Source organism: Corythoichthys intestinalis, chromosome 3 (genome assembly GCF_030265065.1).
Source record: "Corythoichthys intestinalis isolate RoL2023-P3 chromosome 3, ASM3026506v1, whole genome shotgun sequence".
Lineage (NCBI taxonomy): Eukaryota > Metazoa > Chordata > Actinopteri > Syngnathiformes > Syngnathidae > Corythoichthys > Corythoichthys intestinalis.
The window spans coordinates 41,430,071-41,502,159 of NC_080397.1; the positions used below are offsets into that span (position 1 = coordinate 41,430,071).

General features: G+C 38.4%; 1 protein-coding gene across 1 annotated transcript; it reads left to right on the forward strand.

Annotated features, from left to right (window-relative positions):
• Positions 1-6,668: 6,668 nt before the first annotated feature.
• On the forward strand, positions 6,669-38,660 carry LOC130913810 (protein crumbs homolog 1-like). The gene is made up of 13 exons (XM_057832684.1): positions 6,669-7,077; positions 13,952-14,647; positions 15,768-15,963; positions 18,228-18,367; positions 19,271-19,456; positions 19,541-19,654; positions 24,808-25,761; positions 28,516-29,057; positions 29,326-29,491; positions 29,692-30,553; positions 31,542-31,658; positions 34,139-34,265; positions 34,509-38,660. The coding sequence occupies exons 1-13, from the start codon at positions 7,008-7,010 to the stop codon at positions 34,728-34,730; spliced, it is 4,392 nt and encodes a 1,463-aa protein (XP_057688667.1). The 5' UTR covers positions 6,669-7,007; the 3' UTR covers positions 34,731-38,660.
• The last annotated feature ends 33,429 nt before the right edge of the window (positions 38,661-72,089 follow it).

Here is a 72,089-nt window from a genome sequence, read left to right on the forward strand (position 1 = left end):
CCATCTCCTTAAAACTGGAAAAAAAGAAAAACTTAAATTCCCTTGTTTTCAGTGTAAATCTACTAGAAATAAGTGAAATGATCTGCCAGTGCTTCAAACAAATTTTACTCAGATTTCTTGATATAAGAAAAACAGCTAGCTGCAAATAAGCTTAACAGACTTATTTTAGGCAAAAAGCTTCTATATTTAATCTTAAAAAAAATTATTTGTCAGAAAAGTTGTTGTTTCAAGAACAGATATTGTTAAAAAATTATTTAAATGATTTTTTTTCTTGATTCAGGGGAAAAAATGACCGACTTTTAGATTTTTGGGCTTCATAAGAACAAATGGTAATATTTACTAAAAGTCGGTGGAAGAATCTGACACATTAATCTGTTAAATAGCCTTTAAATCTCAAAATAAGATGAAGAACATTTATTTGACGAAATTTAAGAAAAGCTATCAGATTAAGATGTTATACTGTAAATTTGCCGTTTGAAAATATAAGTCAATACAGATTTATTTTGCATTAATCATTTGGCCTATCAATTAATTAGGTTCTTATTGGTAAGAAATGTAGCCCTGACCTCTGTTCACCCAGTCTGTTTGGTCTTATTAATGTCCTGTCCCTAGCAAAAAGTGTACATGCAGGTTGTGTTGTTATATCGTCCCTACCAATATTGAGACTAAGGCTGCAGCTATCGATTATTTTAGTAGTTGATTAATCGATGAACTAGTTTGTCGAATAATCGAGTAATCGGATAAGTAACATGAAAAAATTAAAATACCTGAGCTGAACCTCAAACGGTATAGAAAAACAATTAAATAAGGATCTATGTACAACAAAAGAACAGTTGGCTAACTTACAAGGCAAAAGTCCGCTAGCTTAAATGCTATAAAACGTTAACATTTTTTTTTTTTTACAATGCTCTTAACAAATGGTTCAGACACATATACCCACAAAAAAAAAAAAAACGGCTAAATATACCCATAAACTAAATTACGAATGCATTAAAAAAAAACATTAGCGCAAACAAAAACTTAGCTTATGGTGGTCTTAACATGGAGCAGCTGGATTCAGCCATGTGAAATGAGGCAGACTAGAGGGCAGTGTAACCACTCAAATCAATAAAACTGATTGCAAACACTTTCAAAATAAACCATGACAACGCCACAATAGTTAAACGAATACTCGAAGCAGCAAAATTTAATTAATCTTTTTTTTCTAATCGAATACTCGAGTTAATCGATTAATCATTGCAGCACTAATTGAGACCAAACCTACGCCCTTGATACTAAAATATTAATTTCTCAGCCTTCACCGGTATTGCAGTGAGTACTCATCACATACTGTTACTGTTTCACATACTGTTTAACTCATTCTGTGCCATTGATGATGATGATAGACGTCCAAGAACATGGTTATTTTCTTCATTCTGCTGTGAATTTTAAATGAATTTGTCACTGCTGGACATCCAGTCTATTTGAACAAGTAGGGATGCAGCAAATGAAGACTGTTCAATGACTGCCATCCTTCCCATTTCAAATAGATGAGACTGTTCTTCTCAACATTTCAGGTCTGGAAGCAGTCCACACTGGTCTTTTTTTTTTTTTTCTATAAAGAAGGAGGGGTGGTGAAGTTTAGGGGTCACAAGGCAATTGGAGTTCTTTTGAAAAGTCATTGTTGTAGAAGGGCCAGACAGGAATGAATGTGAAGATGTGGAAGGGAGGGTAGGAGTTGGTGTGCGTGTTTGTGTGAACATGGGGGAGAGATTAGTGAAAGAAAGGAAATGTTGAGATGGCGCAGCCAAAGCAACTCTCCTTTTAAAAAATACCTCATAAAACAGTTTACCATTGTAACAAACTTTAAATTTGGGCCATATGATAACATTTCTGTATGTGTTCATAGACACTGTATTCAGAATATTCGAACTGCACTAACAGTAGGGACTGTGAACAGACACAATTCATTGGGCGATAACTGACTGCCATAAACCCAATTACCATTCAATAGATGGATTAGCGTCAGATGCCCATTAGCAGCCAGTTACTACGCTTCACACAACCTGTAAAAGACCTCCAATGGAGTTCACTGCATGACTGGACTTGTAAAAAACAGTCCAAAGTTATTTTTGTGTGATATAATGCTGTTTCTCCTAACCTTTATTGAGTCAAGGTAAATATATTACATCAGAAAATGTTGGCTTTATGTAATTAAAAGCCACAGTCAATTTTGTGACTTCTGTTATCTAATGGGAGAGCATTCAATTGTTCTGGCTGACAGACAGATCGATGAAAAAAACATATTGTTTTTACGTAAATAATTCGTTTTTAGCCAATTTAGTGAAATTTCCTTTTTATGCCTTTTTTTCTTCCAATCTCATCTAAAATTAGCTTGCAAGTGATCCGTTCAATAATCTACTTCCCTCTGTGAAACTGAAACTCTATTATCATACATTGAAGCTGTAAATAAGGAAGAGGAATTAGAATCCTTCTAAAAGCTGTTGTTTAGTCATTGTCGAATCACTAATTGCTTTTGATTGCCATTGTACATCTCTGAAAGTTTACATAGTGATTGAAAATGATAACAAATATAGACCGCAAGGGATTTAAATATTTCACTCTCTATGGCAGGTCTCTCAAACATGCCATGCGGGCCAGAAGCGGCACACCAGGGGTCCAGTTGGGCCCACGGGGTTGTTTTGCCTGACAGGCACATTGTAGCCCACGTATACTCTATACAACATATTATTTGAACATTAACACCTTAAAACTGTAGATTTGTAATTTGTGTGATTGAGTGCATGCACCAGTGCACTTGGCTCACCTTCGTATGTGCAGTTACATTCGTTCTTTCGCCCCCTCTCGGTCAAAATGGATTGGACGTCTAGCGCCATCAATAGCAACCAATGAGTTACCAAAGAAGTAACCTGGAAATGCCTCAAAATCAACATAAGCAGCAGCCAGAAAATGCAAGAAAAATCAACAGGAAATGATCCTAAATTTACAGGAAGTGAACCATAAGTATCTTAAAATTACATGGAAGTGGCAGAAAATGAACCCATTGCCTACCATTAACAACGATTCACTGGAAGGCTGTGAATGTTCATCTTCCAGTGCCTATGATGGCTCTCGAGGTCCAATTCATTTTGACTGGGACGGGCGAACGTTCAATCACCCCTCCCAGTCAAAATGGAATGGACGTCGGGTGCCATCAATTACTTAATTTATTTGACCCAAAATAAACTAGTCTGGCCCACGTGATATCTAGTTGTCATAAATGTGTCCCATCAGCCAAATTGAGTTTGACACCCCTGCTCTATGGTGCACAGCAAAATCCGGTAGCGGTAAGATTTTCGGTTTGAAATGGTGCACCCATGAAAATCTATTACCTACCAACCATTAAATGACTTCACCAAGACATTGAGGACCATCACTTACTCTTAGCAAATGACCAGATTTGATCAAGGTTTTTTGGCAAATAGAATTTTGTTAAAACCTGTAAGACAAAATTACTATGCAAAATCAATAAGTTACTCTTCGTAAAGTCATCTTTTTGTCAAGTTTAAAAAAAAAGGGGGGCATCCATCCATCCATCCATTGTTGCCAGTGACAAGTCAGTTTGAGTCAGACTATGGGATTGCGTCAGTTGTCTTGGCAAAAAGAACTTGGTCTTTTGTGGTGAGCACTTAATGACTGAAAACACACCTAGAAGAATGGGGCATTATTTCACATGGACGTCATTACGCTTTACTACTGGTGGGTCGCGGAATGTCGATTTAGAGTAAAAGTGTCAAGTTTGAAAGAATTTAAACCTACAAAGCGAAGCAGAAAAAGCGACACAAACAAAAGCTTTGAAAAAAAGAATAAAAAAAAAAAAAAAATCATGGCTCGGTGTCAATTGAAGACAAAATGTTACTAAAAGTCAACAGTCTTTATCGACTCTTAAAGGGATCCTCTATCTTTAAGACAAGTAATTCTTATAAGATAAATGTTAGTATGAGTTATAATAATTTGATATTAAAACCCCTCTTAATGTTTTTGTTTTAATAAAGTTTGTAAAATTAGGTCGCCATTCTTTTTACGTCGCAGTGCGTGACGTCACTGGTCCCGTTGACGAATTCCAGCGTGTCACTTGTTAGCTTTCCCAACATGTCGTCAGTTCTACCCTTCCTATTTGAACCAGATCTGAAAAGTGACGAGCAGGACAGCACTGTCGGTCGTTCACAAGACGAGCTTCAGGGAAAAATGCGTGCAGCAAATACATGATAAGACAAAAGTTGGGCAAAACTGGTGATGCGAGAGAGTCCTGTTGGGAACTCCGGTTGGGAGCGAGAGTGTATGCTGTCCGGTTTTATTAGCAGATATTCAAGGTAAGCATATTGCGTTTTCAAACTTATTCAATATAATTATGTAGAGTTTGTTTGCATCCAGAGCTGTCGTGTGCTTTACATACAGTACAGGCCAAAGAGCACACCTTGTGTAATCCATGTCTTGTACATTGTAACGCGTGGTAGCTAGGATACGTGTATAAAAGTACCAGAAAAGGGACAAGCTTCCACTCATGCACATTTATTCACAAAAAATAATATTTCCACCTTGACCACTCTTCACTCGGGAGCTCAGCAGTACGCAAACATGCATTCCCTGACGAACTCCAACATTGTTGTAAGGTCCACGTCGAGAGTCACTGTCGTCACTGTAGCGTGCCATAGTGCTTTAATTACTTAGTATGATTTGGGGAAAACTCCCACGAAGAATAGTCAACAAAAAAAGATAGCAATACTAATCCAAATCTGCGTTTTTTACTCACTCGAAGATCCGGGAATTAGACCGATCCCATGGTAATATCGCAGCCGCAATCAGGCCGTCAATTCCACAAAATAGACAGATCCGAAAAGCCGCTGTGGGACCGACGAATAAAAAAAATGGACAGATCCAAAACCATTATTGCAGATGCGATCGGACCGTCGGATCCAGAAAATAGACAGATCCCTTACTTGACTGAGGATCCAGGAAAAATGTTCGGGTGTCAGTTGTAACGCGTGGTGGGTAGGATACGTGCATACAGGGACCAAAAAGGGGGAGAAGCTTCCACTTATGCACATTTATTCACTAAAAATAATAATTCCACCTTGACCACTCACTTCACTCCCCTTGTTTCCATTTGACTGGAAATTGCATCCAAAAGAAGCACATCGTTGCATTTTACTTCGCGAGTTTAGGCAGCAATAAGCAATTGTTGAACACGCTACACATTTGGAAAGATACCACTTACGTCATCACTGCGAGCCCGCAAACCATGGTGCCAACTAACGGTCAAAATATGGACTAAATATTATAAAATATGGCCATTGATTTAACATTGTATGTGTTTCTAACAACATATTTTAGTACAAGAGAACAATTGTGGTTTGTTATAGCCTACATGTATTTAATTTAGAGGATCACTTTAAGATGCAGGTATAGGATGCAGGGATATGTTGGGCACAGACCAATCCTATGACAGACATGAAGAGTATTTCGCTGGTGGTATAATTATTATTATTAAAATGAATTTACTGAATAACATTTATGAACTGGAAAAAATCCTACTGAGTCTTCTGGCACTGAATCTATTCCATGCTAGAGTGATGAATTAGAATAACAATGCTATTGCATTTAACACAAATAGAATAATGTGTGTTTAACACATTTCAGTGTCTGCATTGTCCTAATCAAGATCCTCAGTCCTGCTGCCAACCTGGCTGAGACAACATGTCCGCCGGCCTATTTCTCTATTGTGTAACAGCTTTATAGAATGCTGCAGCCTTTCTCTCAGGAATGTGGAGCTGCTGTGACCCCACAATCTAACATGTCGCTTGTTTAGGCGCTGAAGTAGGGGTGCCTAGCATCCACTTCTAGTTCGATGTTTAATTAACTTTTTTGTTGTTGTGAACGCGGCAGGGTGGAGTTAAGTCTAATGCTGGGCTTAAGATTTGGGGTTGGGGGTAGGCGTGAGTGGGCTCCACCAAAATAAATCCTTCCAACCTCTTCTAAAGAGGGGTGCTGGGGAGGGTTGATGTAGACTATGGCGCAACGAGCCATTGATCCAAGATTCACACTCATACAGTGATAATATTGAAGTGGGCTCTAGGCCCAGGTCCTGTGGGAGCTGCCGCACCAGAATAAACATGTCAGTGGACATCAGTGAGCACACATCACCTCAAAAAGCTGCTAGGAGTGCGTACTGGCATCTATTTGGGAAACAGCTTGATACTCGGGAAATATTATATATTATTTAAAAGACATTTATGTTGGACGTCTTTGAAAGTTAACAGTGAGATTGTATTTTTATAGAAAGTCCGTGGATAGTTGTTTGAAAGTACAATGCTTTTTGTATTTTTTATGGAAAAAGTTTGTGGATAGTTGTTTGAAAGTACAATGCTTTGAACGTAAAAAAAAAAAAAAGTCACCTAAACAGCAGCAATTAAATCCATGAATTTCTTCTGAAATAATTTAATTTAATGTACAAGTATTTTGGGTCAAAACAATTTGAATATAAGGTTTATCTGCATAAGGGAATATTCAATGTGAAGATGTCATTTTGTCATACTGTGTTACAAATATGAAATGGTTCATTACACATACTATATATCGCTCTATTGCAAATAGGTAGTCATATTTAATCTAAAAATGCCAAAATAATAGTGGCAGGAGGGTTGTGTTTATTGAACCCGTTGTGGGTGGAGTTCAGTCCTGAGCTCCAGTTCACGTTTTCCTCCAGCCACTCTCTGCTGGGGTGATTATTCTGATTTACTCTGTCCCAGTTTGTTCCCCAGAGATACTACTCGTGCACACATGCCTTTTGCTCAAACAAACACAACAGACAACAAAGTGCCCAACGTGGTTGATTATGGAGAAGCTGTTTCTCACTCTTAGCCATCTTTGAGCACCATGGATGGAGTTCTTCAATGTGCTGGATGGACAACCTGAGGAATGACAACATAGTGCGACACTGACTGGAAACTTGTGCAGCCAGCATTGCCATGGAGTTTGGAAAAGTTTGGTCCAGACATCAGAGGACACTGCTGATCACTATGATGATGTTCAAACTTGGTAAGGCTAATTTTTCCAAGACTAGAGATAAATGTGATCATTACATTTTATTTTGTATTATTTTATTTATTTACATTTACTGTACAGGTCATTTAGTGTTTAATAGACATTTTATAAGAATAGAGCTTTAGTAATCATAGATGCATTACAAAAAAAACAAATATGTTTAGGCATCATGGATGCCATTGATGCACTGTCTCCAGCCACTTTAGCATCACATGACTATAGTACTGTAAATTCTTTCAGTTGTAACTGCAATACATACACTTAATCTGTCTCTTATCAAAACACAACTATCTCATGCATGTTAAACTAGTTTACTAATAAAACACACAAGTAGCAATATTTTCCCCCTGGACTACCTCCACGAGTCCCATGGTGTGTGCGGGGGTTGGTGGTGGGACTTTGTGGGGCGACCCCTCCACCTTTTGAAAACTACGCTGACCCATTTTCCCCGTGACCCTCATTTGTGTGCAACGTCTGAAGCTCATTTAAACGGTGGCGAATCGAAGGCAGGGGCAGGCTGGGTGGCATTGTTAAAGATCACCATGGTAACGAGCTGAGCGTCCGGCTGCACTGCTGCACATTTTTTTTTTTTTTTTTTAAATCTGAGTGTAAATGGGGGTGGTGTTGGGAATTAGTTAGTGCCCTTGTACTCTACTCTATGAAGGAAGTAATTAAAAAAGCATCTTTGTTAACAGTAGACGAGTATTTGAGAATAAAATGTAAATAGCAAAAAATGTAAAAAGTTCACTTACAAAAAACTCCTATATTCATTATTTTTATTATTATTTTAAAGCAAAACATTAACTTCCCAATTCTTTCTGCACCTCTTACGGCTGCTCACTGCAGATGACTCAGTCAAGCACAGGTGCATCAAATCATTTCAGAGTAGAATGACTAATCCAAGTTGAATGTGTGCTGAAGAACGTTGACATACACAACACACTGTTGCATTTTAGGTGAAATTATACTGTAAACACTGATAAAGAGTGAAACAATGGCCAGAAAAACAGTGAGAAATTATTCGTATTATTCAAATTTAAATAATGAAACAAAAAATTTGTGTTTCCACTTGACTGTTTTTTTTTTTTTTACTTTATACAATCTGTAGATATGGAATTAACCAGACTTTTTACTTTATACAATCTGTAGATATGGAATTACCCAGACTATGCCGTTTACACAAGGAACAAAAGCATGCATGCCACTGTCTGACTCAATGTGTAACCGTGACTGATTCAGAGGATTTGTGCATTTTTGTATAAAGCAAAGCAACCACCCATTGTGGAGACTTTACAGCACAAAGCTGAACCCAGAAGACCTGCCAGTGTCTGATGGCCAACAAAATGGCTCAGAGCTCAACATGTTGGCTGGAGGCTTCCCCCTCTCTGAGTCACAGCACCGCTGCTTCCTCTGGGTCTGTGACTGGGTACTTACCAGCAATTCTAATCCATTCTTTAGTATCTATGTAATTATTTACCAATTTAATCACAGAGAATAAAGTATAAAAACACTGTCCCTTGTCCAAACAGTGGTCAGTTAAAACTGAGAATGTATCTGGATGTGAGCCAAAAATTTCCAACCAAGTATAACTACATAGTAAGAAATGCCCAATGAATTCTTCCATCTACTTTTAGCCCATTTTGGAGCATTTTGACAGATTTTTGAAGAGATAAGTTGGTGTTTTGTAATAAGGCTTTGGTTGAATGTATTTTTTTCTAGTGTTCTACAGTCATATAGACTATGCAGGAAAACTATCAAATAAAAGAAAGCTCTCCTTTCATTCACCAGGACAAAACCAAATCTGTCAAAATCTCTTTTACTGTTACAGTGTTACCACTACACATGAGTTAAATTTGTTCCAAGACCTGGTTTGTATGATGAAATGGTCACATGTCTAGCGGGATTTTCCCATATATATTATAATTTGATTAATTCGTTCCACAGCTCAAAAACCTACGCCAAATCCTTATAAATACTGCAGGTACAATTACAAATAGCAATAACACATAGCAAAACAAATAAATTGTAAATACAAATCCAAATTAATGATAAAAATAATGCAATAAGAAGTTGGATTCTAATGTTGTGGTTGTGTTTTGCATGCTGCTCCTGAACGCACAGTGTTAGTGACATGAGCGAGAGAGGTGTGGCAGAGTTTTTACTTTCACTTTCCATGTTCTGATCTTGTTGACGTCAGCTACGGCGGACAGTAGCCGTGTTGTGTTGCACATGTTCTGAAATAAATAATTAAAAACCTGAAAAAAGCTGGCGACTTCCTTGCCGAGGTTACAATAATAATAATAATAATAATTATAATAATAATGTTGAGAGTCGTCCTCGAGATTGTAGACACATTCCAGCCGGATTGTCGAGCCAGTTCACTGACGTGCACACCACGCTCATATTTTAATATCATTTCCTTCTTAAATATCAAAGGTAAGCGTCACATTTTTCCTGTTTTAAACACTTGCACTAAACTTTTTGAGACTAACGTTGATTTCTCTCACAAGAAAATCTGCCGTGCGTCCGTCATGCAGGAAAAGAAATTGCGTTGCTGTCATAAATCGTTGCTCCCAGCACAAAGAGCGTCGAGTATCCAACATGAGATAAATCAGAAGCCCCTTTCTGCCAGGGTTTTAAGGACAGGGTGGGCCCAATTGCAGGGAAAACAAAAGGGAGGGCAAGGCAGGGTGTGTGGGAATTCAAAATTCCTTAATAACAGTTAACAAAAATACAAAGTCCAAACAAAAGACCAGCGGATCAAACGAAAAGGTTTCAAAACTTACTTTTTATAGGAATCGGAACACGAGGCCTTGGACGTATGAATAGACTATGACGCAAAAAAAAAATAGACAGCACATGGGGAACTTAAATACAGATATGGGATAACGAGACAATGAGGCACAGGTGGGTTACACAAGAGGCAGCGGATTGGTCAACAATCAAGGAGCACGCACAACAGGTGAAATCAATGGGTAATCACGGGTTATCCGGGTTATTCCCTGGACATCTTCCCATGTCTGAAAGCCATGAGATGCGTAAATCCCGCATCCCCGTACACAGGAATTTACTGCGATAGGGTTATACAGTAGGTCTGAAAGGAGCTATGAATATACAAATGCGGTGAATGACATAACTTATGAGATACCGAGCCAGTCAAGGGCTGACCATCAACCATCCAACATTATACTTTGCCACATTAATCACCTTCCGACACACACACACACACTTCTGCTCACTACTGCAAAACATACTCTGCAAATCTTATAGATATAAATTCATAAGTTTTGTGTAAAATCACAAAACCTTTAGCAGTAGATAAGTATCCACATATTGACCCCTTGTGACACTCATAAGCTCACAAACAAGGCTTAACAATGTATCGCTGATCTCTGCTGTTGGTATTGCATCATTACAATTGAACAAAACATTTTTGGTGTTGATCAGACCCTCGTCCAACTTCCCCATTAAAAAAAAAAAAAGTCTGTACACACATCAATGGCAGTAAATGAATTACTCGGGTAGATATCAATAACTACAGACAAGAATCAGTAATAACCTCAAAAAAAGTTTCCCCTCCATAAATTTAATTGAATATGAATTGCAACCGTTCGGCTCCCTCTACTGGCAAACTTGAACCTACAGGTAACAATACATAGTAAGTGAAATTTTGAGACCTCCCACTGCGCGGTAAAAGGAGAAATTACATTTTCTTGGCACTCTGAACTAACAGCCTTTTCCTTTCCTTTTACTATAAGGTTTATTGTAATGGACGGAGACGATAATCCACATTTGCTTAACATGCAAATACACCTGAATTAGATAAACAAATCTATTGTACACAGCAAAGGTTATGAGTGCTTAATGAAAATCTCTAGCAGGGACATGGTGTAGTCTGGACAGTGTCAGTTGCCACCAACCACTACCTGCTAGCAGTGACTAGTTCTGCTCAGTGTTATCACTGTGTTGATGTACCAGTCAGTGCCAGGGATCAAGCTTGTCTCACCATAACCATGATCTACAGCATGCACTGTGATTCTGGGGGTTGGGCTATGTTCAGGAGGTGCTCTTATCATCTCCTTGGAATGTGTGAGGGCTTGATGGAGTCTGGATGGAAGGGTGTAGACTGATGAGATCCTTGTAGCCACTGTCAGCTCTCAGCTCTTGAATTAATGACATAACAAGTTGAGCAGTTAAAAGTATGTGTTTCTCCACAGGATTTGGTTTGTACAAGTGTACAGGGTGGTCCTTAGTATGATTTAAAGATCCGTCTCTTCTACCAGTAAAATGGAGGCTTGGGAGGATGTGAGGAGATGATGCAAGACAAAGGAAATGACACATCTAAAGCTTTAAGCTGAGATAAGAGGGAAAAACAAAAACTTTTAACGCCTAAACTACAAGATAATTACACATAAAAAGTCAGTTCACTTGAGAAGTATTACAGTTCCATACGTCTTCAGATTACTTAAAATGTGATAAACATACTTAATAGACATACTGTACGTCTCGAGATATTATCTTCATGAGAAGTGCAGGGATGATCTGATACGAGGTGACGCGGTTTATAAAGAAAGTGCGAGAGCGGGATTATGATTTGATACAAAGGGAAAAAATGTATTTGTTTTTTTGGACGATATTAACTCCTTGTTTCTGTTTTAACTATTATTAATGGCTTGTACCATTTGCAACACCACTTTTCATGTTCATGGTCGCTAGCTACTGCAGTCTATCCTGACATGAGGGAAAGGCAGAATATAACCTGAACTGGTTGCCAGTCAGTTATATGGCAAACATTTACGTTACGTTACATTTACCCGTCACAGTGGGAATTAAACCCATGCTATCTCCACTGAAGTCAAACAAATATACTCTACAACTACACCCTCAGAGACACATACTGTAAGTAATGCTGTTGGGTACTTTTCAGTCATTTAATAAAAAAAAACACCACTGATTGAAGTTGAACACTGGTAGAAAACAGGTAAAGTGTCATGAATGAATGCTTATAACAGGTACTTTATCATTATGTGTGTAATTTCTGGAAAAACCTCACTTTAACTCCAACCCAAAGACATTTGAATCAATCTCCACTTTCCATCCAAAGTGACATAATTTACTGAGTGACACTTAATGACATTTGTCATAAGTATTCATTCATATTAATAGTTGGTGTAATGTCATGATCATGAGTCTTATTACAGTGCCTTATAAGGTATTCAAATAAAGTGTAAGCGAGTCTTCAATTAACATAACACATAAGGTCCACACTGGCTGGCCTGAGCTGAGATTCAAATTTGGGACCTCTAGACTCTAGGGCATGGCAATATTTTAACCGTTTGAAAAAAATAAAAAAATAAAAATAAAAAGGCTTTGCAAATTGTGAAATTCCAAATCACATAATCCCTTTTCAAAATAAAAATCTAAGCGACCATACAGCGACTGTTGCCAAAACCCATTTAACCCTCATATACTGTTGGTGTCAAATTTGACTCATTTTAACATTTTAGACAAAACAATATTTCCTAAGGTGACAAAAAAAGTAATTCAAAATTGTCAGGAGTGGAGGGCATGGAGGACCCAAACGCAGGGAAAATAAAAGATGGAGGCACAGCACAGTGGTGACGAACTCAAAAATGCTTTAATAATAGTTAACCAAAATACAAAGTTCAAAACAAAAGACCAGGGGATCAAACAGAAGATTTCAAAACTTACTGGGAAACTCAGGAACTTAAACACGAGGGCTACAATTCAATGATGACACAACAAAGACTGACAGCACATGGGGTAATTAAATACAGATATGGGGTAACGAGACAATCAGACACAGGTGGTTGATACAAGAGGAAGCTGAATGGGGCAAACAAGGGGCTGGTCACAACAGGTGAAATCAATGGATAATCACATGGACAAGTAACACAACTTAACTGAAGACATGACAAATCTGTTTCTAAAACCTCATTTCACTCAGTACACCTACTGGAGGTCAAATACAGTAGGTGCAATTTAGTTAGAAATCATGCTTAAAGGATACATTAGTTCTGTAAAGACTGAACAATAAAAACATTCCTTTGTATTTTTTTTAAATGCTTTTATGAAATGCATTAACAGTGTTATAAAAACACCTTTGCCCCAAAAGTGGGAATGTATCCCCATCCCTTCCAAACAATGCAAACTTTCTGTAACTTTCATAGACATCTCTGACAGTTGCTAAAGTTGTTTACTTTTGACACCATCTGCCTTGACCTTAAGTCCAGAAAAAAGATAGGCTTTTTACCTTTCATTACCAGATTGGTTCCTAAGCACTTTGAAAGGTCAGAGCTACAGGTAGCCCCCTATAAGCCACAAAGTAATACAGCTAGGAAGCTTATTAGAGAAGGATGTCCACACTGAAAGTTAAGACCTTCACTTACAGCAAAATCTTCAGTTTTCAAGCTACTCATCATAATTTGTGCCAGTATGTGACCAAGCTCTAAGATGAAATGCAAATGCCACAACTTTTTATTTGGCTGAGGCATATTCCGTCATATTAAACAAAACAAATGAGAAAAAAACAACACATTTTTTAAATAAACTAACATTATAATATACCGTGGGCTCATTTATTATTATTTTTAATTCAGTGTAATTACAGTGTTACATACATTATATTCCATGTTCAATCCCCAATTTACATTACTACCATTACACTACAGATTTCTGTCTTAATTTCAAAGTACTTCAATGAATTACCCTTTTAGAGGAAAAACATTGACTGAGAAACATTAAATGTCCATTTATACTGTATGATTCCTCTACTTTATCACTGTCTATTATGCCGTATTCTGTAAAATATTGAGTTGATAAATATGTTTATGTCATTTCATTTTAGGTCTTCTGTGTACAGCTGCAGCAGACAAGTGTCTCTCATCACCTTGTAACAATGGTGCAACATGTCTTGAACACCTGGGTGACTATGTGTGCCTTTGTCCAAAAGGACCGGTGTGGTACATGGGCAAAAACTGTGATGAGCTCTATGACGCGTGTATCTTGGCACCTTGCACCAATTGCACAAGCAGTCCCGGAACTGACATCTTCACATGCCACTGTCCGGATGGTTTCACAGGCACTAACTGCACCCAGGATGTAGATGAGTGTGAGAGCAACCCCTGCAAAGGTATCAAGTCAAACTGTGTCAACAGTATTGGAGCCTATTCGTGCCACTGTCCGTATGGATTTGGAGCTGAAAACTGTGAGTCTAGTGTCACCACATGTTCTGAAGAAACATGCCACAATAGTGGAACTTGTATGGACATTCCTGACATTGGACATTATTGTCAGTGTGATGCTGGATTCCAAGGAGCCAACTGTGAAGAAAACATCAATGAATGCGAATCTGCACCATGTCAAAATGGTGCCATCTGTAAAGATGGCATCAATGGCTACCAGTGTTTTTGTGTGCCTGGATTTCAAGGCTTCCACTGTGACTTGGACATAAATGAGTGTGCCTCTCAACCCTGTCAAAATAATGGTACATGTTTGGATGAAGTGGACAATTACAGCTGTGATTGTGTTGAAGGCTTCAAAGGTAGGGTAAAAATGAATATAACACACTGCTATTGCCCAAACATTGTATTTTTTGGGAAATTCCAGTTAAGACAAACCAAAGATTTGTTCGTACGCGCATATGCTCGATATAAATACAGTATAACTAGTGCTGCCAAAGATAAAACTTTTTCATATACAGTGATCCCTCGCTACTTCGCGCTTCAAACTTCGCTCCCTCAGTCCATCATGTTTTTTTTTGTTTTTTTTTTAATTAAGAAAAAATATATACAGATGAGCTGTCCCGAGCCGATACCGTACTCTCCCTCTCCGTCTCTCCCTCTCCCTGCTCTTTGTTGTTCATGCAATGCACCGGAGTTACTTATTAAAGTTAATGATCGTTAATGATAAAAGACATATTCTGATCTCTGGAGGCCTCAGTATCAAAGCGCCGCATGCGTCAATCATTGTTCAACTTGTTAAACAGTTGCTGTAGCTACTCCTTTTGTGTAAGTGAGGAGATGGAGCGGATTTGAGTGGACTCACTCAATGAAGCATTTAATAAAGACAATCAATTTTATAGTTTGCTCTTGTTTAGAAATAATTCGGTGGGACAGTAACAAGTCTAAAACTTAAATTTTATTAAAAATAATAAATAATAATTACATTTCAAGTACTTAAAATACATATGAATTAAAATATAAATGAAATATATAATATATATGCAGTATATATACTAGTATATACTTGGCTATATAACTTTCTATCTCACTCCAAATCAGTAATAAATCAGTTAAAGTCTCATCTTTAGTAATACTGCTGAATAATTCCTACAACTCTGGAAGTAGAGAGCATGCCCAGGGCACATTTCTCACAAGAAAAAAGTATGAGTCACACCTAAGTATGAATAATAATGTGTGACTTTAAAGTCTGTAAAATACAGTTTATAATATACAGCTTATACAGTATATTTGCTGATAATAATTTCTTGGTATTTGAATGTAATTCTTCCTACATAAAATACACAATTATTTCATGTATATGTGTCACAGTTCATGATGCTTAATATCCTGAGGTGTTGGTATGAATCTCAACTGCTCCTGCTTTATTCATTTTCAATGTGTGTACAAATCTCATGTTTTGGCCTACTGTCATCCCTGTAGGGATTAATTGTGAAGTAGAGATTGATGAGTGCGAAGTACAACCCTGCCAGAACGGCGCTACCTGCCGAGACTATGTTGCCATGTACACGTGTGATTGTATGGACGGCTTCCGGGGTCAAGACTGTGAGGTCAACATTGATGAATGTGCCAGCATGCCATGTCTAAATGATGGCCATTGCATTGATGGGGTCAACAGGTAGGGTCCTTTTCCACCCACGCAGACAGATGGTCTTAAATTCTGTTACAAAGGGTCTTTATTAAATAGTTTTTTTTCCTGTCGATGATAGCAATGCATCAGACATCAGACAAACCACGAAGCCCCCTTCAGGCTACACACAATTTTTAATAGTCCCACTTAATTTATTGACACACTTGGATAAGTGATTACCTGATGCGTTCACATATGTTCTGTACTTTTTACAGCTCACACAAAAAAAGTTTTGTGTGGGATTTGTTTAGCACACTGTGTTTATCTACTATTGTGAACTAAATTACGTGGATATAGCAACAATCATAACCTTATCAAAGTCAATGGCTAGTCTCAATCAGATTTTGACACATGCTTCCCTTTTTATACTACTCAAATGCCAGTGTGTTTCTGCACTGGCCACAGTGTACACAGTTCATTGGGGATAAGAATTAACCCACTTTCTCTACGCCATTTTAATGAGTCATTGGATGAATAGAGGTGCTGGGAATACCTAACAGAGATCTACTGAGTGAGTGAGAAAGATGAGGGTCATGCAAAGTGTGTCTGAGGATACACCCGAATCAATTTAAGTTTAAAACACTTTTCTTCGCTATTGAATGTTACCAAGACATTTTGTGAAATTTAATACTATGCTTTTTATCAACTCTAATTACCCTATTTTTTGGACTGTATGTTGCAGTTTTTTTTATTGTTTGGCTGGGGGTGCGACTTATACTCTGGTGTGACTTATGTGTGTAATTATTAACATATTATTATATCGTTTCACGTGTTATTTTTGTGTTTTGGAGTGACACTGATGCTTTGGTAAACTTGTTAGCATGTTCTTTATGCTATAGTTATCTGAATAACTCTTAATAGCTATGTTACGTTAACATACCGGCCACGCATTTCGTTGTGCATGCATCATGTAACATTATTATTAGGGTTGTTTCGATCATGTTTTTTTGCTCCCGATCCGATCGTTTTAGTTTGAGTATCTGCCGATCCCGATATTTCCCGATCCGATTGCTTTTTTTGCTCCCGATTCAATTCCAATCATTCCCAATAATTTTTACTGATCATATACATTTTGGCAATGCATTAGGAAAAAAATTAATAAAACTCGGACGAATATATACATTCAACATACAGTATATAAGTACTGTATTTGTTTATTATGACAATAAATCCTCAAGATGGCATTTACATTATTAACATTCTTTCTGTGAGAGGGATCCACGGATAGAAAGACTTGTGACTTTGTATATTGAGACAAACTTTGTATATTGTGACTAAATATTGCCATCTAGTGTATTTGTTGAGCTTTCAGTAAATGATACTGCAGCCATTCAACCCAAATGCATGATGGGAAGTGGAACCATGACTGTGCGTACTGCTACCAATAGATATATCTTCTCTGCGTTGGGAAATAACATAAGGTGTTAAGAAAAAAATCAATTGCTACCTTGCTTCCCCACATTGCTTCCCATGATATTTCTAATCGTAGAGAGAGGGATTGTAAGGCTTTAGCCTATTAAAAAAAGGCTCCAAAGGCTGCCAAAATTCACTCAACTCATTTTGCGCTGCCTTTTATCTCTCTATATGGGTAAAACGGCGCCAATACAGATTGAGCGCGACAATGCGTGAGTGGGTCGTGCAACGCATGCATTAATTGCGTTAAATATTTAACGTGATACATTTTTAAAAAATGAAGTACCGCCGTTATCGGGATAAATTTGATAACCCTACCTTAAGCCTAAAGACTCTGGATGAGTGTAACATATTATGTCTCTAACCTTAAATACAATTAGAAAACGATGTAATAAAAAAAAAAATATATATATATATATATATTACAAAAAGGCATAGCTGATTCCGATACTTTGAAAATGACGTGATCGGACCCGATCGATCGGTCCACATCTCTAATTATTATACTGTACACTTATTCAGCATGTTGTTCTCTATTGTATTTTTATTTTAAATTGCCTTTCAAGATGATATATCTGTTCTATGTGTTGGATTTTATCAAGTAAATTTCCCCCCAAAACTTATATGACTTATATACGACTTATATGTTTTTTTCCCTCTTCATTGTGCATTTTTGGGCTGATGCGACTTATACTCAGGTGCGACTTATAGTCAGAAAAATACGGTAAAAAAAAACAAAATATCCAAAGTGTTAGAGTACAAAACATCATACATATACAGTTTATAAGTTGTACAAGAGTCCACCTACAATGCCGACATGTGCCTCTTTCTTTCCTTAGATATAAGTGTGACTGTGCGGGGACGGGCTTTGAAGGTGACAACTGTGAGGAGGATATTCCTGAATGTGCTTCTGGTCCATGCCAGCATGGAGGGACTTGCTTGGAAGGGATCAACCAGTACAAATGCCTTTGTTGGCCAGGTACACAATATTCCTTATTATTTACTTAGATCACATTAATCAAGGTAATTCATAGCTGAGTGGTTAGCATATGCGCTTCACAGTTCTGGGATCTATGGTTCAATACCAGGCTCCAGCTTTCCTGTGTGAAGTTTGCATGTTTCCCCAGTACCTGCGTGGGCTAAAACATGTATAGTAGGCTGATTCAAGACTCCAAATTGTCTGTAGGTATGATAGGCTCCAGCATACTTGTGAGGATAAGCAACATGGAAGATGAATGTAAATAAAACAGAAAACACTTTTTTTCTGCAATACATATTTCATTAAAGAGTGATTCATTGGTTCTAAACTCATTAGGTTGTGACTGTGGAAGTCACCATTCATCTACTCCACTAAGGAACAATATGGCATGCGAATTAAAGGATCCTGGCTAATTTGGCTTAATACCTCTGCAGACTAGTTACTATTTCCCACGGACAAATCTAAATCAACAATAGAATTAAATAGTTTTGAGTTAGAAGGGGCCAAAAGAGCAGGACTTTGTAATTGTGTTGAAACAACAACTCAGCACTTCCTTCACCAGATGATGGCTAGTGTTTCTAAAATTCGAAAATACATTTTCATAGTTGGTCCACTTTTTTGTATGATGCGTTTTATTGCACGAGTCTCTTGTTTCGGCATGTTTTGTCTTTACACTGAAATGTGAAATACATTGCGAAGCTAATAATTGTGACTTTCAGCTTTTCAAGGGTTGCTGCAGTGAGTCACTCCTTTGGTTTGTTAATCACATATTACAGCATGCGTCATTTACCTTCTAAAGCACTCAAACAAGTTTATAAAATATTCATTCAAATATTAATTGTTCAGGGCTCGTATTAGACATATTTTATTGTAAACTGTAACACAACATTATTCAATTGTCAGGTTACAATGGAGAGAATTGTCAAGTGGATGAAGACGAGTGTGAGCAGTACCCCTGTGAGAATGGTGGTGAATGTTTCCAGCGTTCAAACATTGAGAACTATGGCGTACTCGCTGAACTCAGCACTGCAAATTTTTCCTATGAAGAAGCAGCTGGATTCATCTGTCACTGTCAACCTGGATTCACAGGTAAGCATTTTTTTTTTTTTTTTTTTTTTTTTTTTACATCTGTTTATCAGCAATGTGATGTGGACACAAATGTTGCCGTTACAGGAGAAAATTGCTCTATCAATGTGGATGAGTGTGAGTCTGCTCCATGCCAGCATGGAGGAAGCTGCCAGGATTCAATCAACTCATATCGATGTTTGTGCTCAGATGGATTTACAGGTAACACACACACCCACCCACCCATGCACCTAGTGTTCTCACAGCAAAATATTTAACCTGCACTGCAGTTACTGCAACATATTGACCAAATATGGGTCTGGTGTTTAAAAGACAGCTAATCAATTGATGAAATGTTGACTGAATTTGCATGACCTTTAAAGTGCAGACGGAGAACAAACAATAGTAGAGCGTTGACAATATAATAGTAAACAGTTTACACAGTTTGTGGTACACTGTACCAGATCACGTCAGAGAAGTACAGCAGAGAGCTTCCATAAAATGTACTTTGATCCTGTAGACCCCAATTACCTTGTTGCTGGAGAGTATAGTCAATCCCATTTGTCACAGAACAATCAAACCTCCATACGAACATAACATCTAGACAAATAGAATGAAATATGCCAATATCTGACAGCAAATATTTTATCTGAATGAGTCATTCTCATGAGCAGGACACGACAGCCACAGCAAACAGAAGGGGATGCATATGGTTTACAGAAGGGTAGCAGAAAACAACAAAGCCAATAAAAGGTCCCATATGTTCATCTTGGGTATTAAACGAGGTCTACAAATTGTTGGAGTGGAGAGGAGATTATGATAAAGCTGCTTAAAAGCCGATTTCAAATCTGACAAAAAACAAAAGGGTAATACCGTGTATGTGTATATGTGCAAATAAAATCTGGCCTGTATACAAGTGTTTGTATATGTACAACTCCCCCTTAAAATAACATTTTTCAAACTATACATTGCTCATACATTCTTTTGTAATTAAAATTTAATGGAACACTCCATATGGAACTATACCTAATCTTATTACATTTGTGTGTGTTTGGTTGACTCTCCGAATGTGAGTGGTTTTCACCGCATTAATTAGGAGCCACCCTTGCCTGGCTGTCCCATAAAAGCCCTCCCACACAGTTGAATTAGGCTGGATAAAGTGTAAGGTGCATTGTTCATCTTCACTATGAAGTCGTCATGTCAGTTTCGAGGCATGTGGTTGTTTGTGAGCAGATGGCCTCTCTAAATTCATCTGAACAGTCTCATTATCAATCAACACTAGGGCGCTTATTCTACTGGTAGATGTGGTATACTTTAGATATTAAACTTTTTTTGTGTGCGTAATTTTCATTAACCATCCATCCATCCATCCATCCATCCATCCATCCATCCATACACTACCGGTACTCTGCAATTCCTTCTACGTGGCGAGCCGTCCAACACATGCGCACATCGGTTAAAAGCGGCGAGTACTTACTATTTGTGTTTTTATTGAGTCGTTTACTACCGTTTCATTGCCTTAAAATACTTTTTGAATGTGTTTCCCTGTAATACTTTTAAGCATTGTGTTTTCTTGTGGTAGCTTTAAAGCATATCGTTGATCTGTTTAGTGCTGCAATGATTAATCGATTAACTCGAGTATTCGATTAGAAAAAAATATTCAAATTTTGCTGCTTCGAATATTCGTTTAATTATAGTGGCGTTGTAATGGTTTATTTTGAAAGTATTTGCATTACGTTTTATTAATTAAGGTGGCTCCACTGCCCTTATTTCACATGGCTGAATCCAACTGCTCCTTGTTAAGACCAACGTAAGCTAAGTTTTTGTTTGAGCTCATATTTTTTAATGCATTCGTAAATTAGTTTATAGATATATTTAGCCATTTTTTGTGAGAATATGTGTCTAAACTATTTGTTAAGAGCATTGTAAAAAAAAAAAACATTAGCATTTTACAGCACTTAAGCTGGCGGACTTTTGCTATGTAAGTTAGCCAATTGTTCTTTTGTTGTACATAGATCCCCATTATTATTATTATTATTGTTATTTTTTTTTAAATACCATTTGAGGCTCAGCTCAATTTTTCATGTTCCTTATCTGATTACTCGATTATTCGAACTAACTAGTTCATCGATTAATTGACTAGTAAAATAATCGATAGCTGCAGCCCTAGAGCTGTTGACCACATTACACACGTAGCGTATTTAAACCAAGTATTACTACGTTTAAGTATTTTCTTAAGGCCTTAATGTTCTGTCTGTATGCATCTAAACAAAACAAGCTGAAAGTGCACGATAGTACTTTGGGTGTCAAATTCGCCTCTTGTAGATGTTTCACCGGTGTAACACATTTTGGCAGAATACCTTTTTTTTTCATACTCTCGTCTCGTCTCATCCCATCTTTCCTGTTCATTTTGCTATTGCTGCTCGTTTTGTGAAATATCGACAGTGCTGTCATGCTCATTAATGTTCTTATCCGGTTCAAATTGAAAGGGTTGAACAGATGACATGTTTATGATGCTAGAAGATGATGAAGCCCGGCAGTGTAACCTAGTGACGTCACCGCCCTGCAACGTCAACAACAATGGCAACCTACTAGTTAAACTTTTTAAAATTTTACAAATTGTATAAAAACAAAAACATCAAGAGAGGTTTTAATATCGAATTATTTTAACTCATAATAATGTTATCTTTTAAGAACTACAAGTCTTTCTATCCATAAATTCCTTTAAGGTGTGCTGGAGGATAATTTTATCTTCAATAACCTAAATGAAGAAAAATCTCCTTCCTTTCATTTTATGCACACTGTTGCAAAGTTAATCTAATTGATTAATATTATAAACGAGCTAAGTTAAACTGACATCTGAAGAGGAAAGCTCATCTGTTCCCATAGTAAGAAAGCCACGCTTTCAGAAATGGTAATAGGTTTCAAAACCCCACCTCGAAACATGCCGATAGTCAATACTAAGCAATATGAAATCTTGGAGACATATTAGAGGAGACATTCTTTTCCAGCACTGTAATATAAGTACCAATGTTCGTTGCATTTCAGAGGCCCTATAAGATAATCCCGGACACGTCCAAAGTCCGGCCCAGGGGCCAAATGCGTCCCGTGGACAAATTTCATCCGGCCCAAAGCCTCTGTCATAAAATGAATAACGTCTGGCCCGCACACAGACTTAATAAATTGGTCAGCAGTACTGCTACTAGCATATGAGGTAACCTACACACTAAATGCTGCTCCTCATTTACCCAGTAAAAGGCAGCAGCACTGTAACATTACCCCGTGTGACCCTTTACTCCCAATTTTCTAAAATGGCGACAATCAACAACAACAACAACAAAAAAGAAAGTTGACTGCAACTGCTGACGCTTCAAGGATTGGTGGAAATTGGACTATTTCTTCACTAAAATACACAACAACTGTGTCGGCCTCATTTGCAAAGAGACAGTCGCCATTTTTAAAGAGTTCAATGTGTAGCAATATTACCAAACGACACGCTGACATGTACGACAAGATTACAGGGAAGATATGTAGTGAGAAATTAAAGCAACTTGAAGGTAGTTTAATTTTACAGCAGCAGCATTTCACAAGAGCCCGGGAGTCGAAAGAGAACGCCACAAAGGCTAGTTGCAAGATTGTTGAAATTATTAATTAAAAAAAAAAATAATAAAGCAAATGTGACACACAGAATGGCTTGCTAAAATTTACTTCAATATATTGTTCTATGTAAAGGACGTCACCCAAGGTCGGCCCCCCACATTTCTACCACACCAAATCTGGCCCCCTGTGCATAAAAGTTTGGACACCCCTGACTGCTAATGGTTACATGAAGCCACAAGCCTATAGTGCCTCCTGCAGGTCGATTGCAGAAACACCTGCCACTACATAGCACCCACGGACTAGCACAGGGATCAGGAATGCATTCCTGTTGTCAAATACTGACAGGAGCCAGCTGGAGGCTTATTACTCTGCTCAGGATGGGCTGTAGCCAGTTAGGAGCACAGGGTGTGAGGGAGGGAGGGAAAGAGAGTTGGAGGAGGGGAAAAAAGAAAAGGTGGGAAGGATTGCTTGATAATCACTCCTGTCTGCTCGCATGGACCATAGTGGAGGAACAGAGACACTGGTACTTTTTTTTTTTTTTTTTTTTTTAAAGTTTAAGGTGTAACAAGAAACAAGAAGACACAGTTGTGCCACTTGTGTCATCCAGCAGTGTAAAAGAGTGTGATTGTGTTGTCTGCTAACTCGTTGGAACATGAGAGGAAGGAGGTTACTGCTATTGCTGCTCTATTACGGCTATGGGCAATGGCGGCTGACAGGTACAGCATGGTACAGTACTTTTAACATACGTATGAAATGTAGAAAGAATCAAATTGGCTTGTAATAGGGGACATACGTTTTAACTGACTTAAAGTATACTACGGTTAGAGTAGCTTAAGGTTTCACTGAATGTTGAATTAAAAATTATGTTTCTTTCTCCTGTTAGCAAAGCTGTGAGTGTTCCACCTTTGTCTGTCATACTATTATGGTACTAGCTAGTCGGATAAAGTAATAAAGTCAATGGTCTTTCCTCTAATTCATGGGTTTAGCGATACTGTAAATTAAATTCACCTGGTTGAATTTTCCTTTCCAAGCTTCCTCATGTAAAAATTATAAAATACGATCAACAGTCAAATCTGTTTAGAGGTCTGCGGCAGGCAAGCTTGTCTGTTCAGCTAATTACGGAAGTTGGATCAACATGTTTCCAATTTGTACAATGAAGTTTGGTTATAATTAAATTAAATCATGATAAATGTGAGTCATTCTTCCCAAAACCAGACACTCTGGTCAAAAATTGAAATAAATAAAAAGTCAAACGAACTTACTGTGCTTATAAAAAACTTTCCCAAACTGCAAAAATATTATAAATCTGATGAAAATTGGAAAAGTTATTTAAAACTTGTCCGTTTCAAATTCAACAAACACGTAATACAGCCAGAGAAACTAGACAAAGAAGCCATGAGATATGTTTTCCATTCTGAAGTCCTTAGCAACCATCACTTAGTCAAATAATAATATTTAAAAAAAAAACAACAGTTTTCTAAATGTCTATGAGTGATCTGCTTGAAGAAGCACACTCAACCACTTTTTTTAGGATGTAAATCTTGGAGTAAAAGTTTCTGATGTGAGAGTTCAGTCATGAATCAATTAGTCAATATCCCTTTTTTGGAGGTTGGGTGTCTCCAAAAGGCAGGATATTTCATTTTGACACCGTGTGACAAGCGTCTTGTTTCAGTGGAATGGCTCACATATGATATTGCCTATGTGATCATTATAAGAGAATGTGATGGTAGATCAGTGATTTATGATGAATGACTTAAGTTTTGGTTTCTTTCCAGGTGTGCATTGTGAAGTGGATATAAATGAGTGTGACAGCAACCCCTGCCAGAATGGTGCCACATGTGAGGATGCTGCCAACTCTTATATATGTCACTGTCCTGCACCGGAACTGGGTAGATTGCCATTGGGTGGGCGCAACTGTGATGTTCTCCTGGTTGGCTGCCAGCAGCACCAATGTCAACATGATGGCATCTGCATTCCTCTGCTGACGGCGTATGGCGAGCACAGCTACACGTGTCAATGTGGGCCAGGCTGGACGGGAGAACTGTGTAACACTTCTACCACTTTTTCCTTCAACTCAGAGGGTTATGTCCACATGCAGTTACCCATTTCGAAAAACAGAGCAAGGCCAAGTACTGGTGACCACATCTATGGACTTCATATGCAGCTAAGATTTAGGAGCACTTTGCCTGACATGTTGTTGTACCATCGTGGTACCATGGAAAACTTCATCTCCCTTGAATTGGTGCGGGGCTCTCTCCAGGCAAGGTTAAAATCTGGGAGATTGATAGAGGTCACATATCCAGGTCAAGTCAACGACGGAGAATGGTACCGAGTTACTGTGACGATGGATGAGAGACTGATTATGATTATAGAGGGACCTGGCTGTAAGGGAGGATGTCGAGTGAAAAATGAAGTGTACAACCATCTGATATTCTTCCGGTCAAATTCCTTTCAGCAGCTGTACGTAGGAGGAGTGCCAAAGGAATATTTGACATTCACATTAAGTGGGAAGGGTTACATTGGCTGCATGGAAGACCTTAGAGTTGACCATAAATTGCTACTGCCTCAGGACCTCATGAGAGAGGAAAACACAGGCTTGGAATTGGGATGTGTCAAGGAGGATTTGTGCCGTGACGACCCTTGCAAACAATTTGGGTTTTGCGTGGACATGTGGGTAGTGGCCAAATGTCAGTGTCACCGACCATACTTTGGAGAAACATGTGACAAAGGTAAGACTTCTTAGAATAGAACTGAGAATGTAACTTTTATTTTTGGAACATTTGACACCTAGAATAAAGATCTTTACATGTCTAAATTCCCATATAACACTGTATCTGTTGGAGTTCTATAGTAGTGGCAACCAGAGGCAGTTGAGTTCCTATAATAGAAAATAATGCAACAGTATATAATACTATATACTAGGCCTGAACGATATTGAAAAAAACTATTGTTGCAATTTTTGGGGGGTTTGCGATATATTGCGATCTTATATTGCGATATTAAAAAAAAAAAAAAAATATATATATATATATATATATATATATACATATATTTTTAAGAAATGTTCACTGGATGACTTGGTGTTTGGAAAGACTTTGGATGATTCATCGTGACCACAGTGTACAGTGATCCCTCGTTTTCGTGGTTAGTAGGGACCAGAACCCGCCGCGATAAGGCATAAACCACAATGTAGCGCCCCCCCCCCCCCAAATTAAAAAAAAAAAATCAATAAAAATATATATATTTTTTTAGGTGTGTGTTCAATGTATTTATTCAGATTAAGCATTGGAAAGAGATACATATAAGACATGTTTTTTCACTTTCCCCCCCCCAAATTATAATTTAAAAAAATGTATATATATTATATATTATTATATTCAAATGTAATAATTATGATCAGTTTTAAATATTACTGTCCCACCGAATCATTTTTAAACAAGAATAAAGTACTGTAGTAGAAAAATGCTTGGCTTTATTGAATGCTTCTGTTTACATACCTTGGCTGTTAGTCCTGGAGTGACATGTAAAAATTACAAACTCCTCAAGATCACTTCTAACGTTTATTGCCACGACGCAACATGTCCGGCTGCCTCGAACGTCTCGACACACACACATTCATTCCAGTGCACGCTTCCTTGCGCAGCAACTACTGAACAAGTTAAACGATGATTGACGAATGAGGCGCATGTAAAGTCTGCTTCTCTAGCAAGATCAAAGAACCATCTGTCAACATCGTTAACTTTAATAAGCGAGTGCCACAGTGACTAAGGAACAAAGAGCTGGAAGAGGGACTGAGGGAGCCTGTGCGAGAGCATGAAGTTTCTGGGATAAAAAAAACAACAAAAACTGTCGCACGTCCTTGTGATGGGACTGTTGCGCATGCGCACATCGCGATGGCGATGTTTAAACGATATATCGTTCAGGCTTACTATATACTGTATATCACTTTGTATTTAATACATAAAGAGTAAAATATACTGTTTTTCCGTAATTTCCCGAATATAAGGCGCACCCGTGTATAATGCGCACCCCAAATTTACTTGTAAAATCTAGGGAAAATTATTGTACCCGTGTGTAACGCGCACCCTAATTTTAGCACCAATAAATAGACGAATACAAGAAAACAGAGCTGGTGTACAGATACAGAAATAACATTTTACTGACTGGTGAAACACAGCACAAGCATAGCACATTGGTAGTTCAAAACATTACCGTAAACTGACAATATGTACGGTAATAATTTGATCTGATAACTTCTTGAACTTACCAGAATCCAGGAGAAAGCAAAACAGATGTCACCTTTCTTTTATAGGCTGCTGTATAACTTGCTCGTTTCATCATGATGAATAAATGTTTCGTCCATGGATTGATACGGTAAAATGAAAGTGAGAACAAAAGTTGGAAACCGAGAGAGCTAATCGCTGTTGACACGACAGTAACAATAGTAACTATTGTCATTTGGGTTTGAGTTTCCCGAGGGACAGATATAGTTGACGGACACAGGAAGTCTGTGTTGTTACGTTTGTTATGGTCCGAGTTGCGGAGCTAAAATAAACGTTGACTCAAATGAGTTCAAGAAACTAAATTCTGTGCATTATGAAGAGTGAAAAAAAGCAAAATTTAACAGACGAAATCATTCGGCCGATCAGAGTGAAGTATTACCGAAACAAAATGGTGACGTCACGTACCGTAATGGTCGGCAATGGATTGCCGCATACGTTTCTTCAACACAACATGGGCGTGTCAATAAAAAAAAATCGGTTTTTATATATTCATATAGATATAATATATACTATATATTCCTGTCTCCATCCATGTACCCGTTTATAATGCGCACCATAATTTTACGAGTTGATTTTGGGGAAAAAAGTTGCGCGTTATATCCGGCAAATTACGGTACTTATATACACAAAAAATATCCTATACTGTATTTGGCACCGTGAACCCTTATTGCACTAAAGAACTGAAAATATATTTGGTCATTACCTAGCTCTGACGACTTTCACTGAATGCACTGAGTTTGCATCCCCTTCACATTTCTGTCACAGCTTTGTCGTAGTAGTTCATGTCATAGCGTTATGAAAAGTTTGAAAGTGCCCCAATATGACTTGTTGTGGAAAAATAGTAATGCAAACAAGGTTGGATGCGCTGCTTGTGTTGTGACTTGTGATCTGATTTTTTTGTCATGCATGTCAATCAAAAGCTATAAATGGTTGTTGATAGGTTAAAGTGGCTGTGACATTGGTTTCTCTGCTGAAACATGACTGATTTACCTGTGTGTCAAAAGATATATCTAATACCAAGGAAGAACAAACTTACAACCGGCCTTCTTCTTCCCAATCTAAGAAGGGCTCGATCGACTGATACTGTCTTTAAATTTTATTAGTTGCTCACGATCAGTGTACTGGGAACCTCTGATCTACAGTAGGTCCAGTCAGTCAGACACTTTATGCACCTTATATTATGTATCACTGTCTTTGCAGAATACCCATCCTGGACCTTTGGTCATGAGAACACTACAAGCTATGCTGCCTTTGACATCACCGAAACCCATGGAGAAAATTTCACCATCTCCTTCATTATGCGTTCTCTTAAAAAAAGTGGACTTCTTCTCCAGTTTCGCCGAGAGGAAAAGTCCTACCTGACAATCTACCTGAAGGAAGCTACAGTTGCCATCTACAGCCCTTACACAACGCTCTTGTCAGAGGCTAAGTTTGTCTCCGATGGAAAAAGTAATTTGGTGACAATCAAAGTAAGATACGGCCATGTGTTCTTCCCAATCGCTGGAAACCATCGGGCCTTAGGGAATGTGAGCATAGAGGCAGGGGATGTTGTGTATGTTGGAGGACTCCCTGAAAGTGACAATGAGAATGACTGGGGTGGAAAATTCAAGGGCTGTCTGCAAGACATTCGACTAGATGACAAGCATTTGTCTTTTGTGGACTACAAAGAAGAGGTGGACATTTATCAGGCAACTGCAGAGAAGAACATTCTGCCAGGATGTCAAAGTGACAATACATGCAAGGTAGGCCTGCTGTTACTACACCACGATCCCTATAAAATTGTTTTAATGGAAAGCACCAAATTCTACTCGTGCCTCGACTTCCAATCTGGGAAAAGTGTGTTGCAGTGTTTTCATGCACGCCAGCAGTTGGTCTTCAACCTAACTGGCATTGATCTGTTTGTTACCTCCTAATCTTCTCTGCAGCTTTTTCTTAACCTCAAGAGTCATCTTGTGTTAGAGATTCACAAGTGAGCATCTAATCCACACACTTGTGTTTGTCTGTGCACAGAATGAACCTTGTGTCAACGGTGGCAAGTGTCAGATCACCTGGAATGATTTCAAGTGTGACTGCTCCATTAATTTCTCTGGGAGACTATGTGAGAAACGTTTGTGGTGTGTCGAAAACCCTTGCTTTGAAGGAGGGAAATGCGTCGACCTTTGGGATGGTTATGAGTGTGAGTAATCCTTTGTCTCTCGCTTTAATAAGATGAAAGTAACCTGTGGACAATGTTAGAGAAAAGTGGTTTAGCATTCAAAGGTTCAGATATCTACCAAACATACACCAATTACATCCAGAAAAGAAACTGAATTGTCTCACTCATAGAAAATAATTTGTTTCAAGGCATCTAAAACTCATTATTTTTGTCTCCAACAGGCTTGACTGAAGCCATTTTCCAGGACAATGCTCTCGAGTATTTTGCCAACAGCTCCCTTTTGAGCCCAGTAACAAACATTACAATGGACATTAGAACACGGGACGAAAATGGTATCTTGCTGAGGGCTGAGAACCGACCAGAGGTATTCTGTTTGGGCCTCCTTAACTCCACACTTCTGGTCAAAATGGACACCGGAACAAGTGCAGAGCTGCTAGCTTTTACCAGTGACAGGATCATCGCAGACGGGGCCTGGCATCGAATTCATTTGACAATGATTGACCCTGCACAATCGGTGTCCCGATGGCGTCTCACTGTAGATGGTCAGACAGCGGGTTGTAGCCTTGGGGTTGGTGGTAACCTTAACTTCCTTAATGATTCAAAAATTTGGCTGGCGGAGAAATTTGCTGGATGTTTGGGGGAAGTTCGAATCGGCGGAATCTACCTACCAATTTTCAGTGTGCCAGATGCTCCTCAGACAAGTCATTTCTCCAGACTGAGTGGACATGAGCCTCACTTAGGATGCCAGGGTGCTCCAGTTTGTGACTCTCAGCCATGTCTTAATCAGGGTGTGTGCCATGACCATTTTAATGAGTTTAACTGCAGCTGCAACCCAGGGTGGGAAGGAGAACTATGTGAGGCCGAAATAAATGAGTGCTCTTCTGGACCCTGTGTCTACGGGACATGTACAGACCTTCTGGCAGATTACCAGTGTGACTGCGAGCCTGGATATATAGGGAGAAATTGTCAGGAAGAAGTGGACAACTGTTTGGAATTTGGTTGCTTGAACGAGGGGATCTGTGTAGAAACAGGGGCAACTCCTACCTGTGTGTGTCCTCCTGGATACGTGGGAAAACGCTGCCAGTAAGTTATTGTCTTTTTTAGTTTGTTAAAAAAAAAAAAAAACTTAAAGAGCATGTTAGACTTTGATAAGATATAACACATTTTAGCTATTTCAATTGTGATATGTCTGTAACTAGTGGATAATAAGTAAGCATAAAAGTAATTATGGACCTAATTTACTAATTTCCCATATTTGGATTTTTTTGCTTCGTATTGGCAAAATATCAGCCATTCTTTCATAACTTTCTCTCATGTGTTCAAACGAACGTGTTGAAACCAATGGAAGGTCAAATACAATCTTGTGATTTACCTCATTTTAATAAATTATGCAAAAATGAGGGGATGGAAATTCAATCGATCTTACACAATAACGCAAAAGTGGCATCTTGCTGTTATTTTTATTCCGCATTTACATGACTAATCTGTGTAGGAAAAACTGTGCACACGGAAGTGCAAAAGTGCATGAAACCGCCAATTTGCCGATGTAATTTGCATTCCCAATGTGTAGGTGGCGGCAACACCAAAATTTAATTCCTATGTGTAAACCTTCATAATTAAAGTACTGAATAATTGACTAGATTCATGAATAATGTTGAACACAGTTAGGTTGTGTACGAGGCTGCAATTTGAAAACATGTTTTCATACACTGTCGGAATATCCCTGTGATCTGACGTCAACAGTATCTTCACCGCCTTCACTGACAATTATACAATTATATTGGAACATTATCGCTACTTACTGTTCCGGAGTACGGAAGTCAGTTTTCACCCAAAACTCACTTTTGCGTTGTCAACTGTTTAGACAGCGACGACTGGATGGGCATTTTTAAGATTTCCACTCTGGATGTTGTTTTCAAATTTTTGCATTTTCAGGACCCCAAAACGCTGTCGCTGTGTAAACGATAGGGCATGCTTTAAAAGTTTTTGCGTTGTCACTTCCATTGTCATTGTCGAGTAAAAGGCCCCTAAAATTCAATGCACATTTGCATTTAATTTTTGTTGCCAATAGGCGGCGATTCCCTCCTGTGGCATGTGATGCCAAAACAGAGTGCCTTAACGGAGGAGTTTGCATTGGAGGCGATACTGGTGGGAACTGCACCTGCAAGCCTGGGTACACTGGTGGCAGGTGAGAGTCTCATCCACACCACACCGTGCTACACCACACCACACCACACCACACCACACCACACCACACTACACTAATCTGTTTAGTTGACCTATGACCTGTAAATGTGTATCCTGGTAGAATTTCACTTGTGTTCTGATGCACTACTTTAAATTTAAACATTATTGGATAATCACATTCATACTATTTTCATATCTCAAGTAAAAGTCACATTTTTTTCACTACTAAAATCACCTTGCCAAACATACCGTGGAGAAAGGCTTAGACCAGGTTTGTCCAAACCTGTCCTCAAGGGCCGCTGTGGGTCTTGGTATTTGGTCCTACCAATCGAACACAGACAGTTTAACCAAGTTTCTGCTAAAACAAGCTGCATCTGACTGCAATCAACTGATTAGACTTGTAAGACACCAGATTGGTGAAAAGGTGTCATCTTGTTTCATTGGAATGAAATCCAGCACCCACTGCGGCCCTTTGTGGAATAGTTTGGAATAGAGATGTCCCGATCCGATATTTGGATCGGATCGGACGCCGATATGAGCAAAAAAATGCGCATTGGTATCGGATCGGAACACGGAAAAATTCCGATCCAGACTTCCGATCCATTTTTTTTTTTTTTTTTTTTTTAAAGTCCGGTCCGGGTTTTCCAGCGCACCGATTTACATAATCCATTCCAGTTTTTGCTTCGGTTTCCCTAAAACCCGGTCCGCATTTTACGGCACACCTTCAAGACACTACATTTACATTACCGTCTCCCAATTTACCGAGATAATTTATCGGTAAAAATGTCAGCTGTGTGGGATCATTTCACCTTAAAGGACGAAAAAGACGAAGAGGCAGAATGCAACATATGCCACAATAAAGTCAAGCGTAGTGGTAAAGCTGTAAGAAGTTTTAATACAACCAACCTAATCAAGCATTTAGCGAAATACCACCACAAACAATATGAGGGGTATGTTAAGAAAACCGAAGACAAAAAGAAAGGTCCTACGCAACTAACACTGACAGAAAGATTTGCTATGCGTGACAAACTGGCACTCGACAGTCCCAAAGCCCAGAGAATAACAAGAGTCATTGCCGAAGAATTCATTCTGGATGACGAGCTATTATCTCACGTGAGTAAGGACGCACCATCCAACACTTAGAACCACGGTACAACATGCCCAGCCGTCATGATATCCTTGAGCGATTCGGCCGTGGAAGATTCGAGAACGATTCACAAACATCCAAATTCCGATTATTGAAATCTGTCAAGTAAAGCGGAACTAATACACAGCGCGGTCTTCGTGACGCAATGAGAAACTGACCGCATTGCGTCCCGTAAGTAAACATAATGCTTGTTTAGACCCGGGTAATGCCAATGCTCAACTCACGGCTTTAGCTCAACTCATGCCGCTGGATGAAAAACACAAGATTACCTGACTGCTGCTGACAGCCGCTACAAACTATGTCAACGTCATTTTACTGGAGATAATAGATATATGTATATAGAAATGGATGCTCCACGACAGACTCAACTGCGTTAGCAACATTGAAGTATTGAAAACCAGATGCATTAGTAAACACCCGCCATCTTAAAGCAGAAGACTTCCCTAGTAGGCTGTTGTGAACCTTCCAAGCGAACCTCATTAACTTTTTATGTAAAATACTCCTAAATCGTCAAAATCTTGACTTGAATCTATCTTCAAAACAGTTTTAAAACTTTCACATGTCGAAAGTAGACAGAAGGGAAATTATGGAATAACGGGAGCAATTTTAACAACTTTAACAGTTGATTCGCAAAATTAAATGAATTGAATGTAGTTTAAAGCTGCTGATACAGAATGGGGACTTGAGTATTTTATTTACTGTTTTAAAATGTTAACTTGATACTGAAATAGTCGTTTATTTAAACCTGAGAGGCTTTTTATACAATTTTTGTAACTAATGCACGAAACATTAAAAGCATCTAATAGCTTGGGGGATTTGGGGGATTTTCCACTGAGGTTGTTGGTGTGTTTTGCTTTTTTAAGACAGTTTACAATATTATTTGCACGTTTTACTGACTGACTATGCCATTTCTGTTTGTTATTTATAATATTTTGTGTTTGTCACTGAATAAACAGGTCATTTTCTTGTTAAAAACCGTTGTGTGTTATTCAAACTCACCTAATTCAGCTGGCTAGTTGTTATCAAGAGTACTAAAACCTTTTTCAACATAAGTCTGACAACTAAGTAAGGAGGCTAAATAACTTTAAACTTTTAACACATGCTCAGATAGGTCGGTATCGGTATCGGCCAGTATCGGTATCGGGTCGGAAGTCCAAAACAATATCGGTATCGAATCGGAAGTGCAAAAACCTGGATCGGGACATCCCTAGTTTGGACACCCTTGGCTGAGACGGTCTCTTCATGTCAGAGCATGAGAGTGTTTGTTTGTGAGAACTGATTGTGAAGGTGTGTGTCACTTCATGTTCTATTAAAGCCCTGCTGATGTCTTTCAGGTGTGAGACAGAAATAGACGAATGCAGCTCTAGCCCTTGTCTTAATGGTGCCACCTGTCTAGACAGACTCAACCACTTTCAGTGTGTATGTGTGCCAGGCTACAGTGGCACATTGTGTGAGAGCAATGTAAGTGATATTAAAATCATTTGCACCAACACCTCAACTTGATAAACCATGGAATATTTCCTGCTATACATACAGTATCTATGTACAGTATTTAAATTGACACGTGATGTATAGTGATTAGTAGGTGTTACAATTCAGGTTAAAGTACTTAAAGTGTGAATGATTTGAAGTAACACCATTGTAATGTGTTCCTATAAAATGTCACAGGTTTGTAATAATAGTTGTTCCCCAATCCCCTTGCAGAAAAAGGAGCAAAAGGAGCGGATCCCTTGGCTGGTGGTGACCATTCCCCTCATCACTTTATGCGTATTAATAGCTATTCTAGTTGTCTTTTTCCTCATCATGACGGCCCGGAAGAAACGTCAGTCAGAGGGCACCTACAGCCCGAGCTCACAGGAGGTGGCTGGAGCCAGGCTGGAAATGGGCAGTGTACTCAAAGTGCCCCCCGAGGAGAGGCTAATCTGAGACCTACAGCCTCACATTAGATGAAGGTGTGTGGAACAAGTTGAGAGCAAAACAACGAAAGAGCTGTGCCCCACTTGCCCCCAACTCCCAAAACAGTGGAGAGAAAAATGAATCTATAAATGACTGATGCTCCAACTTGGGAAAGCTACTGACGTTGAAGCTTCAAAGATGGATCAGCTCAAATACGATCAGAAGAGAAGACATGACAAAGATTCGTTTGGTAAAATGGGAACAAGTCGCAGAGACAATCTCAGTGTTTGAAAGAATTTGACTCAAATTTGGAACAATGTCCTGTTGTCAGAGAGAGTTAATGAATTGCTTCCAGATATTGCTGTACGTTTACATCTGGTTCAAAAATTGTGTCCTGACCTATCCGATCACAAGTGGACAGAGCTATCTTTATTTATTAAACAATTTTGGCAATGTTGATGTTAGAATGTTTTCAGGATAATTTTTTAATTGCATTACACAGACTATGTTATAGTTCACATTTTATATCATATCGCTTTTAAAAACTAATAGATTTTAAATGGGTTTCTAGACAATTTGTCATAATAAGATCTTAGATTATAATAATGCTCAAATCTATTGCTTTTTTAATTCTTGGGACCAAAAGACCATATCGTGATTATTTGCATATTAATCATATAACATTTTCTTTTTTTAAATTCTAATAGTAATTTTAGGATAGATTTAACCACAAAGTATTAAAGTGTAAATGATTTATCTCAAGCACCTTAAAAATCATTTTATTGCTACACAATTGATGTTACATCATAATCGCTAATTTATTGGTATACAACCTACAATATGTTTGGTGAAATGACAACCACAATTTTCGAACTATAAGCCGCTACTTTTTCCCCTCATTTTGAATCCTGCGGCTTATAGTACAGTGCGGCGTATTTGTTGATTTATTTGGGTTAGTAGGTAACACTTTATTTGACAGCGGTATCATAAGACTGTCATAAGACCGTCATAACTATGACATGACACTATCATGGGCATTACGGAATGCTTTTGAAAGATGTAATTAAGTGGCATCTGGCAAATTATGCCACTAACTCCATTTATGTCCAGTTCCGATAATTTACATCCATACAAAGTGACATAATTTGCCGGATAACACTAAATGACATCTGTAATAAGCATGCATTAATGCTTATGACAGTGTCATATCATAATTATGATTTTGTAATGACAGTCCTATGGCGCCACTGTCAAATGAAGTGTTACCAAATACAATAACTAGCAATTAATGAACAAATACTAGAACAGTAACGGAAGATATAATTTGCAGAGAACATGAATTTTGATGCATGCTAGGAGGCAAGTTGAACAAGTGTTGACAGCAGGTGGCAGCAGAGGTTGAATGCCTCCCCCAAGGGAGCAGCGATGGCCAAATGAAGCTTCTTGAAGCAAGGAAGCTTGAAGCATAGTGGCTCATTTGGTCTTATGAGATTCGTATGATGCCGCTGTCAAATAAAGCTTTACCAGTTAATATCTTTTGGTGTAAATATTCCATAATACAGTGGGGACAGCTGCGGCTTATAGTCCAGTGTGGCTTATCAATGAACAAATATTGTTTTTGAGTCAAAGTTGGTAGGTGGCGACTTATAGTCAGGTACGCCTTATAGTCCGAAAATGACGGTAAATGTAGCAATATATGAAAGTAAAAACATGGAAGTCACAGGTAAAAGGTCAGTATTATATATGTTTTAAAAAGCTAATGTCGTGAGTAAGACTTTAACAATTTTCTTTCTCTAGTAAGCACTGAAATGACACATTATTGCTTCTATGAGGCACAGATGAGCTACTCTGTATATATGCATTATCTATGAGAAATATATTATCACATGATTTAGTGTTTTCAATTTATACCATTAGTATGTGACATTACAAAGAACATAACAAACAACAACTAGCAATGTAATTTTTTTTGTTTTTTGTTGTTGTTTTTTTGTTTTAGGCGTTCACAAGTTAATACGAAAATTCCATTTGAGATCGGATGAGTCAGGACGCATAATTATCCCAGGTCTAAACAGGGCCTTCGTTTAAATTACAAAAAAATAAAGTGACACTCACGTTTTGTTTTGTTTGTCAACATTACATTGGATTTTTGTATTTTTATGACCACTAAGCAACATAGCCATATGCATGAAAATCAAGGATATGTAGTTTTAGCAGTCATCACAGCCAAGAAAGCATTTCCTTCTAACCTGTTGTTTGTTATTTTCTTGACTTGGAGATTACAGGTTTCCTTTCCACTCAGTTATTTTCCATGTTCTGAAATGCCATGTCCAACAGAAAAGCTGTTTGACTTGTTAAAAATACTGATAACGGGTTTGAACATATCCTCCAAATGACAAAGACAGTTGCTTGCTGTCTGAAAAAAATCACTTGTGCTTGATTTAAACCTCTAACTGATCCTCAGAACAGAATTAGTTTATTTTCATCTTCTAACATGTCTTAAAACTTAAGTTTGTGAAATTCATGAAGGAACATTGTAAATACACAAAATGACTCAACATATTGATAATGAATTATTGTATGTACATATGATGATGCGTTTTTTTTTTTTGTGTGTGTGTGTGTGTGAAAAGAGTTTTGTAACATTCAAAGTTGAAGGTATTTAATTGAGAGACTGAAGACTGTGCTTCCCTGTAGTGACATCTCCCCTTCTTGAATTTGAGATTTGACTTTCCTTCTTCAGTACCACAGGATGGGCCTTACAGGGGAGGCTGATGTTTGTGGTCCCTCTGTAGCTGGAACATACACTCCTGTCCTGCTTTTTTAAATGGAAAAATATCACATATTCCTAGAGCTTGCTTCTATAGCTAGGAATCAGTCCTCAGCTTTAGCTGTGACCTAGCTCATGCTGCACTCGACTCCCTCGGCCCCTACCACGGGTGATGAGCGGACCCATGTTTGTAGGGGCACAATTTAATTAGCTTTAATAAGTTTATAAAGTTGTGTTTAGTGAGACCAGGCTCAAAGCATTTTCATTAACTCATCATTGGGCCATTAAGAAGACCCTTATAATCCTGTTTCATACACATTTTTTTTTTTTTTTTTTTTTTAAATTTTGGAATATCTTATTCTTCAAGCGGTGTGTATTGGGTTTTCTCCTTATAGCCTTGCTTTTTCCACCCCCTTTTCCCTTTCTGCAAATCCATTATACCGGTGCTTCTCCTACAACTCATGTTTAATCCTATTGATTTTATGAAGGTATGTAAATGAAGGTATTGGGATTGCTTAGTTCCCTTGTAAAATGCCTATGGGACTGCACAGGCCTTTCTTGTGTATGAGGAGATGCAAGATGTGCCTTCATGTTTTGAAACATCCTGTGATCGTGATTTTTTTTTTTGGAGGGGGGGGGGGGTATTTATTCCTCTAGAACAAATACAGCTGACTCATCCAATATGCGCAACAATTTTAAATGTTTACTTTTTTTTCAAACAGTCAAACACTGTTCTACAGTATACGAGAAAATCTAATTACCCTATGTCTTATATGCACAATATGGTAGTGATGTCCCACTGGAGTTGTCTTGTCACTGTTGCACCAAATGGCAGTACCGGTTAAAATTGGAAGTGTTAATCCAAAGTACCATGGGTTTATGTTGTATGTTGTAAATTTGTACTGCAGATTACCAGATCCACATTAATTTAATGTAAAAAACTAGTCCATTTCTACTTATGCTTTCATTTAGAATTAACAGTTCAAAAAGTGGAAATGTCAATGTGTAAGAAAGCTTTGAGAATTTACAAAATTTGATTACTGTCCATCGGAAATGGTGAAAATGGATAGTTACACATCATTTGTATATTTGGAATTATTGCTCTTTGTGAACAAGATGAAATGTATTTTTATAATACAGTGTTGAAAAACAAATAAATTGTGATTGTCAGAGATTTTTTTTTTTGGTGTGTGTGATGTTGGAGACTAAACACAGTCGGCATATTCTCCGCACGTATAAATACAGGGTGTTTGTAAAGTTTTTAATTTTTGAAAAATTGCTTGCTAATTATGGGGCATTCATTTTGAATCACTCAGTACTGTATTCATTTTCCCAAACAAAAAGGTAAACAAGGGCCATAATCCAAATATCAGAATCAGAATAAAAAATAACTCACAAAACATGACAAAGCTATTAATATATGACTTGCAAAAACAATAATAAACAAATCAGAAACAGGTGGAGATGAAAACCGAAGGAATAGAAATCACATGTAAAGGGGACACATAGAAATCACATGAAAACAAAACAAAAACTAATTTAAAAAAAGCCACTTTCTCGCACGCACTCACTCACTCACTCACTCACTCACTCACTCACTCACTCACTCACTCACTCACTCACTCACTCACTCACTCACTCACTCACTCACTCACTCACTCACTCACTCACTCACTAAAACATTGTTTTGGGAGCACATATCGGTATTTGTTACCCTATTATAATGTTGAAATGTGTGCCAAACCTAATACTACTTTGTGAGGGCAGAGGCAATGGAGAATGCAGGTATACAACCGTTAAGGTCGCCACAACAAATCATGTTCAAACTCAACATAAAATAGCAGCGGTTGGGTTGTCAGATATTTTAAAATATTAAATTAGACTTCAGGACACTCGTTACTGAGAGTAAGTGGTATACAGCGATCGGATGGATGAATGGGTGGCTCCTACTATATAAAAATGTACCGCAAAATTAGTAATTTTACAGCCTTATTTGCTGCGTTTTCTTTTCATTACATTTAATTAGGGGTGTCAAACGATTCAAATTTTTAATCGAGTTACTTACAGCTTAAAAATTAACTAATCGTAATCAATCGCAATTAATTGCAATTCAAACCATTTATAAAATATGCCATATTTTTCTGTAAATTATTGTTGGAATGGAAAGATAAGACACAAGATGGATATATACATTCAACATACGGTACATAAGTACTGTATTTGTTTATTATAACAATAAATCAACAAGATGGCATTACCATTATTAACATTCTGTTAAAGCTGTAGTTGGAACTAATTTCTTCACATGCCAAATAGGGTCACAAGTAAAGTAATTAAACATTGTCCAACAAATAAAGCATGAAAAAATAATTTATATGTTGTATATTTGACAAAATAGTCGCGTTTCCGAAGTTCGAGCCTGAAAGGGGACGAACCCGGAAGTAATACGTCACACCGGGAACGCGATGGCACCTCCATACATACGGCCGCCATACAAAGCCCTTCAAACAATGATCCAAACAGCGATAAATCAAGCGCAAGGGAGGAGATCCAAGTTTTTGAAGAGTTGGAGGAAGAAGAGGAGATTGGAATTTTATATTATTAGCCAGACGCCAGTCAGGATGCCAACAATGTGCCTAGACTTCCTGACATGGAATGGATACAAGACCCATCGAGATTACAACATTGGTAAGATATAGGCTGTTATTATTTTCATGATTTGAAGATGCAGGCATTTGCACATAATTTTATGGTTTTGTCTATCTGATGACATAGTTTAAAAAAAAAAAAAAAAAATCAGACTTCATGTTCATTTTGGCAGATCCGGCAGCTCTCGTGCATATTAAATAATAAAACAAAAACGTTGGGGGGGGGGGGGGGGGATGAGTCGTTGTTATATCTTGACCGAGTGACCCACACGACACCTTTATTGGCTTTTAAAACTTTACTCAACGTCTTGCCAAGTGACTCTGTACAATAACGTTTTTCTCTTAGTGAAGGGGTAAGGCACAAACAATAACACATCTAAATGACATGCGTACACTCTACTGGTCAATTCCCGTATTACAACTAAATAATATCCACTATATCACAGTCGCCGATGACTTTCTCCACTTTTTTGAGGCATCAATAAGAAAAAAAAGTGGCGTCTAATGGCGTGAGGAAATGTAGTTTTTTCACACAAGCGAACAGATTACAAAGCACCAATTCAGTGTTGTCCCGAGACTACATTTCCCATGATTCACTGCGTGGCCTGCGCGCTCGCTGATTCGCTGCCAGACATTAAAAGCAACACTTGTCACCTGTCAGCGGCTCTCGCAAAGCGGCGAAACACAAACTAGAAGGCTATCTGCAACATGACCGTGAATTATCGCGACGCCGACCCGCTTATGTGCACATCCACACCCCTTTCCCGATTGATAGTGGATTAACCCTTTCGGACAAGATCGTAGATGACGCACAATTTAAACACGCTTAACCTAGCGAACGCAACAACAACTATGATCGGGGATAGCCTCGGCTAACGTCGCTAGCTTATACTGTTCATTCCACAACAGTTGGCAGCCTCTGCTTTGACAAAGTCATCAGTCATCTATCCAAAAATCACACTTACTTTTTGGCAAATCCTTGATCATAAGCAGACCGGTTTAGGAAGCAGGCATCTTCGAAGTGTTTGCAGCAGAGAACACTACTCGATGATGGCATGAAATTCATTCGCTTCGTGCGAACGAAAGATGTCCATTTACGTGCCCTGCTATCCTTTGGCCACTCATACAACTTTTCGTTTGAGTGAGAACAAAACATCGCCACACACCGCCGTGGCATCTTACCGAGAAACAATGCAACAAACAATACTGTTCTATGGCGGACTTCCCTCGCACTTCCCGGTGTGACGTAATTTCCGAAGATTTCCGAAGATTGCCGAAGAAAAGCATTTTCGTTGTCAAGGGCGTTGCTATGGGTTAAACAAAGAATCTGGAAGGGTTGCGTAAAAAAAAATAATGAAAATATGCTTATAATTGTTTAGCCATTGATATTATTCAAAAACATGGTTGGCCAACCTTACTTCAAAGTTCCCCTTTAAAGCGATCCATGGATAGAAAGACTTGTAGTTCTTAAAAGTTTAATGTTTGTACAAGTTATAGAAATTTTATATTAAAACCCCTCTTAAGGTTTTCATTTTAATAAAATTTGTAAGATTTTCGATCTAAAAATAAACTAGTAGCCTGCCATTGTTGATGTCAATAATTACTTACACAATGCTCATGGGTGCTGAAGCCTATAAAATCAGTCGCACCCAAGCGCCAGCAGAGGGCGATAAAACTCCGAAAAACACAACAAGTACACATTTCACTTTGCTGTCATTTTATTCTGTTTGATCGAGGCATTTGTGCGTTAATTGCGTCAAATATTTTAACGTGATTAATTAAAAAAATTAATTACCGCCTGTTAACGCGAGAATTTTGACAGCCCTACATTTAATATATTATTGAATTGTAATGTTTTAGAAGTACAGGTAGTCCCCGGGTTACAATGGACTCGATTTACGAGATTTCGACTTTACGACGCCGGAGTCTCGTCCGCCATTGTCTCCAGTCATTTTTTTTTAAGCTGCGTAAACATTACCTTATTGTACCACACGGTATTTTATGTTTAACTCTTTTAACTTGACGTGTTCTTTCCTCACTAAACATGAAGTGTTCAGCTTGACACAGCAAACAAGGCAATTGTGTATTTTAAGAATTTTCCTTCTTTCACTTTTGATAATTTGTAAAGCTGTAGCACATATATGTACACTTACGTTCAAAATAGCACATATTTTAACAATAAAACACCTGACACAAAACAATTGGTGTTTAAACGTCCATCTCGTCTGATCTAAATGTAAATTTAGAAAGGGTCTATGAAAACAAGTTTCTTGGGGTAGTTATGTATGAGAAGATTAACTGGAAAGCTCATATTAAACATATACAAAGTAAATTATCAAGAATCATTTCAGCCCTGAGTAAAGCAAAACACAGTCTTGACCATAAATCACTCCACATACTTTACTGTTCTTTAATCCTGCCATATTTACACTACTGTGCAGAAGTCTGGGGTAATACTTATAAATGTACAGTAAATTCACTATCCATTTTACAAAAAAGAGCCATAAGAATAGATAAATAACGCTGGTTATAGGGATCATACAAATACATTATTTTTAAATTCCGGAACATTAAAATTCATGGACTTGGTTCATTTTCAAACAGCTCAGCTAATGTATAAGGCTTCACACAGGTCACTTCCAGGCAATATACAGAAATTATTTTTTAACAGAGAAGGACAATACAGTTTGAGGGGGGAGCTTCACTTACAGCATCAGAGGGTACGAACTACACTAAAAAGTTTTTGTGTTTCAGTTTGTGGACTGAAGCTGTGGAATAAACTAGATGAGGGGCTCAAGCAATGTCCAAGCATGACCCAGTTTAGGAAGTGGTACAAGCACATGGTTTTCACTGGGTACAGGGAAGAGGAAGGGGTTAAATTATAGGGGGTATTCACATATCTGTTATTGGCTAAGTCCTGTTTATTTTTGTTTATCTTACATCTTATGTATATGGTTATTTTGTTTATTTCATTGTTAATATGAGGACTAGTTACATAGGGCGGACAGATATAATTAAGGAATAGAAATGGGGGGTAGATCGTAATAAGCAAATGCTTCATTCTACTCCTTTTTGGACACAATGAATAAATTCTGATCTTGTTTATTATTATTATTATTGTCTTAACTATTGTTTCTTTTATCTCGAGAATATCTTTGGTTCTGTCTGATTATTTTATTTTTTTTTTCTCATGTCCAAATAAAGCATTCATTCATAAATTTAATAGATTAAATTAGTCTAATTTGCCTAGCAAATGTCTGCTAGCTTAAATGCTACGAATGCTAACATATTTACAATTTTCATAGCAAATCGCTCACACATAACTCCACACACTGTAGCTCTAAACTTATTTACAAATGCATACACAAACATATATTAGCTTAAAAAACCTAAAGCCTTATGCGGGGCAAACGAGAGGACAGTTGTCCTATATCCATGTCAGAAGAGGGGCCAAGGCAAGGCGACAGTCCAACCACACACAATGCTGCCACCAGAGGGGAAGTGTATCATCCATCATTAAACAAAATAAAATAAAATACTTTTGGACTTTTTGGATAGTTTTTTTTTTAATTAGTTAATTCAGATTTACGTGGAAATTCGGGCTACATCGCCAGCGTATGCACGGAACTTGTTCATAACCCAGGGACTACCTTTGCTATACACAGGTTTCATCCGAATTCCAATGACTCCTTTTAATGCGTCAACATTCCTAATTTAAGGACATATTCACACCTGCGGTTTGGTCCAGACCAAACCCAAACAGTTTGTGGTGCACACCTTTTGCAATGGTGTGAATACAAAGCGTACCGAGGTGGGCTCGGTGCGTTTCCAAGCGGACCGTGGTGCGGTTTGCTAAAGGTGTGAAAGCGACCACAAGCGTCTTTGTGTGGTTTGAAAAGCGCTCTTGAAATAAAATGTATTATTATTATTATTATTATTATTATTACATTGCTGTCCGGACTATAGCTGAAATCACATACGAGGCTTCCGTAGCCAGGAAATGTTGATTGGTTAGCAACAGTCTGTGGTTAGCAGTACGTCCTCTACTATCAGCCGGAGTTCAATGTGGAGCAATTAGAAGCGGAACGTCAACTGTTCTTGTGAAATGGACGTGGCATCAAAGGCCTCTGATGCTCCAATATTTCCACAAACGCTTGTAATTGGATAAAACAAATCTCTCTGTGATTGTTTACTTCCTTATTTTAGCATGTTACCCCATCCAGACCTTTTTGTCCAATGATTGAACAATTTTTGCACATGGGTAGGTTTGTTGTCAAATCCTGGAGCTTGTTCAAGTTGCAATATGAAAAGGAAACGTATACTGTAAATAAAGTCCGGACCAAATGTGTTATGGTGCGGACCAAAGAAAGCAAACTTTCCTGGTGTGAATACGTCCAAAGTCACACATACTTCTACCTTTACAATAATGCTTGAAAGATCTGACCTATAATGCTGATCTCATGTAAATGAAATACTTTTTGAAATCTTACACGCCTATAAATACATTTACAGATGCTCTTTATTTTCATTCTTAGTGCAGTTCATTGCAGCTTCATATTTTGTAATGTTTTATTTATGGTGTGTGGATATCTAGAATAATACACAATTAAGTCCAGACATTAAAAATGAAAATGACAAATGTGCAGATAAAATAATGAAGCTATTGTTTGCTAATGCATTTCACCAAGATTAACAACACCATTTTTTCCTTCTGCATTGCTACCATTTAATGATTTTTTTTTGCCCATAAAATATGTTTCAGAGGACCACAAACCATTGGACACAACTGAATTTCGCAAATTTGCCTAAACTTAACGCTGTCATGCCTTGAGTTGAGTTTTTTAAAGATTGCCCTTGAATGTCTGGTTGTTGTGATTATCCATTGATTTCGCTTTTTTTGCCTGCTCCTTGTGTGTTGACCAATCCGTTGCATCTTGTGTCACCCACCTGTGCCTCATTACCCCATGTTGGTATTTAAGTTTCCCATATGGTGTCTGTTCTTGTTGGGTCATTGTCTATCAGAGCGTCTTGTCCATTCCTGCCTCAAAGCCCTTGTGTTCCCTATCTTCCGCCTAATATGTTTTGGATACACAGTCCTTTGTTATTGCCCTGATTTTTTTTGTCACTGTGTTTTTGGATCCCCACAGCTTTTGTTTGAACTTTGAGTTTTTAAGATCATCAAAATGTTTTTGAGTTTTCCGCCACCCTGTCTTGCCTTGTCTTTGTTTTTCCCTGCGTTTGGGTCCACTCCTGCCCTCGAAACCTGACAAACACAGACTTATTTCCTTTGTGTAGCCACATGTGCCAATGACCACTGCCATTTCTTTACTATGTGGAAGAAAACAACCAGCATATCGTATGCTAAGCTGTCAACACACAAAATTGTCCACCATCAAATGCAGTGAAATGTAGTGGCATTGTGTTGAACTAAACGTAATTATATTCTCACCCTTCTGTGCTCTGAGAGCACCCCAATGACCCTCTTGTACCTCCTCCTCCACCCATGTACCTCTCGTTCCCCCTGACTGGATGGCTGGCTGGCAAGTGAGAGGACTGACAGATGAGGCCTGTTCTCGAGTTAGTATCATGTCAGAGGGGAGCAAAACCTCCCAGCGGCGTCAGCCATCATAGTGCCAGCTCTGGTTCTAATGAGGGAGACGGCTGCCTAAGCACTCACTCCCCTGTGTCAGGGATTGGCCGACAAAACAGCGGTGCATCACCCCCCTCCACACACACACACACACACACACAAATGATATGTTGACAAATGCAGATATTTCACTTTTAATTGACACAAAGAGACAGAGATGATCCGGCTGCCATTGTTTCTGAGGAGACAAGATCAAGATGCGGGATGGGTAGAACATTAGGAGAGAGAGACAGAGAGACGTTTCAGAGAGTAAAATAATGTCAGAGATAGGTTACCCCTGCAAAAGGCCTCTGAAGAGTTTAATATTTGTGCAGGATGTCATTTTGGTGGCATGAGGGAATGGGGTTTTCAAGATTAGAGGTGCAATCTTGAGCACGTCAGCACTGAGATACGTGCTATTAGACAGCAGCCCAATCCCTGACAACATCACATACAGTATCTTTTAGCTAGGTGGGCTTTCAACAAAAGTCACTGTACTGGGCCTGACAATAACAGAATTCGTAACCCCCGGGTATTTACGTATTTCTTATATCTGACGATTACATTCTGTTATACAGCACTGTTATTTTTTTGTGTGCAAGATTACCCATGACTAGGGTGACCATATTTGGATTTCCAAAAAAGAGGACATTTTGTCCGGCCTTGAGATACTTGAATTTTACTCGAAGTTCACTCAAAGATGCCTATATATCACTTTAATATATTTAAAGTGTGCCTCCTCTGTCTGGACTGAAAAATTCAGTTTTATTAAAAATAAATAAATAAATAAATAAAGCCATATAGTATATTTTATATATTATATGGAAATATGTTTTTTTTTTTTACTCAACAAGCTTTATTTTTACTAAAAACAAAAAACGCAAAAAAAAAAAAAAAAAAAAAAAAACGCAAAAAAAAAATAAATAAATAATGACCCCCCCCCCCAAAAAAAAAAAAAAAACACGCAGACCCGTGGAAATATAGTACAGTCAATACAGACACACAGTAGGCTTGTGCTACATAAACATTTTTATAAATTGTTATCACGACAATTGTCGTTGAGAAATTGTTATTCCCACTCAATTTTTATTCTCATTCAATGTTCTAGACTGCACGCAAACAATAACTAAAATAAACTGACAAACTATTCAACCGGCATGTTTCCAAACGCAGCAGTTCAAAACTACGTTTCCCATAATGCCTAGTGCGGCTTAGTTAGCTCACTGATCGCTACCCTATTAGCGAGTACCGGGGGAGACAAGGCCAAATCAAACTTTGCTATATAAGTTTACAATCATCTGTAGCACAACGATGCGACACCAAACGGGATTTTACAGATCACGCCAGTACAAAACTCCGACAGAAGTCAACAGTTGCCATTATATGCGTATTTATCGTAAAAAACTTAACAACTGTGCAGGCGCTCCCACTTAGAATATAATACTAACATTCAACCAACTACACAAACGCAGAACAATTAATACAAGACTAATACAACATACCACATCTCTTTGTACCCATATATTGTATAATATATAACAGAAGACACATGAGCGACATTAACAGAACATAAACTTACAGAAAGGTGCACGGAGCACTATAAACGTCTCTTAAAACTACTCCTTATTGTAGTCTTTAACTGCCTGACCTCTTGCCAAACCGTCAACCCAGTAGATGGCGCTAATGCCCCATAATACAAGGGGTAAACTGTACTCCTTCTCTTGCCCCTACTAGTAGGAGACATGACAACGCAGGCAAGCGCTGCCCCCCAGCGGCCGGAGGGATTCTCGTCAAGTTGGTCCCATGAAAAATCATAAAAACCGGACATTTTCATGAATTTATAAAACCCGGCCGGATGACGAGGACACGACGTGAAAGGTGGACATGTCCGGGCAAAAGAGGACGTTTGGTCACCCTACCCATGACTATTTTGGCTGCATTTGGTTTTAACTTTTAGTTAAGAACATGCAACACGGGCTCCCTATATACTGCTAAATGTTTAAAAAAAAAAAAAAATAAATAAATTTCGGTGGGACAGTAATATGTTCAAAACTTATCATAATTAGTACATTTGAAGTGGTTAAAAACCATTTATTAAAATATATGTATATTTGAGGTTTTTTTTAAATTATACTTTGGTAAAAAAAAAAAAGTGAAAAAACATGTCTTATATGTATCTTTCCAATGCTAAATCTGAATCAATACATTGAACACACACACACACACACACACACACAAAACAAACAAACAAAAACGCTACATCGCGGTGTGTTCTGGTACCCATTAACCGCGAAAAAACGAAGGATCACTGTATTCAAATTACATTGCAACTTACAAGATATTTTTGCAAAGGTCCCAAAATCATTTGTAAAGAACCAACAAAATGAAAACCTATTTTATTGTCACAACTTAACAAATATATATGAAATATAGCATAGTAATTGTAGGTATGGTAGCTGTCTATGATCTAACACTTTGAAAACTATAAACGCCAATAATTATTCAGTCTGAAGCACCTACAGAATTTAAGGATGTTAAAAATTATTTTTTTTTAAATTCAAGTTTTGTCCTCGCATGGTACAGTTCCTAATAATGACCACCAGAGGTCAGCCTAGTTCCCCACTGCCAGAAGTCTTTGCTCATCAGAGCAGTTACATTACTAACATTCTCAGCTTCCACATTATTTTCTTGAATAAAAATTACACTTGGACGTCTCTATTGTATCTATATCTTCTGACAGTCCTAGACTTTCTAAAGCTGTATGTCAATAGCTACTAGCAGGTCAAAATAGAAACACATTTTGATATCAAATTGTTATTTACTTTTGGATTCTGATGAATTAGGCTGTGACAGGGACAGTGATTAGGAGAAATGGTTAGAACACATCTTAATGTATACAGTTTAGACTAGGGTCTCATTACCGGTCCTAAAGGTCCTCTGTGGGTCCTGGTTTTTGTTCATACCGATCGAGCATAGACAATTTAACCAATTAGTTTTCTGCTAAAACAAGCAACACATGCCTGCAATAAACTGATTACACTTACAAGACACCAGACTGGTGAAAATGTGTGGTGTATTGTTGGGTTAGGGTTTTGCACTCATTGTGCCCCAATGTGGAATAGTTTGGAGACCACTGGTTTAGAGTTCTTTTCTAAGAAAAAAAGAATATTTATTTCACTGCTCAATTACAGGGTGGCACAACAGTCGACTGCTTAGCACAACGCATCGCAATTCCGAGATCAAGGGTTCAGTACTAGACTACGACCTCCCTGTGTGTAGTTTGCAGTGTTGTTAATCTTACTTTAAAAAAGTAATTAATTACAGTTACAAATTACTTCTCCCAAAAAGTAATTGTGTTAGTAACTCAGTTACCTGAATGTAAAAGTAATTAGTTACTTGGCAAAGTGGTGATAATGTTTTTTTTTTGTTTGTTTTTTTAAGAAAAAAAAATGAAGGTCACACAGTGTGAAGTTTGAAGGGTTTTTGGGACAATTGGCCCTAGCCCGATTCTTTACCCTATATTTAACTAGACACTGGGGTATTGCGGATATTGCGATAACTAGATAGGAACCTTTGCTATGTGTGGAAGTCATTTAATGTTCTGAATCAACCGTAAAAGTTGTTAAAGTTGCTCCCGTTATTGCATTAGTTCCCTTCTGTCTACTTTCGACATGTGTAAGTTTTAAAACTGTTTCATCATTTAAAGATAGATTTAAGTCAAGATTTTGCCGCTTTAGGAGCATTTTAGATAAAAGGTTACTTAGGTTCGCGAGGAAGGTTCTCTACAACAGAGCTTTCCTAAGAGGTCTACTGCTATAAGATGGCGGCTATTTATTAACGCATCTAGTTCTTTAGATATGTTGCTAATGCCACCGTGTCTGTCATTTTCATCTAGTTTTATAATACATGATTTCTACCGTAGCATTATGTGGGCGTAGTTTGTAGGCTATCGGCTACAGTCAGGTATTATTGGAGCCACCTAGCATCGCGTTTGCAAAGGCGTCCCCACTCCTGCTCTGCTCTCTGGTCTCCGTGAGTCCGTCTCTTTCAGACTTTTTCTCGCGTCCAACCAACATAGTAACGCATTGTAACGCACGCCTTTCCCGCCACAGTAACGGTAACGGCGTTGCCAAGATGAGAAAAGTAATTAATTAGATTACTCACGACTGAAAAAAATAACGCCGTTATATTCTAACACCGTTATTAACAACACTGGTAGTTTGCATGTTTTCCCCTTAACTGTGAGGATTTTCTTCAGGAACACTGGCTTTCTTCCAATGATGCATGATAGGTTGAATGAACACTGTAATCTTCCATAGATGTGAGGAGTGAAAAGTTTTTTTTTTTTTAGTTTTATAGCAATAATACCTGACTGCGGCAGACAGCCGCTACAAACTACGCCCACAAAATGCTACGGTAGATATCACAAGTATATAGAATAGATGTGAGGTGACAGCCTCGGTGGCGTTAGCACAGAGAACTACATTCAAAACGACAGACTCGCTGGCATTAGTAAACAGCCGCCATCTTAAATCAGTAGACTTCTGAGGACGCCTCTGTTGTAGTGAACCTTCCTCGCAAACCTAATTAACTTTTTATCTAAAATAATCCTAACTCAGCAAATTCTTGACTTGAATCTATCTTTAAATGATGAAAAAGTTTTAAAACTTTCACATGTCAAAAGTAGACAGAAGGGAAATAACTGGAGCAATTTTAACAACTTTAACGGTTCATTCACAACATTAAATTATTTTCAAACAAAGCAAAGGTTACAATCTAGTTATCGCAATATCTGCAATACCCCTGTGTCTAGTTAAGTTTAGGGTAAAGAACTGGGCTATGGCCTTTTGTCCCAAAAATCCTTTGAACTTCATATAGTACAGTAAATGAATTCTTTGCGCCATCGTACCAACAGCAGGCATGGTTTGGAGGGGCATAGTTTGGATGAGGCGTGGTTTGTAGTAGGGATAAACGATGTTGGAAAAAACCTATATTGCGATATATAATGCAATATTAAAACGAGAAAAATTTTCATCAGATGACTTGAATAGCTCTGTTTGGGAAGACTTTGGTTGTAACCCCATGTTAGTGTATTTCATTCAGTATTTTATTAGATTGTTTTTCCTGAGTTGCCCTCTTGTTTTTCTCATTTATCCTTGTATTCTTTTTTCTTTATTTTATGTTTGTTAAACAATTTATCATATTCTTCATTATAAAAATGTTATCTTAGTTTCTGTATTTTTTTTATTGTTGCATTATAGATTCAAGGTATTTCAATTTACTTTATTTATATTTATTTATTCATTCATTTAAGAACTGAAAGTGGAAAAAAATTGCAAAACGACAATATATGATTGTATTCCTATATATACTGTTTAATCCAGGCTAAGAGGGTTTATTTGTGAATGGTGAAGATTGCTGTATATAAAAGGAATACACAAAGCAATGTCTTGGCACACTTGTTGCTTTTATGAAGCAAACCAAAAGTTGACGTTTAAAAAATTGATAGTAATCACACATCCTGCGATAGGACTATTGCCCATGCGCATATTGCGATGGCGATATTAAAACGATATATTGTGCAGGCCTAGTTTGTAGTGTGGCGGGGGTTGCAGTCAGACCCACTTTTTTTTTGTCTCATTGCGGCCTGCGATTGGCTGGCAACCAGTTCAGGCTGCCCATAGTTTTCTGGGATAGGCTTCATCACCCTCAAAATGCTCATGTGGATAAACAATAAGCAAAATCAATGAAAGAAAGAATGATTATACTGATTATGGTGAGTACGGGTAGGTATCACTATGTGAATTGAATGTTAATGTATACCCTTGGGTAAAGGTGATAAAGGAACGCTTCTCTCATTAAAGTAATTAGACCTGCAAGAGAGGGTCCCTCTGCCCAAAATAAAACATGTACATCTACTCACGCACACAAACCACACACTCCCCTACCCCACGCACCCCCACACACCATCCAATCGATAAATAACCCACTGTTAACTGAAAGGGTTAAAACAGAAAGGGTGCTAGGATATTACATTTCTTGGGGTCAAAATTTTTGAGAGGACTACATTGAAGCTACTCAGAAAGCATTTTCACCCTTGACCAGTTTTATTCCCCCACTCTAGCATACACAGTCTGTTTTGTTCCTTAGTTCTGCCATACACAGCATTTTGTTGTCTTTGGAAAACAATTACCAAACAAAAAAACCCACTGTAGTCATTACTCACCGTACAAAAAGTCCACGTTTCTATCAATTTATTAATAAAGAGGTGATAAGGACTTTTAGTGAGCTTGGATAAGTGGCGTAAACTATAGATTGTATGACTCTCAACACTCAACCATGCCAACCAGCCTGATAAAGAGAGGGAATGATTTTTAAAAACATTTTTCCATTTTTCTACCTACATTTCTGTAAATGTCGTGACAATGTAGGCGACCAACTTTACTGAAAGATAGTTTCCAAGAGTTTATATATCAGGCTAATGGTTCAATATACATTTCCCTCATACAGCTCATTTATGTTTTACTGTGGTAGTCTGGACAGACAAGAAATCCTAACAACTCATTATGCGGTTATTTGTGAGGGTTTGTGTATATGTGTGAATGTTTCGCCTGAGAGCTGTGGAGCTTATTAACAGAGTAGAGAACATCTGACTAAAGCACATACTGAAAAACACAAGGAATGCAAATGTGTTTGTCACTGTGACAATATGTCTCAATTATGGCTGGAAAAAAATGGTCTTTTCTGCCAGTTTACTGATCTCCTCCTTCTACACATAAGCATAGTGTTCACACACTTCCTTCAGGTATAAAGATGGTAGGGAAACTGCTGAATGAAGTTTTTAAAAAATAAAATGTGAATGTGGAAGTGAGCCTTCAGCAGAATGACAAGCAAGGGAATTTTTGAGTGTAGACAATAAAATGAAAACTTAGTCTATCATTGATGACAACTGTAATGGAAAACACCCAAATCATTCTGTTTTGACTATATTATAATAACAAATGTACTGTATGTGTATGAAAAATAACACTGGAAATCAATTAAAATAGAGAGAATAATAGGCAGCTAGATGCATGTATGGGCCTGCAAAAGTTCACATGTTCATCATGTGTGTCTAATGTTCCCAGGTGTGGGGGGCAGGTATCAGGGATAAAATAGTGTATGCATGCATGTGTGTGGGGTGTAAGCAGCACCCAGTACTGTTCCCTGATTAAGATATGTAATCTCCTGCATCAAACAACATCTGATGGGCTCCCATGGGTGGGGACTCCACAGTAACACACACCTGTACTAGTGGCCTTGACAGCAGGCACCTTGTGCTCTCAAAAGACAGGATTTGCTTTCACGCACCTGCTATCAGCAACTCCCCTGACTCTCGAGTGGACCTGACAGCAGAGAAACAATTAAAAAAAAAAAACAACTTCTTCACTACTAGTAAACAGGGATATTCAATTCAAGAACACTTTGAATGTGTACATTTTGAAAACATCTTATTCACCTAGAAAACTGCAACTGTGAGCGCTGTCAAAAGTGGAAGTTTTAGATACTGACACACACACGCACGTCCTCAAGCACAACCTCTTTCACATCTGTGAATTTTCTAATAATACATAGCCTCAGTGTTCAGTTCAACACCAAATAATAAAGATACAGCCCTTGTCAGAACGGCAACCTATAGCTATTCATTCTCAATTTCCTGAAAACATTCAAACCGAGAGCACTCTGCCCTGAGGCCAAAATGATATCTGTCAAGTGGGTAGTTGTCTCTGCAATCTTTTGTGGAGGTTAGTTATCATCAAATGTGGGTAGTAATGCTTTACATTTACTCCGTTACATTTACTTGAGTAACTTTCTGAGAGAAATGTGGATAAGACTAGGTTCATACCGCACTTGTTAATTCACAATTCTGATTTTTTTGTCCTGTTTTTTTTTTTTTTTTTGGCGTGCCCATTCAAACTGCCTTTGTCCATTGAGCCCGTTCAAGTATCACGCATGCGCACTAATTCGTAGTCTGAGATACGCTGTGCTAACTGATCCGCATGCGCAGGAGCATCAAAACAAATGCTGGCTCAATGTCATTCTAGGGTGATCATATTTTAATTTCCAAAAAGAGGACACATGTAACAGACATAAATAATCCCCGTTTAGTCTTATATTCAAAGTTTATATGGGTTGACAGCATGCAAGCACTGTACGTGCATGACGCACACATATACGGACAGTTTGCTCCGGCTCTCGGTCGTGTAAGCAATTTTAAATATAGCTCATTTGGAGCACAGAAGGAAAACCGAGCATTCTCAGGATTATTATTTTTTCATGACTATTGTCAAACTCGCATCTTCCCTGAAAGCCGTTCATGCTAGGCGCTAATGCTAATGCACAGCTCCATCGCTAACTTAGTGACCTGTCTTTCTTGCTCTTTGCTGACGTAATTGCTGCATGAATTCCGATTTGGGGGACATGACAGTTCAGACCGCAGCCACATTCTGGAAAAATGTGGCCCAGATCAGATTTTAACCACATGTGACCTAAATCTAATTTGAAATGGTTCACTTTTATGTGACCTGTCCCGTTCAGACTGTCAAGTTAATCCCCGACTCTAGTCGGAAAAACATGAAAAAATCAGATTTGTGTATTAAAACCTGCGGTATAAACCTAGCCTAAGCGTAGTTTTAACACACCATCCTTTTTACTTGAGTAGATTGGTGAGAAGGACGCCCTACTCTTACTCCACTACTTTGCGCTTCACTGGAGTCGCTACTTTTTTCCTCTCTCTTTATTTTTACCAGCACAGTTGCTAACCCAGTCTCACCAATTATACGCAGCCCACAATAATCACATGACTCCATTATGCCAATTAAAAGTAACAACACAAACTTGCAGTCCAGTCTTGTGATCACGTCGGTGTTCTATCATCACACAAGTGGCGTCTTTAAAGCGCCATAAAAAATATAGTCAGAAAATACAGTACTTTAAGTCAGTTTTGGTCATAGTTTGGTTGGGGGTGCGACTTATACTCTGGAGCGACTTATGTGTGAAATTAATAACACATTATTATATCATTTCACATGTTGTTTTGGTGTTTTGGCATGACACTGATGGTTTGGTAAACTTGTCACCATGTTCTTTTTGCTATAGTTATCTGAATAACTTAATAACTATGTTACGTTAACATAACGGCCACGTTCGCATTTCTTTGTTCATGCATCACGTGACATTATCATACTGTACACTTATTCAGCATGTTGTTCTCTATTGTATTTTTGTTTTAAATTGCCTTTCAAGATGACATATCTGTTCTATGTGTTGGATTTTATCAGGTAAATATCCCCCCAAAATGCGAAACTCCGCTGCGACTTAAATGTTTTTTTTTTCCCTCTTCATTGCGCATTTTTGGGCTGGTGCGCCTTATAGTCCGAAAAATACGGTATTTTAGATAGAGCGCTGCCGTCAAAAATAAGAGTGCTGATTTTAAACTCTCTCCTTGTTTTTATGTGGCACCGATAGACCGACTGCAAAGCAAGTTTTAGTGTCATGGTGGAAAATGAGTTCATCCACTAGAGGACGGTCATGCTCTGGGACAGGAGATTTTGATTTCTATTATTTCAGTTGGAGTTCGATGATTCTGGTATATTTTGGCCTAATATGGTCATCTAACAGGTAATAGTATAATGATAACAGTTTATATAGATGACCCTATGCTAAGAAAAAAAATATGCTATTGTTTAAAAAATAAGATAAGGGATTACTCAGTACGTGAGTAGTTTTTTCATCATATACCTTTTACTTGAGTAAAATTTTTGGATGGCAAAATTTTACTTGCACTTAAATTATTTTGAAGTAATGCTACTCATACTTTTGAAGTAATGCTACTCATACTCATACTCTCATACTCGTACAATTTTTGGCTCCTCTACCCACGTCTGGTTAATTAACATGGCATATTTGTCAACAAGAATTTCAACAACTTCCTCTACTTTAACCCTCAAACAATTAGAAATCACACGTTTGCCTTCTAGTCAACAGGTTTAACTGTGAGGGGTTTGTCTCTGCATTTTGCACAGGATTTGCCTTCGCATATACTATGAATATGTATACGATTAGTTAATTGTTGACTCTTAATTGGCCGTAGGCGTAAATGAGAGCAAGTATCTGCTTAAATGAGCCAACATTGAGGTTGATTTTTATCACATAAATGAATAATATTATGATATAAAATTGAAATTCATTGTATATTTTCCTGTCTAATGGTTGAGATTTCCCCACTGGAGATAATCTATGGACTCTAACACATACACACGAATCCAATAACATCTCTCCCTTGGCAGTGTGCTGTGGGAGCTGGTCAGCAGCATTAGTCAATTGATTGAGCTCAGAGAAGGAGAAAGCGGAAGGAGCCGCAGGCCAAGAACAGCAGAGGAGGTGAAGACCTATTGGAAATCACTTCATCACGAGCATCTCAGCCCCACATGGGCAAACATGTTCAGACAGCCGCCACAGTCCTTAGCAAACTGCCCCAGTGCTGACAAACATTTTACCACATAACCACTTACCATAATTGAGTTTATGGCCTTAATTTTCCATTTCATTTTCAGCAACTGCTTGTTTTTCTTCCAAATAAATCCAAATAATGAAAAGTTTTGTTACCTGGACAAAGCAGAAAATGGTTCTATTAACAGAAGACCATTTGAATATTGTGCAAGTAACTTCTTTGTGTTTAAGGTGGGTGATGATGTTTTTATTTTTAGTTTGCAACAGAGTTGAAATGAGCACCGCAGTGTAGTTCTGATGGGGAAGAGGGTATAATTGGGGAGAGGTGTCAATTTGTTTCAAGTGGTCAGCATAGCAGCAATAAATTGAGATACAGCGCCTATTAGAGCAGAGCCCACTATTTAGAGAAATACCATGATATTGCTTCCTACATTTAGAGGCTGAATCAGTACATTTCCCATTCACTGCTTGATTTGTACCATCTTTTTTTCTCCCTCCAACTGATTCTCTCTTCTGACATATCATCATATAAAAACAAATTTACTGATTGTAGACATATGAAATCCAAAATATTTGAGGGATATTTGAGCTCGTGAGGCTTGATTCCCCCCCCCCCCCCCCACATATATACAGTGGGGCAAATAAGTATTCAGTCAACCACTAATTGTGCAAGTTCTCCCACTTGAAAATATTAGAGAGGCCTGTAATTGTCAACATGGGTAAACCTCAACTATGAGAGACAGAACGTGGAAAAAAAACAGAAAATCACATTGTTTGATTTATAAAGGATTTAATTGCAAATCACGATGGAAAATAAGTATTTGGTCAATACCAAAAGTTTTTTTATTTTTTTAATTTAATTTCATTTCAGGCAGTTACTTTCATCTTCACAAATACAGATCTTTGCTTTCAAGAAACAACAGAGAGACAAAAAAAAAAGACACAAAACAAAATGCCTGAAAGGGAGTGGGTCGAAGAAAACTTATTAAATCCCACCCCGATTTCTCAATTATCATCAAAATGAATAAACTATTTTCCTGCAACCTGTTTCTGTTTAGTTACATAGAATACATCCTTCCCCGACACATGTAACGGGAGGGCCGAACCCTCAATGTTGATTCCCTCAGTCAGAAGAGAGAAAACAAGAACAACAAAACCAAAATATGTGTATATATATATATATATATATATATACACATATATAAATATATATGTGTGTGTGTGTGTGTGTGTGTGCGGGTGTGTGTGTGTAAATATATACAAATACACACACACTTATATTGCGTATATCCATACCAGTATGGTAAGAAGACCTACACAAACAGTGATATACATTTAAGACCCTCCCTGAATATACTTAGACCAAATTAACTGTTTATAGTGCAATTCAAATATGTGAATATTTTTACATTCTCTTAGTGATGACTGTTCCATAATTTAACTCTGCGTACAGACACACAGAAGCTCTTATGAGTCGCTCTAAATCTAGGAAGTACGAACTCCCCATAAGCTCTTAAATTGTGAGCTCTTTCAAGAATGGTGAAATGTGTTTGGAAAAGTTTGTAAAGTTCATCTCAATACTTTGTTATGTATCCTTTGTTGGAAATAACAGAGGCCAAACGTTTTCTGTAACTCTTCACAAGCTTTTCACACACTGTTGCTGGTATTTTGGCCCATTCCTCCATGCAGATCTCCTCTAGAGCAGTGATGTTTGGGGCTGTCTTTGGGCAACACAGACTTTCAACTCCCTCCACAGATTTTCTATGGGGTTGAGATCTGGAGACTGGCTAGGCCACTCCAGGACCTTGAAAGGCTTCTTACGAAGCCACTCCTTTGTTGCCCTGGCTGTGTGTTTGGGATCATTGTCATGCTGAAAGACCCAGCCATGTCTCATCTTCAATGCCCTTGCTGATGGAAGGAGATTTTCACTCAAAATCTCTCGATACATGGCCCCATTTATTCTTTCCTTTACACGGATCAGTCATACTGGTCCCTTTGCAGAGAAACAGCCCCAAAGCATGATGTTCCCACCCCCATCCTTCACAGTGGGGATGGTGTTCTTTGGATGCAATTCAGTATTCTTTCTCCTCCAAACACGAGAACCTGTATTTCTACCAAAAAGTTCTATTTTGGTTTCATCTGACCATAACACATTCTCCCAGTCCTCTTCTGGATCATCCAAATGCTCTCTAGCGAACCACAGACGGGCACTTTCTTCAGCAAGGGGACACGTCTGGCAGTGCAGGATTTGAGTCCCTGGCGGCGCATTGTGTTACTGATAGAGCTGGGACAACAGTAACAAAGGCTACTATGTAGGTGCTTCACTAGGTCCCCCCCGTGAGGTTCAGGGATTTTTGCTCACCGTTCTTGTTATCATTTTGACGCCACGGGGTGAGATCTTGCAAGCAGCCCCAGATCGAGGGAAATTATCAGTGGTCTTGTATGTTTCCGTTTTCTAATAATTTCTCCCACAGTTGATTTCTTTACACCAAGCATTTTATCTATTGTAGATTCAGTCTTCCCAGCCTGGTGCAGATCTACAATTGTGTCTCAGGTGTCCTTCGACAGCTTTTTGGTCTTGGCCATAGTGGAGTTTGGAGTGTGACTGACTGAGGTTAGGTGTCTTTTTACCGATAATGAGTTAAAACAGGTGCCATTAATACAGGTAACGAGTGGAGCCTCGTTAGAAGAAGTTAGACCTCTTTGACAGCCAGAAATCTTGCTTGTTTGTAGGTGACCAAATACTGATTTTACACTCTAATTTGGAAATAAATTCTTTAAAAAATCAAGCAATGTGATTTTCTGTTTTTTTTTCCACATTCTGTCTCTCATGGTTGAGGTTTACCCATGTTGACAATTACAGGCCTCTCTAATCTTTACAAGTAGGAGAACTTGCACAATTGGTGGTTGACTAAATACTTATTTTCCCCACTGTATTGGCAGGTATGGATTATAAACCACATTTTTCAATTTTGGATTTCATTACAAATATATCTATACATACATATACATACATAAATATATACACACATATATATACATATATACAGGGGTACACATAAGTGGTCCACATGCGCGCATGCGTACTGGACGTAGACAAACGCGCTGGCCCTCAACGGCTTCCATACGCTTTTGCGTACCGATGGCTGACCACTGTATTTGTGGCGGACACGAGAAAATAACTTCTCAAAATGTCGAAGAGCCAGGCCACACTGAGTAATTACTTCTGTGTTCCCCCAGCCCCGTCAAAAGAAAGACAGACGACAGAGACGTCACCGGAGCTACCGAAAAAAGGACTTTTGCTGAAAAGTGGCTAAAGGAGGTACCATGGCTAGAAGCAAATGATGCTCGCACGGAAATGCGGTACAAAATGTGCCGTGAGAATCCCAATGTCGCCGATAAGAGCAGCGCATTTTATGTAGGGTCAAAGAATTTCAGCCATCCAAACTTTGAAGCACGAAAAAAACAGAGAGCATGTGGCAATTAAGCAAACTATCGATGTCAGACATGACCCCACTCGCCCTATGGACAAGTCGCGGAATAAAGGTAATGAACAGCGACATGCACTGACAAACGTGTTTTTGCTCGCATTTTACAAAGCTAAACATGCACGTTCAATGAGGTCTTATGAGGAGGACATCCCACTTTTAAAAAGGCTTGGAGTTAATGTGGGAGCCGCATAATGCCCTTTATTTTGAATTGGTGCTTTTATGCTTATTTCTTTACATTTCACTTCCAATTTTGTTGTGCCAGTTGATGTTAATCAAGCATTAATTGTTAATATAATTAATTAAAGGTAATTGACTCTAAGAAAAGCTTGTCATAAATTTATCGCATCAGGCGGGTCGGCTCTCAAGCTCAATGAGGACCAAGTCACATCTCCAGGTCCTCCTCTGAGAACCTGGGCGAATAAATTATGTGCACCCCTGCATATATATATATATATATATATATATATATATATATATATATACTACACCACCAATGGGAAAACCCATTGGCAGTGTATCAAATACTTGTTCTCCCCACTGTATATATACATATACATATATACACATGTTCAGCGAGAACAGAATAGTTTTTTGTTGTTGTTGCTAACTACAGTTTCACACAAACGTACATCGAGATCTCATTTAGCTTAGCAATTGGAGGCGTGAGACCCATTTTTCGAGTGTCCCGAACTTCCAAGAAAGTGCATTTATCAAGGTTTAATCAGTCGTGACATATGTGTCACCGTCCACCGAACAGAATGCTATGACGACACCAGCATGTCTGCTATAGGACGCGTTCAATGTTTGCCACAAAACACTCTGGACACACTCTACCATGGGGTTTCAGAATTGGCACCTTTCAAACTAAATTTCTCGGGCCTCCAGGGTCCATTGCCAAGGCAAACGGCATTAATCAGGGGTGATCACATGTCAAATGTACTTTGAGTTCATTTACCATTTTGACTACGATGTCGTTGCTGTAGTTGTTACTGCGAGTAATATATTTTGTTAACTACGGTACATCCATTTCATAGTGTCTTTGGACCACTAAACTCTGTAAGCAATTACGTTTTTGCACGAAAGACTACAATAGAATATTGATGATATTGCGAGATAATAGCGTTACAACGTTAACGTTGTCTAATAAGCAGTAAACATGTGGGTCGCCTGGGTTTTAATGGTGTTCATTGTTAAAGATAGAATATTGATAGCGTGAGTATCTACATATTTAATATAATATATCTATAATACATCTAAATAGACGTGTCAAAATGTAAAATAGATTTATTCAACATTAAGGTGCTATCAACAACGGGAAGATTACATCGACTAAGGAGCGCAAATCGATAGAACACCGGTCCTCTTTTTGAACTTCTCGAACCATTCACGCAATGCCTCAAACTCCCGGTGTTGTTCTTGCACCGATGTTTTAATAACGTGCCGATCGTTGATGTTTTACGGCCATATTCTTTGGCGAGATCAACCAAACGCACGCCTTTGTCATACTTTTCTATATTATCTGTTGTTTTGTTTGTATCGAAAAAATAACTATTTTCTATTCCTCTTTTCACCATTACTTTCTTGGGTGCCATAGTGAATAAAACCTAATACGTACGCTCACGAGAAGCCGCCGAGACACCTTACAGCCGGAAGTGCTAATGAACAGGACGCCACCTACGCATACATTATTAGCCAATTGGATGCCAGAAATACCAAATGGCGGAGCAGCTATGAGCAGTGTTGTTAATCTTACTTTAAAAAAAAGTAATTAATTACAGTTACAAATTACTTCTCCCAAAAAGTAATTGCGTTAGGAACTCAGGTACCTGAATGTAAAAGTAATTAGTTACTTGGCAAAGTAACTGGTGATAATTTTCTTTTTTTTTTTTTTCTCAAACAGGTCACACAATGCGAAGTTTAAAGGGTTTTTGGGACAATTGGCCCTAGCCCAATTCTTTACCCTAAACTTAACTAGACAATGGGGTATTGCGGATATTGCGATAACTAGATAGCCTTTGCTATGTGTGGAAGTCATTTAATGTTCTGAATCAACCGTTAAAGTTGTTAAAATTGCTCCCGTTATTGCATTACTTCCCTTCTGTCTACTTTCGACATGTACTGTATAAGTTTTAAAACTGTTTCATCATTTAAAGATAGATTTAAGTCAAGATTTTGCCGATTTAGGAGCATTTTAGATAAAAGGTTACTTTGGTTCGCTAGGAAGGTTCTCTACAACAGAGGTTTCCTATGAGGTCTACTGCTTGAAGATGGCGGCTGTTTACTGACGCATCTAGTTCTTTAGATATGTTGCTAATGCCACTGTGTCTATCATTTGCATCTAGTTTTACAATATATGATTTCTACCGTAGCATTATGTGCGCGTAGTTTGTCGGCTATCGGCTACAGTCAGGTATTATTGGAGCCACCTAGCATCACGTTTGCAACGGCGTCCCCACTCCTGCTCTGCTCTTTCGTCTCCGTGAATCCGTCTCTCTGACTTTTCTCGCGTCAACCAACATAGTAACGCAGAGTAATGCACGCCTTTCCCGCCTCAGTAACGGTAACGTCGTTGCCAAGATGAGAGAAGTAATTAATTAGATTACCCACTACTGAAAAAAATAACGCCGTTATTTTCTAACGCCGTTATTAACAACACTGGCTATGAGTATGTTACTTTCATTAAACTCTGGGAGCTGCTAGTAGCTGCCCATACACGCAGCTCTCCATACTGTGCTGTATTTTTGCCTTTCATAACCTGAAATTTCACTCGTAACAAGAGGCATCTTTCTTTGTTTGGGCATGTCGTAACCTGAAAAGATCGTTTGTAGAGACGTTTGTAAGTAGAGGTACCACTGTACACTGTACAAAGATTCTGTTTTTGGTTTCGGCCAAGAATTTTGCTTTCGGTACATCCTTTATATATACTATATATACTAGGGCTGTCAAAATTATCGCGTTAACGGGCGGTAATTATTTTTTAAAATTAATCACGTTAAAATATTTGACGCAATTAACGCACATGCCCCGCTCAAACAGATTAAAATGACAGCAGTGTAATGTCCGCTTGTTACTTGTTTTTTGGTGTTTGGCACCCTCTGCTGGCGCTTGGGTCCAAATGATTTTATGGGTTTCAGGAGTGAGCATGGTGTAATTATTGACATCAACAATGGCGAGCTACTAGTTTATTTTTCGATTGAAAATTTTACAATTTTTAATAAAACGAATACATTAAGAGGGGTTTTAATATAAAATTTCTATAACTTGTACTAACATTTATCTTTTAAGAACTACAAGTCTTTTTATCCAAGGATTGCTTTAAGAGAATGTTAATAATGTTAATGCCATCTTGTTGATTTATTGTTATAATAAACAAATACAGTACATATGTACTGTATGCTGAATGTATATATCCGTCTTGTGTCTTATCTTTCCATTCCAACAATAATTTACAGAAAAATGTGGCATATTTTATAGATGGTTTGAATTGCGATTAGTTACGATTAATTTTGAAGCTGTAATTAACTGATTAAAAATTTTAATCGTTTGACAACCCTAATATCTCTCTCTCTATATATATATATATATATATATATAGATATATACATACATATTAGGGGTGTAACGGTACACAAAAATCTCGGTTCGGTACGTACCTTGATTTTGAGGTCACGGTTCGGGTCATTTTCAGTACTGTAAGAAAACAAAATGCAAAATATATATGTGCTAGTTGTTTATTACACACTTTCAACAATAGGACCATTAGCCAATACAAAGCTAGAATTCTGCTCAAAAAGTGGCGGGTATTTAAAGATAATAATCCAACAACAATTTGCCTTTCAGACCCCGCATATTGGTCAGCTTTCCTTCTTAAAGAAAGAAGAAAAAAGAAGTCCTGTGCTAAAGAGAAAGCAATCCCAATGACAAAGATTTTAACATGTATTTTTTTTTTACAAATGGAATGCCTCAATTAATCTTTTTTTTCTTATGAATGGTTTTCAAAAGCTTTATTGGTGGATTTTCTCAAGTTAAAGCGCCACACAGAAATTAATAAATTTAACTGTGTAAGCAGGATCTGTGTATTATTTTTATTACGGTATTTAATCACAAGTGTTTTAGCTTATTTCAGTTTTGTTTTTTAAATGGGCTATTACTTATTTTGTTATGTGTTTATATTTTACAAATGTGATGTAGTATTCATTTATATTGTATATTTTATGTTGTATAACTTTAGTTCCTATGTGAATATTAGTTCCTACTTGTTTTGTTGTGGTAGGAGGGTTTTGTATTGAACACGGGGCCGTGTTGGTTATTATTATAGCAGAGAAGACAGCAGTAAATCAACAAAGACAAGTCAACTGTGCCCCGATCTACCACTCAAGAGATCTGATGGACTCAAAAAGTGGGTTACGATTGCATATTAGTTTGAAAATCGACCAGATCCAACGTATTTTTACACGAGTGACTTCCGGTCTGCCCGATCCTAGCTGGTAGTATTGACGCAGGAGGGCCGCGTCTCGCGTCAAATAATAAACTCTGCCGTTCTTTTCGAGTGCGTTGCATTGAGCCGCTTCTGGGATGCGTCTAACACGCGGCCGCACTGCGACTGGTGTGCATTGGCTGATTGATTTTCACGCCCGCGTTTCACTGCGTTCTCCCGGCGGCCACGTTGTCGCGCCGTTGACGTTTCCGGGTTATATACTGTCCATGTTGGTCCTCATTATTGTAGAGAAGACGGAGTAAATATAATCTACACAAAGAAACTGCAACCCGATCGACTCACAGCCTCGAAAAGTAAGGGTTACATTACGTCAGAAACTCGTTCGGTACGCCTCCATTCCGAACCGAGCACCCCGTACCGAAACGGTTCAATACAAATACATGTACCGTTACACCCTTAATATAATATATATATCTGTGGAGAAAACACTCAGGTGACTTGAAGTTCCACTCTGAGACCCCCAATTTGGCCAAATTTCAAAACTGTCCTATATGCATGTGTGATGCATCATTGGAAAGCTTAAAATCTCAATTTTCTGGGGGAAGAAAACATTTGAACAGGAGGGCGTTTAAAATTTTTATTTTATTTTTTCTAAACAGCAAAACCCTAACTGGACGTCAGAGCACGCAAGAGCAGAATTAAAGACGCCATGATTTTAACGAGATATTATCGCTTACTTACCTTGTTTCGATCCAAAAACTCAACGTAGCATGTATCATCAAGTGTCAAGACACAGATGTGAATGGCCCCACCCGGATTTTGGGGGGATTTTATGGGTGAAACATGGTAATATAACAAGAGTCGCGATGCCGAAATCGCAGACATCGAGGAGTGGTTGAGATGTTCTTTTTCATATATTTACCCTTTTATATGTTTTTTCCCCAATTTTTCTGTGTTTGGATCGATTATTTATCATCTAATATTTTGGGGGAAATGCGACAGTAACAAAAAAAAATACAATTAAGCCATAGTTATGAGGTAGATATCCGTGACTTATTTACAGACACCATTTTTTTTATTGTGATGTAATTTCTTCAAAAGTTTAAAATATGCGAGTGAATAATTTTTTTGTCTTTTTTTTTTTAAACTAAATATTAGACATCAATTAATGATTTTAAGCTAAAAATGACAGACATTTTGAATAAGAAATATAATTACTTACCTTCTTTTATGGCTGGGTTGAACCAAAAGCGGTTGCGCGGCGGGGGTTTCCAGGGTAAAACGGACAAATAAAAAATAGTTTGGGGGCTTAATGCGCAATGAATCAGCTATTGCAGCATATAGCCATATTGTTCTATCAAACACAACACAGTTCATTTTTAAAGAGGGGTGCAAGAGCAGAAACTGCTTTTTCAGTCTTGTCTGTTTTCCGCCATATATATGATATTACCAAACAAGAATTGATTCAAACATACTAATTAAGAACACACTAAATACCAAGTAGCTTTAACCTGAAACTCTTGGGTTGGAGGGGAAAGGGAACAGAACGATTTTACTCAATTCACAAAGAGCTGAGATGTTTGCTTAAGCATGCTAACGCTTCATTTCTAAGTGGTTACTCCTCACCCCTAAACTTACCATTGGTTTATCTGTACGTTATTGAGAAGTGAAGACTGCTCTAATTCTCACCAGGGCTTGAAAACAGCTAATTTAGGAAAACATACACCCTCTCCTTCTCCGAACAACTCTTAATGTGCTCTGCTGTGGTTAATTGGTCTCTATTATTAGACTGTGCTGGTACAGGCCTGGGTTGCCAGTGTGCTGCTGCTGCTGCTCTGGTGCAGTACTTAAAATGGCCTCTGGATGCCAGTGTGGTGCTAATAAATAGGCTGGAATGGCAGCGGAGGACGAGCGGGTACTGTAAACTGCTCGGCCTGGATGGATGGACGGATGGAGAAAGCTGATTTTAAGAAAGAAATCGTCATGAAACTCTCCCTTTCTTTTTGGTGGGCCTAAACTGGGCTTCCTCAATCCTCTGTAATATTCTAATAACTGGGAAAGTTATAATTGTTCTTGATAGCGCTGACTGAAAAAAGAAACTGCGTGTAACAGAGGAAGACATTGTGTCGTTGACTTCAAATTAATTATTTAAAGCCCGGGAGGTGTTTATGTGAATAAGTATAATGCCTTAATTTTCGCTCTTCATATATGTGCTTCGTGTGTGACTCATCGGAGTGGTCTGTGTTCATGATATACCCCCTCCCTAAACCCACCCACCTGCCCCTGACACCACACCCCCCAGAGGCATGAAGCAGACTGCAGGGCTGGTACAGGAACAGAGCTGGGATCATGGAGGCAACACTGCAGGCATCTGCCCGCAGGAAGCGGCACCAGTCCCATGCATCTGGCACCAAGGCCTTCATGAGCCAGGAAATGGCACACCTCAAACACCCAAGCCCCCACCACCACCATACACACACACCCTGCAACACAACATTGATCAAGATACTGATATTGTAGCAGTTTTTGTGTTGGAGCAGTCTGTTGAATGAGGGTTTGCTGCGTTTTTTCGAGTCTTTCGTGGCATTTATTTTTGTCCATTCATCATGCATAGTTTAAAAATTGTGTGGACTATATTTACATAAACTATTCTATGGGGAATTCAGTGATGGACAATTTGACAATTATCCTCAGACCAACACACACATTCTGAAGCAGAGCGTCAAATTCCCTAAAGAATAGAGCTTTCGTGGCATAAATGCATATGTATCTATCTACCTCTCAGTAGATTTCATGGAAATGCAGTTTGATTTATTGTTTGCATGTGTTAAGCGTGGGTGTTTCTGTTTACATACGTATATGTTTGCTGTACACACCATCACGTGCAGGCCGAAGGCTCAGAATACATATCTGGTTCTGTTGCCCATCATTCACCACTGTATGGAGCCAAACAGCTGACAGAGCGACAGACCCTCACCTTGCATTACTCCCATGCTGATGAGGCTGCTCTGGGCCTGGCCGGTAGGGCCAACAGAGCACTAACACTGTATTTGTACAACATAGAACCTGGACTGCGGGGTACAATTAGGGGAGACAGAGCACCATTCTATTGCTCACCTGTCAGCCGGACTAGAGATGTGCATGGGTGCAAATTGACACGAGTGCCACAGCCAGGCAGACAGGAGATCTGTGGCAGGGACAAATCTCCCTAACAAACCACGTTGTCCTGCCAGTCAGTGCAGAGGCCACCTCTCATTGACCCCCGCACCACGTATTGGGCTGCTGCCTGTTTCCTGGCGGCATACGTCGACCACTACAGTTTCTGTCATTGAGTTGAGATGACACAGTCACATGCAGACATGGCCATCCTCCTAAGTCATTACCTTCCATCAGCTGGCTAGAAAAAAATGACTGGTAAAAACTAGTAGAAAATGACCTGAAGGTCTGACCTGAAAATGGCACAAAAAGCTCAGAGATGGTGCTTTGGCTTCTAAAAATGCACCTGGCCACTAGCCACTGGCCATATCAACGTCCACAAACAAGAGCAAAACCAATCCTGTCAAAAATGTTTTTTTTTTGTTTAACCCCATAAATGTAACTTGGGAAACACAACAGAACCACAATGGATTTATAATTGGAGATAATAATAGCGATAATTGGAGGAATATTTAATATAAAAAAATTATAGGTTTTCAAATAAATTAATCTTGTGTGAAAATGTTTGTCCCCAAACTGATTTAAAAGGAATATATATATATATATATATATATACATATATTAGGGGTGTCAAACAATTAACATTTTTAATCAAGTTAATCACAGCTTAAAAATTTATTAATCGCAATTCAAACCATCTCTAAAAATGCCATATTTTTCTGTATATTATTGTTGGAATGGAAAGATAAGACTGATATATACATTCAACATACTGTACAGAAGTACGGTATTTTTTTATTATAACAATAAATCCGCAAGATGGCATTAACATTATCAACATTCTGTGAAAGGATCCACGGATAGAAAGACTTGTAATTCTTAAAAGATAATTGTGAGTACAAGTTATAGTAATTTTGTATAAAACCCCCTTTGTATGTTTTTGTTTTAATAAAATTGGAAAAATTTTCAATAAAAAAATAAACATAGCTCGCCAGTGTTGATTTCACAACGTAAGAGACCTCTGATAGTTTGTATATTGTGACTAAATATTGCCATCTAGTGTATTTGTTGAGCTAAACGAAATGTTTGTATAGGGAGTTTTATTTTGCATAGCTATTTTGATTGGGAATGCCAGTTTTCTTTACATTGAGCGCTTTTATTTTTGTGAACATTATTTTTTTGAGAGATAGGATTATTATTTTTGTTTTGCTTTCAGTAAATGATACTGTAGCGACTTAACTGTTCTGCTCAAATGCATGATGGGAAGTTGGGCAACCATGACTGTCAGTGGTGGCTGCAAATGGTATATCTTCTCTGCGTTGTGTTCAATACAGGGTGTTTAGAAAAAGATGATCTCCTGTCGTTCTTCCCCACGTCACTCGCCGCAATAGATATAATTGCTGTTTGAAGAGATGCCAAAGCTTATGCCAAGAAATAGCGCGGCCCCAATGAATGCCTGTGTCCACTCCACTCGCTTGTCCCTGCCTCTTAGCTCTCAATATACATAAAACGGCGCCATTGTAATCTGTTTGCGGCAATGCATGAGTGGGTCGTTCCGCGCATGCGTTAAATGCCTTAAATATTTTAACGTGATTAATTAAAAAAAACAATTACCGCTCGTTAACACAATAAATTTTACAGTCCTAATATATATAACTGATAAATTTGATAGCCCTAATATATACATATACGAAACCCATCAAATGACACTGAATGACATCTGCCATTTGTAAATATTGCATGGATAATGTAAGCTAAATTTACTGACGTTTGCCCTAATCTACTTAATTTTCTTTTAAGGGGAAAGTGTCCGCATGAGTGAGCTGCTTATTTTGAAGTAGATGATTTAAAGATTGACGACCTGATAGAAGCAAACAGATAAAACCACCCTTCATGCAGGGGCGTGGGTAAAAGAATGTAAAATGCTGTGAGTAATAGGGAGCAGGATACTACTTTAGTTGGACTTGAAGGATATTTTTTCTTTGTGCTTCATGTCCAAACTTGAAGGTGATGAGGCAGGTAAGCAGTCAATTAATGTTTCCATTGCGTTTTAAAAAGAGTAATGGTTCTCCATTGTGGGGACTTTATTAGCCAAATGCTGTTGTTGTATGCGGTGCCAGTCCTCCTGGCTAGGCAAGCTCATCCCAACCCATTGTTCTCTATCAGTGGACAGGGCTGATTCCTGTAATTAGCTGTCAGCGCAGAGCCCTCAGCAGCTTAGTGCTGTCCGCTCAAATCAAACTAATGAAATGCAATCCGCTCAAATGTCCTGGATGCATATCTGTAACAGGCCTACGCACACGAGAAAGGGAGGCACGGGTAGCCTCTGCCACAACAGGGATACAGTCCCGCTTTTGCCAAATTTAAGATTCAAATCCAAGCTCATTAATCTGTTAATTCAGCACATTTTGACAGCCAATTAATGCAGTTGAGGAGGGGTGATCTGCGGTGGACAAGAGGTGCCTGAGCACCCACAGAGGAGCGGAGGTGATGAGGTCAGAGGAAAGAAGTATCATTTGCCTTTTTGCTTCTTTAAACGCCCCCTCTCCAAATACACTGGCATTTTGATTTACAAGTGACCACAAATAGCTGTTCTGGGATACCAGTCCTAGCTCGACCAGATTTTTGTCAGAGAACCCCCCCCCCGCCCCCCAAATTTAAAAAAAAATGAACTACGACATTCCGACTCCCTAAACATATCATGAGCCCAAAGACATGATAAGCAAACCCAAAGAGCACACATGCCTTCGACTGCATATCTTAGAAACTGCAGGCAGAATAAATCTGCAATTAATTAATCAGTCCTGATACAAAGAATCAAAAATCGTGCTCCAAGGATGGAAACCACATAGGAAGGGATTTGAAGCCTCAACCTCAAAACAACAACATCGTTATACATCTAGATTGGATTACTGTAACTCCCTACTTGCAGCTTGTCCTAAAAGTTCTCTAAAAGGTCTTCAGCTAGTCCAGAACGCAGCAGCAAGACTTTAACAGGAACTAATAGTAGAGAGCAGATCACCCCTGTGCTCCAGGCCCTTTACTGGCTTCCAGTCGAGTTTAGAATTAAATTCTCCTTCTTACATTTAAGACCATTAATGGTTTTTGGGCCATCTTTAGGACCACCTCAGCTGGTTCCCCTCACCGCAGAGGAATAGCGACTCCAGCTTCTCACCCTATCTCTAAGAGCAAGCCCAGACACCCTGTAGAGGACATTTCGGCCTCTTGTATCCAGGATCTTGTTCTTTCGGTCACGAGCTGTTGGTCGTGACCATATTTCCAATTAAGTAAAATCTTTAAAATGATCTTAAATTAGTGTTGAAGTGCTCCCTGTATATAATTTTCTTTGTGACATCTTAATCCATTAATTCCACCTGCTCAAGCCCCGCGGACTAACCAGGACATCACAGCAACTCTCTCGGGAGATCAGTGCTTTTAAGACAGCCTCATGCTGTAGACAACGTAAGGGCTGAGATGCAACGCTCCACCATGTTCCTTTCGCCTAGTATTCGGTACAAAAATGGCACTGCAGCTCTGTATTCTTGTCAACAGTTATTCAAAAATCACAGTCAAAAGACACACAGATCCATAATTATCAAAATTGGGCAATAAGAATAATTTTTGTAGTGGTTTGGCTCTGCATAGTTGAAACTGATGACCTATCAAAAAGAAAGATTCTGGTAGAGGGCATATGAGTCAATGGATAACGGTAGTTAAGACTCGTTAACTTTATTGTTGAGGTGGAATATGATATTGAAAGTGGCTCAGAGGAGGAAGTAAGTCCCGAAAAACATGGTTTCGGAGCGATTAGACCATACAGGTACGAACCGAAGGCAGAATCTCACCATCACACAGCGCAAGTGATGAGACCGATATGGAAGCATTAGCTGTCGCTCTATTTTCATCGAATACTAAATGCTGAATGTTAAATATCTTGAAAAATGTATAATTTATAATCCGAAAATATTAAAATTTGTTTATTGTTACTGGAGCACTCTTTGGGGACGAGCCAACTACCAAAGCCTTGGTGTTTCGTTTCCAACGTAATTGTCAACAACTCTTCTTTGGAAACACTTAATTTGTCACTTTGTCAATTTAGGAAAATGTTTTGATCACATAACAGAATACTGACAATCCACTCCACTTTCTTGATGTGCTCAATCCACTCAGCTCTCACCGCTTGGGTGGATGGAAATTTGTCAAGGCTTATATCCGCAGTGTTCGTGTTGGAGCAGTTTCCTTCATACTGTAACTCTGTTGCTGCTCCGATAAAAATTGATTGAATTGAATGGAAAAAAAAAACAATGAATTCGCTGGCCACCATAGCAACGAAACTACACAGATTAGGGCGCTGCGCGGGGAAAAGCGTTCGCTGTTGTAAATCACAGTAAGCCCTCGCGACTTCGCGGTTCATGTTTCACGGAATGACTCAATAGCTTTGCCACATCCGCAAGGGAACGCATACAAGGCGTGATTGGTTCCTGCTGAGAGACTGACACATAAGAGCACTATTCGACACCATTGCAGCATCTCCCATCATGATCAACTGATGAGACAGCCATTAAGAGTGGCTGATTGGCTGTGTACCATCGAAATCTCCCATATGCTGATTGACAAACAATGAAATATTGTTTAACCATGTTTTTTACCTGAAAATGAACCGCGCTAACTCCGCCAAACACTTCGACGACCTCTGAGGGGATAGTCAGCGTAGTTTTCACCTTTTTTACCCGCTTTGAGCGCATCCAAAGCTCGCCTCAAGCCTC

Coding starts and splice junctions, on each gene's coding strand:
- LOC130913810 (XM_057832684.1), top strand. CDS start 7,008: ATGGAGTTTGGAAAAGTTTGGTCCAGACATCAGAGGACACTGCTGATC. Junction 19,655..24,807: donor GTGCTCAGATGGATTTACAG/GTAACACACACA, acceptor GTTTCTTTCCAG/GTGTGCATTGTGAAGTGGAT. Junction 34,266..34,508: donor GCACATTGTGTGAGAGCAAT/GTAAGTGATATT, acceptor ATCCCCTTGCAG/AAAAAGGAGCAAAAGGAGCG.